Source organism: Rhinoderma darwinii, chromosome 2 (assembly GCF_050947455.1).
Source record: "Rhinoderma darwinii isolate aRhiDar2 chromosome 2, aRhiDar2.hap1, whole genome shotgun sequence".
NCBI classification, from domain to species: Eukaryota; Metazoa; Chordata; class Amphibia; order Anura; family Rhinodermatidae; genus Rhinoderma; species Rhinoderma darwinii.
The window spans coordinates 240,068,974-240,141,062 of record NC_134688.1 but is presented as its reverse complement, the minus strand read 5'-3'; the positions used below and the strand labels follow the sequence as shown (position 1 = coordinate 240,141,062).

Here is a 72,089-nt window from a genome sequence, read left to right as displayed (position 1 = left end):
AGCTTCACCCTTACAGCCAGAAACAGCCCCCAGCAGTCACATTATTCGTAAAACTCACCCTACAGCCCCTTAACCATGTGAGCAGATTCAAAAGCTCAACTCTCCATGTGTCCTCAAAAAACTAGGATCACACAATGCAGTTTGCAAAAACCAAGGAAACCTCCAAGGCGCTCTCTTCAATGGAAGAAGGGAAGAGCAGCTTGTATTAAAAAACCCTATATTGTCTCAAGTAGTAAAGCATTTTGGGGCACTCAGGTCCCTTTCATCAGTCTCAAGTGACAACCATATAAATCTATGAAGTCTTTGAAGTATAAGACGGTTTATGGCCCCATTCACGTAACTGTGATAGTGTCCCTTTAGAGATAAAACCGTCAAGAGTACTATTATTATTGGCAAGAATGAAAATGTACCTGATTTTTGTGACTGGTACTTTTCTTGAAATTAATGTTATGCTTGGCCTGTGTTAGATTTAACTTCAATTACCATTTTGTAATGTGATGTGAACAGAGCCTAAACTTCAAAAGCTCCTCCAGCTTCACAAAAATCTGTGACGCTTCTATTAATTTATTAAGGACACTGGACAAAGGTTCCCTATTATTATGGACTGTCTGTGGTTTGGTGATGATTATACTGGTTTTGCAACCCTTGCCATTGACTCTCACTTAGACTTATGGTGTACAAAAAAAGCTTGCAGCTATTTCTAATCGATAATCATTACAGTTCACAGCTCTTCTTCAAGGCTTGTATCCAAATACCTTATGCCATTCCAGCAAAGCAGGGTGTTTGTTTTATTTATTTTTTTACAAAGTCCATCTTCATCCAGTAATTGTCATTGGTTAGTATTACAAGCCACCATGTAGGTTTACTCAGTATAGACTGTGTACAATTTTTAACCAAATTGGAAAATGGTTCCTAGGGAGAACAACGGTTCCAGAGGGAAAGCAAACAATTCCCAACCCCTTAAACAATCCATCTACCATGTGCAAAGAGTCAAATCTAAGCATGGTGTTATCCATCTTTTGGCTACATAAGCAGGTAACAAAATATTTGAAATTTCAGTTGTGTGCCAATGCACATATCTCAGATTTTAGTGAACACATAAAATAAGAAATGCAGGCATTTTCGATAATATCTACGTACAATGTCTTAGATACTGCCCTGTGTCATAATGGCCAATGATCAAAAGATTTTCTTGAGACAGTATGTCTTTCCAAAGTCATTGTCACTTGTTAGATTTCGTACTTCTAAAGGCCAAGGTAGACTATGTTCCTGAAAAGAACTTGTTTATGAAAGAAATCTTGCTGCAAGGACATAAGTGTTAAGGAACAGAAAAGAGAATAAAGAATTGTATATTAGTGTGGGCTCTCCAGAAAGTTAAAATATGAGAAGTAACTCAAGACATCTATCAGTGAGCGATAAATATTTGCAGATGGCCACCCATTTGTGCCAGTTTTAATTTTCATGTATAACTAGTCTCCATGTATTGATTAAAGCAACACTTATTTAGAAAAAAATTGAAGTAAAATGTATTTCTAGCCAAAAAAAGCACCAAGACAATTCCTTTTTAAAACTGACTTTTTATTACTTTGTAAAGTTCATGAGAAAAATGGTGATTAGTAGAATTGGGTAAATGTCATATAAATATGAAATGTACATGTGTTATTTTGCTAATAAAGGACAGAATTATTAAGAACGTGTGTGAAAATAATGAGAGTAGTTTTTGGTGAGAGAATTGTTTTAATTTTTTCCTTCATGACATTTGGTTCACTGCAAGTTTTATTTGTGTCCTAATTAATACTTCTAAGGCTATGTTCACATGCTTAACAAAAAACGGCTGTAAAATACGGAGCTGTTTTCAAGGGAAAACAGCCTCTAATTTTCAGCCGTTTTTTAAGCATCAAGCGTTTTTTGATGCGTTTTTACGGTTGTTTTTCCCATTGAAATCAATTGTCAGATGTTTGAAGGCATTCAGCCCCCGTGAGGGTATGTTCACACAGCCTATTTTCACCTGTTTTTCGGGCAGTAAATACCCCGAAAAATGGCTGAAAGTACGGGGGCTGAACGCCTCCAAACATCTGCCCATTGATTTCAATGGGAAGAACTGCGTTCCTACGGGACGTTTTTTTTACACGCCGTTTGTAAGTAAGGCACGTAAAAAAAAACGCACTGTAAAAGAGAAGTGCATGTCACTTCTTCGGATGTTTGTGTAGCCGTTTTTCAATGACTCAATAGAAAAACAACTCCAAAAACGCCCGTAAAAAACGCAGCAAAAAGTTGCTTAAAAAACACCTGAAAATCAGGGGCTGTTTTCGCTTGGAAACAGCTCCGTATTTTACATCCGTTTTTGGTTTTCCACGTGAACCTAGCCTAAGGCCATGTTCAGACATGGCGGAATTGCTGTTAAATTCTGCTGCGGCCAGTCCGCAGAGGAATTCTGCAGCAGCCGTTTTTTTACATTTGTTTCTATCCATTTTTAGGCAACTTAGTTCAGACGTTGCGAAAAATAACTGTGCGTAAATTAGGCTGCAGTGCAAAATTTTCCTTCCGCCGCATACTCATCACTGCGGATTTCAGCCTTTGCAATGCAAAAACTGAAATCTGTGGCAAGTCCGCTGTGATATCTGCAACGTCTGAATTACCTGTCAAATATGCAAGTGTTGTGCAGATTCGTTGCGTAATTGCCCAGAATCTGCACCAACATTTGCAGCAGAAAAATTCTGCCACGTCTGAACATGGCCTAAGAATTAAATGTGCTGAAACACTAAGAAAAAACATGTACTTAAGATGCCACTCTAGTGCTGAACAACATTGAAAATACTGACATAGTAATTGAGTAGTGAAAAGCAGTGCACCCAGATTTACCCAAAGTACTTCATAAGAGCAGACCAAGATCGTATTGCTTACAGATGTGCAGAGCACTGCACTAATGCTGACAGCATTTTTTGAGACATTTCGCAGATGAAAGTATATATGAGAAAAAGAAAAAGAAATTGCAGTCAAATCTTTTAAGGGTGGTGGCTCTCATGAATGAGATCCTCTTTGTTCATTGGATATTACACTGATATACTAGTTAATGGTGTCCAGGGATGGTTTTGCCTAATCATAATCAAAACAAAAAGGACACAAACAAATGCACAGTAACAGGGAGAAAACGTATAAAATTATAACATTTTTACTCTTAAGCCCTCCCTCACACACAGAATTTTTCTGGCCTTTTTATACTGCACCAAAACGCTTTTATGAACGCTAGTACTGTTAGGGTATGTGCACACACAATAATTACGTCCGTAATCATGTTTTCAGTACGGGACAGTTGTCCTGCAGCGAGGCAGGGACTCCTAGCATCGTACATAAGTATGATGCTAGGAGCCCGGCTCCCTGCACTGTGTTCGGTCCGGGACTTGCGGCCGAAATACGTCCGTCAAATACGGACGTAATTAGTGTGTGTGCACATACCCTTAAAATGTAACATGCGTTTTTCATTTAGTGTCATTTTGTACATGTTTCTTTCTTGTGTTTTTATTAAGTCCTATAGAGTAGCCTATGAGAAAAACACCTAAAAAAAGACCCCACCATAATCAGTATATGCAAATTTTTTTTAAAAACGCCACTGACCACCAAATTGTCTCAAAAACGCCACAAACCAAAACACAGTTGTACATAAGTAGTGCTTTTATATTTTACTATAGAAGTGAATGTACTAAAAGACGCATAAAAAAACGGTGTTAAAACATCATTAAAAAACACCACGAAAATTGCAGAAAAAGGGTATGTGCACACACACTAATTACGTCCTTAATTGACGGACGTATTTCGGCCGCAAGTACCGGACCGAACACAGTGCAGGGAGCCGGGCTCCTAGCATCATACTTATGTAAGATGCTAGGAGTCCCTGCCTCTCTGCAGGACGATTGTCCCGTACTGAAAACATGATTACAGTACGGGACAGTTGTCCTGCAGCGAGGCAGGGACTCCTAGCATCGTACATAAGTATGATGCTAGGAGCCCGGCTCCCTGCACTGTGTTCGGTCCGGTACTTGCGGCCGAAATACGTCCGTCAATTACGGACGTAATTAGTGTGTGTGCACATACCCAAACACAGAAAAATGCTTTGTGTGGATCTAGATGAATAGTACTATAGTTTAGCTCAGCAGCTCTGTCACTACTTTATGATGCTCTCAGAGAGTGAAGCCCCCCTTGGCAACATCTAATGTACAGTTACATGGGATGTGTGCTACCCCAAGATAGTGCATGCTAAGGAACTGTGCCCGCGTCAAAAGAGGCGAACAGTTGTCACCCGACTGCAACGGTCGGGGTCGGAGATTCATTTCTCAGATGTCAAAAGCTCCCTCTGTCCCTTAATCGACCCACTCCGAAACGAAATCGCAAGGTGTCGATCTATTAGCATGGCTTATAGAAGGCATCCAGGTCTGCTATCAGTGCCCTATTATAACCCTTGCCTAAAGTGGTAAAAATAATAAGCCATCACACCGCTCCATCGACGGAAACATAAAAATGTCATAACTCTCAGAATATGGCGAAACAAAACTATTTTTTTTAAACAAATGTTTTTTTCTTTGTAAAGATAGTACATTATAATTATTTTTTTTTATAAATTTGGTATCGTCGTAATCATATTGACCTGCAAAATAAAGTTAATATGTCATTTTTATCACAAGGTAAGCTCTGTAAAATCCCAAAAAACAATGAAGGAATCACTGGTTTTTTTCCCATGCCAGGGCACAAAGAATATATATTTTTTAAATTTCTCAGTACATTAAATTATACCATTAAAAACTAATACTCGTCTTGCAAAAACAAGGCATTATACGGTTATGTCGACAGAAAAATAGAAAAGTTATGGCTCTTGAATGTGGAGATGGGGCAGGGTGAGACTCAAACTGTCAGGGGGTTCTGTGGAGGATCAGGGTGGAGACAGTAGTTGTCTCTGTCAGGGGGCAAGAGAGAGAGACTAGGTGGCAAGGCTCTTTGGGTGAGAAGAGATCTGGGGCCAGGGGGGGGGCAACCTAACAAAAGCTCTGTGTAGGGGCAGAGGAGACAGGTGGGTAGGGGTTCTTTGGAGTGTAGGGGGGCAACATAAAAAAAATCATTGCTGAGAAGCATGTAGAGAGCAGTCACTCACCAAATTACAGTCCTAGCTGCTGCTTCTGGCTCCTGCAGGATCTAAGATCTTCTACCATGGCGGCACGCCTGGATGGAGTCTCTGCTTTCTCCTCACACATGGCACACAAATCACCTGTGTAGACCCCAGACCTGATGCCAACATTATTTCAGACCCCTAAATTAATTCAGATCCCAAAATCCTAAATTATTTAGACCCCTAATAGGGAGTGGAGACTATCTGCCAAGGGGTCTGTTGGGGTGATTCCCAATTTACCAAACAGACAGCTTCGTGAGAGGGCCCAAACTACCAGGGATTAAGTCTCTATGGTAGCAAGGCGGCCAATCTATGTGGGGTAGGGTTGCAAGGAGGTGGAAAGGGAGAAGTGGGGGAGGGAGGAGACAAAAGGTACAGTAGTAGGGGCTCTATGCAGGGAAATAAGTTAGCAGGGGGGAAGACACAAGGAAACAGGGGTTCTGTAGAGGGGCAGGGGAGGCATAGGCAAAGAAGTATGAGACAAAACATTGCAGGGACTCTGTGTGGAGGATATACACTTTGGCAGAGGCGCAGGTGGAATACATTATTTGACAGGGGCTTTGTTAAAGGGGTTTTCCCAGAATCCTAAATTATCACCTATCCACAGGACAGATGATAACTTTCTGATCGCTGGGGGGCCCCACAACTGGAATCCCCACCGATTGCAAGAACAGGGGCTTCAAACCCCCAGATCCTCCTCACTGCACCCCCGCACAGTAAGAAGGAGCTTTTATGCAGTGGCAGTTGAACATTCGTCTGCCGCTCCATTCAGTGTCCATTCAGTGACGGAAATAGCCGAGCGCTGTACTCGGCTGTTTCTGTCATGCCCATAGACTTTGAAAGGAGCAGCAGCGCACATGCTCATCCGCCACTCCAATTAATGTCCTCCTCACTGCGGTCAAGCAGTGAGTTGGATCTGCGTATACGGGACCCCCATTCTCACAATCGGTGGATGTCCCAGCGGTGAGGCCCCCAGCGATCAGAAAAGGATCACCTATCCTGTGGATCGGTGATAATTTCTTATTCTGGGAAAATCCCTTTAAGGGGATGGTGCAGGGAGTAGAGAAGATGGCAGAGAGGAAAAAAAACAACTATCATGGCTTGGAGGAGGTGGGAGAGGGGGAATAGTGGCTGCCAAAAAGAGAAAAAATATTCTAATTCACTGAATTTGCTGCCTGTACAGAAACAGAGTACTCCCTAAATTCCCTCTCTCCCAGTCAACCCCCTGTACCACTTATTTAGGATTTAGGATCCTGACAAAGGCATGATGATCACTTACTCTGTCACTGTAAGAACTGTTGCTGTTACTTGCTCTCCTCCTAGTCCGGTACAGGCGGTCCAGATAGCAGCTGCTTCCTAAAAGGACCCCGCCTTCTCATGTCGTTAAACACATTTTACATCGATGTGGAGGAGAGGGGATTAGAATAGGGGGAAGGGCAGACGTGTGAGTCACTGATCTCCTCCGGGACTGAAGGTCATTGTTTGCTTGGAGACAGGCAGCCCACCATGGTTTTACTTTAGTAGAAAGAATGGGCCCCACCTCCCAGTAATGGGCACGTTCGTTTTACTAACCTGTTAAACCATGGGTTGCCTAGGGCCCCACCGCAGTGGATGAATATATCTGCGGCCGGTTGGTAATGGCAGATGACTGCAACGGCGGGGCCATTTTCTTCCTAATTTTGGCCCTGGCCCCTTATGGCAGCACGGACAGTACTGCCCTAATGGCAGCCCTGGCTTTACAGGACATTTCTGCTATGTGTGAACTTAAGCTCTATTTAATCTAGAATTTTTCTCTCTATTTCTGTCATTGCCCCTTTGATTTCACTGGGATTTTTCTGAATGCAAATACCAGCAGTGGGCATCAGTCACCTCTCTTCCATCAGTTTGGTATCGTTACAAAGCAGAAACAGATCTAAACTGAAAGCAGCTGTAATAATCTATTATTCTTCCCTTTTTCTATCCATTAAAAATGGAAGCATGACACTAGTATGAACAGAGCTCAAATGTAACACATTGCGCTGTGCAACATTAATGCATCACACAGCTACTTTATACAGAATGCATGCAATATGTGCTCACAAAGTATGTACAGAACCTCTAAACCTCTATAGTCAGATAAAAACACTATCCACTATACGAGGAAGAAATATCACCATACTATTACTGAACAAAGCCCAGTCTACCAAGGCAATATTACCAATAAGACCACACTATACAAAAGGGCAAACAATATTGCCACACCATGACCACATATAGTCACTACAAAGTGACTGAATAATACCAACATACAGTTACTATAAAATACCTCCACACAATGACCAAATATTACCTCCACATAGTGACTGAATAATATTACCATACTCTCTTACTGAATAATACTGCCACACAGTGACCACAGATTATAACTTTATAGTGACTGAATAATACCACCATACTGTTACTGAATAATACCACCACACCTTTACCAAATATTACCACCACATAGTGACTGAATAATACCACCATACTGTTACTGAAAAATACCTCCACATAATGACCACATATTACCACCACATAGTGACTGAATAATGCCACCATAATGTTACTGAATATTACCTTCACAACATGACCACATTTTACCACTACATAGTGACTGAATAATACCATCATAGTGCTACTGAATAAAACCACTAAGACCGATATTACCACCATACGTCTACCATATAATGGCAGATACCAGTTCTACACAGGCCCTCTGCCAACCATATAAATGAATACCGCACAGTCAATCCAGTGACTCACAGGTGACATCTTTTTTGGTTGTAGTTGTTCACTTTCCCTTTTCTTATACATTTGGCCCAGACCGCCTTGACAACTTCTTACGCAACTCATCACTGCAGAATTTGACACAGAGTCATCTTTAACTCCTCGATTTTCTAGCACACTTCATCACAACCTCTCCATCTTTAGGCTCTGCACAGTAATAGTACACCTCTTTTGTGCACCACAAAGTTTTTAGTGCCCCCAAACAGTAGTAATGTCCCTCTTTGTGCCCCCCACACAGTAGTAGTTCTCTTTTGTGGCCCCATATACTAGTAAATCGCTGAAATAGTAGTTAAGCACCCCAAATAGTAGTTAATCCTCCCATTAAGTGGTTAAGCATCCCCATATAATAATTAGCCCCCCCCCATAAAGTGGTTATGCCCCCATATAGTGGTCAGGCATCCCCATATAGTGGTTAGGCACCCTTTATTATAGCTAAGCCCCCATATAGTGGTTAGGTCCCCATATAGTGGTCAGGCACCCCATATAGTGGTCAGGCCTCTCCGTACCGTTTTTAGCCCCCCCATATAGTAGCTAGGCCCCCCTTTAATAGTTCCCCTTTTAACGGCAATGACAAAAAATAATAATAATAAACTCACCTAACTCCATTCCCACGATGAGCTTCTGGATCTTCTGCCTGCCACGCGGCAGAAGCGACGAGGTGCAGTGACGTAATCATGCTGCCTGCGCCAGGCCATCAGGCTGAAGTCCTCAGCATCCTCCTGATCTCTTACCAGAGAAAAAGGCGGGGCAGAGAGCCAATTGCTTTACGCTCCGCCATAATAAATGGGCCAGGCCTCCTTACCCTCTGGCAGAGGCGTAGCTAGGTTCTCCTGCACCAGGGGCAAAGATTCAGATTGGTGCCCCCTAACGTCTTTCCCGACATTTCCTTCCCCCTCGACAATGAGGTGTAATTTTTTTCACTTTTTTTAAATGAGCATAAAACCATTTCTACATTTTACAAGCAATATAGTTATATAAGGGAGTTACCATAACAATTAAAAGAAAATGTATTAAAGAGGTCACACACCACCCCATTGTAGATAGCCCCAACACAGCCCCCTGTAGATAGCGCCACACACAGCCCCCTCTTGTAAATAGTGCCACACACAGCCCCCTTGTAGATGGTGCCACACAGCCCCCCTGTAGATGATGCCACACAGCCCTCCCTCTTAGATTGTGCCACACAGCCCCCCTTGTAGACGATGCAACATGGCCTTCCCTTGTAGATGGTGTCACACAGCCCCCTTACAGATGGTGTCACACAGCCCTCCCTTGCAGATGGTGCCACACAGCCCCCCTTGCAGATGGTGCCACATAGGCCCCCCTTGTAGATGTTGACATACAGCCCTCCTTGTAGCTGGTGCCACGCAGCCCCCCTTGCAGGTGGTGCCCCACAGCACCCCTGTAGATGGGGCCACACAGCCCCCCTTGTAGATGATGACACACAGCCCCCCTTGTAGAAATAAATAAATAAAAAATACTCACCTAACCCGTTCCCTGCTCCGAGACCATTGCGTAGGCCGGCGTGATCCAGCGTGTTACAGGCTGCAGTACTAATATGGCCTGTAGCCTAGTGATAGCGAAGCAGCTAGCTGCTCCGCCATAGTATTTAATTGTCCTTGAGGGCGGAGATACAATTGAATGTGGCAGTCGCTAGCATCGGGACACAGCATAATTTGAGACCGGAGGCTGAGGTCCTGAGGCTTGGCACACACCTTAATACCTTGTGCTCTCTTCTTTTTTCGATAGATAGATAGATAGATAGTCCACCATCCAGCAGCACCAGTCAGGAATACAGGTGGGTGCACGTCCCAGGAGCCCGATTACTGCTTCCAAATCCTCAATATTCGTCCAATAAAAGACAGCACTCCAATTTGTGATAGAAAAAACGGCTTTTTATTAGCCCCTGTGCGACGTTTCGGCTCTTTACATGGAGCCTTTCTCAAGCATTGCTGTCTCTTATTGGACGAATATAGATAGATAGATAGATAGATAGATAGATAGATAGATATGGTCAAGGAGGACACAGCACCATGGATACTCTTTAGCAGTGTAAAAAAGTTTCTGTAGATTTATTCAAACAGGTAAAAAAAAAGTGCATACAGAGCTGCAACGTTTTGGTAGGCAAACCCACCTTTGTCTTTTTACCTTGTGCTCTCTTCTGTTTTCGATAGATAGATAGATAGATAGATAGATAGATAGATAGATAGATAGATAGATAGATAGATAGATAGATAGATGATAGATAGATAGATAGATAGATAGATAGATAGATAGATAGATAGATAGATAGATAGATAGATAGATAGATAGATAGATAGATGATAGATAGATAGATAGATCTATCGGGTGCCTTCCTTTGGAAATACGAGCTCTCTTCTGTGAAGAGCATGGTACTTTACAGACTACTAATGCTTTGTCAGTACCGAAGTCAGATTGCCCAATCCAATGGCATACATTATCCTTGAGGTTTTTTAATCCCACCTGGAAATACATTGTGAATGAGTTCTCACAAAATAAACCCAGGGCATTACATGTTGACAAAAGAAAATGTGTGGTCAGATAAAGACTACCTGACCAATGATGGAAACATCTTCATCTTTGGAGCAGAGGCCGACTGTCATAACTCCCTACAGAAAGAGAGAAACAGCTATGACAGCACCGTCAACAAAAGCGGGAAAAAACTATTGAATCTATGTCGAAGCTTAGGACTTCACATACTGAATGGCCGCACCAAGGGAGACTCTTTAGGAAGGTATACACTAAACTCCCATGTAGGCAGCAGTGTAGTAGACTATGCCATCACGGACATGGACCCCGCAAACATTGGCGCACTCATAGTCACTCCACAAACGCACCTGTCAGATCACAACCAATTACTTCTATACATCAAATCCACAACCAAACCATCTGCACAAAAACCACATCAAACCGGCCTCTTCAACCTGCCGCCATCTTATAAATGGTCCAAAACGTCAACTATAAAATATAAAGAGACAATGAACAGACCAGAAGTGCAGGAGATGCTTCACAACTTCTACAACAAGGTGTATGAGACAAGCCCAGGAGGGGTAAATCAGGCCGTAAATGACCTCAATAATATATTTTATACCATGGCAGAGAAGTCTGACCTGAAAAGATGTGACTACAAGAGGCCACAAGAAATACATCCTAACGGTTGGTTTGACCGTGAGTGCAAAGAAGTACGGAAGACCCTAAGAAATGCCTCAAATAAGAAGCACCGAGACCCAAACAACACCGGTCTGAAGGAGGCCTACAGCAACATACAGAGGCAATACAAGACCATCCTCCGAAAGAAAAAACAAAGGCACATCTCCACCAAACTTACCCAACTCCAAGATGCCCTCCATGATAACTCGTTCTGGGAATTATGGAAACACATGGGCAAAAATTGCAAGAAAAACAACCTTCATATTCAAAATGGCAACATCTGGCTCCAATATTTCAGGGACCTCTACAAAGATATCCCGAAAGACGGACAAAGCCAAGAACAAAAACAAATAATATCAAAATTGAAGGCGATGGAGGAAACACTTAAAGATTCTCAAAACCCCCTGGATACACCAATAACACTTCAAGAAGTAACAGAGAGAACCTCAGACATAAGGTGTAAAAAATCCAGCGGCCTAGACGGAATCTCACCAGAAATGATAAAACACAGCCCGCCAGAAATACAGGCCGCAATAGTAAAACTATTTAATATGGTGCTGAGTGCCGGCTACTTCCCGCAAATCTGGAACCAAGGCCTTATAACACCAATCCACAAGAGTGGGGACAGGTACGACCCGGCCAACTACCGAGGGATATGTGTCAGCAGCAACCTGGGGAAACTGTTCAGCAGCATCCTAAATAAGAGAATCCTCAGCTTCCTCACCCAGCACAATGTCCTCCACCAAAGCCAAGCTGGGTTCATGCCAAACCACCGCACCACTGACCACATCTACACCCTGCGCAGCCTCATCAAGAGCCACGTCCACAATACAAAGCATGGGAAGATTTACGCCTGTTTTGTGGACTTTAAGAAGGCCTTTGACTCAGTGTGGCACCCGGGCCTATTCCTGAAACTGCTGGAGAGCGGAATAGGAGGTAAAACCTATGACGTCATCAGAAGCTCCTACACAGAGAACAGATGCAGCGTGAAGGTGAACGGGAGAAGAACGGCTGATTTCCAGCAGAGCCGAGGAGTCAGACAAGGCTGCAGCCTCAGCCCAACGCTCTTCAACATCTACATCAATGAACTGGCCACAGCTCTGGAATCCTCCTCAGCACCAGGTCTCGCCCTCCATGACACCCAGGTGAAATTCCTGTTGTATGCAGATGACCTTCTGTTACTATCACCAACCTTGAAAGGTCTCCAAGACAAGCTGCAAATCCTAGAAAAATTCAGCTCCACGTGGGCACTACCCATCAATGCAAAGAAAACCAACATCATGGTGTTCCAGAAGAGAAACTCAAAATCCCCCAGGCACCCGACCTTCACACTAAATAACGCCACAATAACAGCGACCGACAGGTACACTTACCTGGGCCTAGAAATCAACCAATCAGGAAGCTTTAAACAAGCCATAGAGATACTGAAAGACAAGGCGTGCAAAACCTTCTATGCCATCAGAAGAAAACTCTATCACCTCAAACCACCAGTGACGGTCTGGCTGAAAATCTTCGACTCCATCATCTCCCCAATCCTCCTGTATGCCAGTGAAGTCTGGGGTCCGGACACATACCCAGACTGGTCAAGGTGGGATTCCAGCCCAACAGAAATCTTCCACCTAGAATTCTGCAAACACCTTCTCCAAGTCCATCGGAGCACCACAAATAGTGCCTGTCGGGCAGAACTGGGCAGATTCCCACTACACCTCACAATCCAGAAGAGGGCGCTATCATTCTGGGCCCATCTACACAGCAGCAGGCAAAGTTCCTATCACCATAAAGCCCTGCTACACCAAGGGGTCCCAGGTAAACCAGGCCCCCCAGAACATCTCACCCTGACCCGGCCTGAAGAAAATGTCACTCAGCGCGGCCTCACAAAAGCCGAAATCAAGGAGACAATAACCAAAGGCCAAGAGGAGTATATCAGTGACTGGAGGAACGACATAAAGACATCCCAGAAACTGACAATATACCGGAGTCTACAGCGACAATATAAACTGGCGCCATATCTGGAGAAACTGCCAAACCCCAGAGACAGACAGATCCTGAGCCGCTACAGACTGAGCGCCCACAACCTGCTCATCGAATCCGGGCGCCACAGACAGAACTACAAGCCCAGGGAGAGCCGACTGTGCCAACAGTGCGACCAGGAGGCCGTGGAGGATGAGGCCCACTTCCTGCTACACTGCTCCAAATACTCAGCAGTGAGGGACACTCACTTCAGGAAACTCTCTGATCTCTTACCGGACTTCAGCTCCATGGAAGAGGAAGAGAAACTCTACATCCTGCTGGGTGAAGAGGAAACCACAGTGGGCACAGCGGCACAATATGTCACTGCATGCCATAAACTGAGAGAGACATGATATGCATTGGACTTGTATAACCCCGACCCTAGATGTGTCCCTATCCCCAAGCCCTCAGTCCCTATCCCTCATTCCCTTACTTCTTACTTGCTTTGGCAATGCTAATATGTATTTGGTCCTGCCAATAAAGCTTCTTTGAATTGAATTGAATTGAATTGATAGATAGATAGATGATAGATAGATAGATAGATAGATAGATAGATAGATAGATGATAGATAGATAGATAGATAGATAGATAGATAGATAGATAGATAGATAGATAGATAGATAGATAGATAGATAGATAGATAGATAGATAGATAGATAGATATACAGCTAGATAGAAACATAGAAAAAATATATTTATTGGAGAAAAAAAAAAGTGTGTGTGTTTTATCTCTTACTATTCTCTCTCCCTGACGCGGGGGGGGGGGGGGGCAAAGGTGCCGTGAGGTGGGGCAGGGGAGGGGTGCCGTGAGAGGGGGGCAGTGGGTGCCGCGAGAATGGAAAAGCCTGAGATGATGGGACTGCCACAGGGCAGCCGTATCAAAACAGCAGATCGCAGCTCATGGGCGCCCTACAGCCACCCTGGATACAGGGCGCCTATCAAGAGTGATCGGCTGTTTTTATACGGCTGCTCTGCGGTGCCCCCCTTCTCTACATTGTAGCACATGCCCCACTTGGCCCCCCTAGCCCTCCGGTCATGGTCACACCTTGTGTTGTGTGCCGGGCTGGGTAGCCTGGGCCAGGGCCGGCCTTAGGCTACAGGGTGCCCTGTATGGAATTGCCCTTTGGTGCCCCCCACTAATGCCAGACGAAGGCATTAGCGCCGAAACGAGCGCTGGGGTGGTACTCAGTTGTGGTCACTCCATCTCTCGATTATGGGTATGTTAAACTCTTGTATCGTATTCTAATCCCTTGTGCAATATACCTTTCTATATTTTTTGTCTTCTTATATGCACAGTATATTTATGATACACAGGCTTTTTATGTTACGATTATAACACTAGCTATCACTTGAAATGACTCTTAGATGTCCATCTATGTTCTCGTGACACTTATCTTGTGCTACTGTGCATATGTATATACTTGACTTATACAATCAGTTTGATTACTTTATAATATCATTGTATACATATCCTATACCATTTCAATCTGGGAATTCACACACGTTTCATGCACTATACGTGCATATCTGATTTAATTCCCAGCTTAGTAGCCATGTTTTTATTGTTGGTCTATGGATTCTTTTACTATAGTGTGAACAAGGCCTATGTTTTGTTAGGGCTGTTTTCACATTACGTCCTGTCTGTCCATTTATTATATGTGGCGGAAAAGCTCCTGGCGCATACATTAAATGGACACAAAAATGTGCAGTATCATTTTTTTTTACTGGACGCCACTGCATAAAATAGCACAGTCCCACCCAAACTGAGGCCTTTTTAACCTCCATCAGGTGTATGGGACTGTTTACCATACTTTCTGGGAGCTTTCCCAGAGCATACATTAAATAGATGGGCGGGACGTAATGTGAAATTACCTTTAGGCCTTATTCACACGAAAGCGCGTGTTTTGCGCGTGCAAAAAATGCTGCGTTTTTTGCGCGTTGCAGTTCCGTGTGTCATTAGTGTTTGCTGCGTGGCTGCGTGATTTTCACGCATATGCCATCCTTATGACATGCGGTTTTGATGTTTAGAAAAAGAAATGAAGGAAGTGCTTTTATTTTTTCCTTCATTTCTTTATCTACTGTTGCGCGAATCACTGAAGTGCTTCCGTGTCCTGCGCGTGATTTTCACGCACCCATTCACTTCAATGGGTGAGTGATGCACGAAAAATGGCCAAGTATAGGACATGTCGTGAGTTTTACGCAGCGGACATAAGCTGTGTGAAAATCACGGACTGTCTGAACGGCCCCATTGACTAAAATAGGTTCGTGCAAATAAGGCCTTAGGCTGAGTTTGTACGATGCGGATACGCTGCATAAAAGCACCCAGCGTATCCGCTCTATGCGCCGCAGGGAATTCCGGGTGAAAAACCGCACCAAACTTTAGTGCAGTTTATCACCCGGAATGCCCGCTGTGAAAAACTGCAGCACTTGAGCTCTCATCCCAGGAGACCGCTGCAGCCTGTTAATGGCTGCAGCGGTGGTCACATGGGATGAAGCGTGATCCCGGGAGGCCGGCCCTCTGACATCATCCAGGCCGGCCTCCTGGGATGACGTTTCATCCATGTGATCGCCGCCACAGCCTGTGATTGGCTGCAGCAGTCACATGGGATGCAGCGTCATCCCGGGAGGATGAAGCACTGACTCCTAGATAAGTATAATATATTATTTGTTTTCTGGGTTGCGTTTTTTGCGGTGGGATCGCTGCGAACCCACCGCAAAAATGCAACAACTGCTGTTTGTTGCGGGAAATACCTCCCCATTGAATACAATGGGGAAATCCTGCAACAAATTTACGCAAATACAATTAACATGCTGCGGAATAAAACTCTGCACCCCAGATCAATTTTTTCCACTCATCATTTACGCAGCAGTATGGATGAGATTTACTCCCTTTCTCAAAGGCTATCTTTTGTATAACAGAAAAAATATTAAAACTGCTATCCACGAGGGCAATGTTGGTAATTTTTATTACTTCTTATTTAACTCACACTGTGGAGGCCGTAAAAAAAATAAAATATATATAATAAAGTAATATAATAATCGCCAAAATTGCTGTTTTAATGTTCATATTACCACTAAAAAAATGTCATAAAAAGTGATCAAAAAGTACCAAAATATTGTACCAATAAAAGCTACAGCTCGGGTCGCGAAAATAAGCCCCTACACACAGGGCCTCATCTACCATGAGGCGAGTTAAGCTTCTGGCTTCAGGCAGCACTCTGCAGTGTCTCAGATGGGGCGGCATTACAGAGCCGATGGCTGAGGCTCCCTCCACTTAGCAGCTGCAGGATGTGCTGCCTCCTTAAGAACAGCACGTTTCTCCTGTGCCACCTTACTAACCCCTCCCTGACCCCCCTCCACTGCTCTCCACTCTCCCGTCGCCAATGTAATGTGATCCAGCTCAGTGTCGGGACGGCGAAGGAGGCGTGCAGAGTGTCTGCTCTGCAACTGAAGGGAAATTCTGACATGATGGACTCACCAACACTCGCTAGTGGTTTTCTCTGGAGCCTCCCTGCACAGCATGAAAAGATCCATATAGGCAGCTGCCTGCACAAAAGGTAAGTGTGTGTTATGTATGTATTGTAGTGTATAGTGCATGTGGAGTGTGTAATGTATGTATGTATTGTGTATAGGGCATGTGGAGTATGTATGTATGTATAGTGCATGTGGAGTATGTATGTATTGTAGTGTGGGGTATGTATGTATATATTGTAGCGTATAGTGCATGAGGAGTATGTATGTATGTATGGTAGTGTATAGCGCATGTGTAGTGTGTAATGTAATGTATGTATTGTAGTGTATAGTGCATGTGGAGTGTGTAATGTATGTATTGTAGTGTATAGTGAATGTGGAGTGTGTAATGTATGTATTGTGGTGTATAGTGCATGTGGAGTGTGTAATGTATGTATTGTAGTGTATAGTGCAGGTGGAGTGTGTAATGTGGGTATGTATTGGAGTGTGTAATGTGTGTATGTATTGGAGTGTATAGTGCATGTGTAATGTGTGTATTGTAGTATATAGTGCATGTGTAGTGTGTAATGTGTGTATTGTAGTGTATAGTGCATGTGTAGTGTGTAATGTATGTATTGTAGTGCATGTGTAGTGTGTACTGCGTGTGTAGTGTGTAATGTATGTATTGTAGTGTATAGAGCGTGTGTAGTGTGTGTGTGTGTGTGTGTGTGTGTATAGTGCATGTGTAGTGTGGTATGTATTGTAGTGTATAGTGCATGTGTGGTATGTATTGTAGTGTATAGTGCATGTGTAGTGTGTAATGTATGTATTGCAGTGTATAGTGCATGTGTAATGTGTATATTGTAGTGGGTAATGTATGTATTGCAGTGTATATGTAGGGTGTAATGTATGTACTGTACATTCGTTTCTTGCCTTGCCATTCCGCTCTTTTCAATAACGCAGGCGGCGCGGTGACATCACGCTGCTTGCATCATTCAGCTCCAGCAGACCTGCTCATTAGAGAGCAGGCCTGCGTTACTAGAGGACGGTGCGGGAACAGGATCAGGTGACCATGTAACGTTTGTTTTTTTTAGTTAAAGGGGTTGTCCACTACTGGACAACTGATGACCTATCCACCGGATAGGTCATCGGTATATCATCAGTGCGGGTCCGACATCCGAACCCTGCACCGATCACCGGATGTTATTGCCCATTATGCGATGTACGGAGCCGGAAGCAGTTGACTCTGTACATTGCATAGCGGCCGTGCAGCAGAAAGTGGCTGGAGCCAACTGCTTCTGGCATGTATGGCCGATGCACAGAGGCAGCCAGAGTGGCTTAACGGTGCGGGGTCCAGATATCGGACCCCCACAAATTTTGTACTGATGACCTATCCGGTGGATAGGTCACCAGTTGTACGGTAGTGGACAATCCCTTTAACAGTGTGAGTGGCATTATCTACAGGGGCTTTATCTACAGGGGGCTCTATTGGGCAATATCTACAGTGTACAACCAATCTCTATAACTCTAGTTCCAAATATCGAATGATAACAAAATGAGAAGTTCAATATCTTTATTAATAATATATTAAAAAGGGGGCACTGTGTGTGTGCGTTTGTAGGACACAGTGTTTTTGTGCTATTATATTCTTGGTGTAGTGTTTGGCAACATGAGAATTTTATCTTCGTTTATAGGTGCGGAAATGTTTGAAATGTGAAAAGCTGAAGAAATCTGAGCGGCAAACTGCAGAAATGGGCCGTGGCCGGGAGAAGTCATCATAGAGGTCTGGACCGGATGGAGAAGATAAGAGAAAAAGAACGTCTAGAATCTGAGACGTCGTCACCTTTGAGTCACTCAATGTAAATGTTTATTCTTCCTCTAATCAGTACTGTAGTCACTGTTAAATCTGAAGCGAGATGATCTGTGGTATGATTTTTTTTGTGAAACAGTATCTCCCAGCATATCCATACCATTGTTCGAACCATGCTGGGAGCTGTAATTTTACACCGTACAAACCTATACGGCAGGGATTAAACTGAATTTGCAGATGATCTCTGTACTTAGCTGTATTTATGCTGATGCTATATATATATATATATATATATATATATATATATATATATATATATATACCGTTCAAAAGTTTAGGGTCACTTAGAAATTTCCTTGTTTTTGAAAGATAAGCACAGTTTTTTTCAATGAAGATAACATTAAATTATTCAGAAATATACTCTATACCTTGTTAATTTGCTAAATGACTATTCTAGCTGCAAACGTCTGGTTTTTAATGCAATATCTACTTAGGTGTATAGAGGCCCATTTCCAGCAACCATCACTCCAGTGTTCTAATAGTACATTGTGTTTGCTAACTGTGTTAGAAGGCTAATGAATGATTAGAAAACACTTGAAAACCCTTGTGCAATTATGTTAGCATCGCTGTAAACAGTTTTGCTGTTTAGAGGAGCTATAAAACTGACCTTCCTTTGAGCTAGTTGAGAATCTGGAGCATTACATTTGTGGGTTCGATTAAACTCTCCAAATGGCTAGAAAAAGAGAGCTTTCATGTGAAACTCGACAGTCTATTCTTGTTCTTAAAAATGAAGGCTATTCCATGCGAGAAATTGCCAAGAAACTGAAGATTTCCTACAACGGTGTGTACTACTCCCTTCAGAGGACAGGACAAACAGGCTCTAACCAGAGTAGAAAGAGAAGTGGGAGGCCCCGCTGTACAACTGAGCAACAAGACAAGTACATTAGAGTCTCTAGTTTGAGAAATAGACGCCTCACAGGTCCTCAACTGGGAGTTTCATTAAATAGTACCCGCAAAACGCCAGTGTCAACGTCTACAGTGAAGAGGCAACTCCGGGATGCTGGCCTTCAGGGCAGAGTGGCAAAGAAAAAGCCATATCTGAGACTGGCTAATAAAAGGAAAAGATTAATATGGGCAAAAGCACACAGACATTGGACAGAGGAAGATGGGAAAAAAGTGTTATGGACAGACGAATCGAAGTTTGAGGTGTTTGGATCACACAGAAGAACATTTGTGAGACGCAGAACAACTGAAAAGATGCTGGAAGAGTGCCTGACGCCATCTGTCAAGCATGGTGGAGGTAATGTGATGGTCTGGGGTTGCTTTGGTGCTGGTAAAGTGGGAGATTTGTACAAGGTAAAAGGGATTTTGAATAAGGAAGGCTATCACTCCATTTTGCAACACCATGCCATACCCTGTGGACAGCGCTTGATTGGAGCCAATTTGATCCTACAACAGGACAATGACCCAAAGCACACCTCCAAATTATGCAAGAACTATTTAGGGAAGAAGCAGGCAGCTGGTATTCTATCTGTAATGGAGTGGCCAGCGCAGTCACCAGATCTCAACCCCATAGAGCTGTTGTGGGAGCAGCTTGACCGTATGGTACGCAAGAAGTGCCCATCAAGCCAATCCAACTTGTGGGAGGGGCTTCTGGAAGCATGGGGTGAAATTTCTCCCGATTACCTCAGCAAATTAACAGCTAGAATGCCAAAGGTCTGCAATGCTGTAATTGCTGCAAATGGAGCATTCTTTGATGAAAGCAAAGTTTGAAGGAGAAAATTATTATTTCAAATAAAAATCATTATTTCTAACCTTGTTAATGTCTTGACTATATTTTCTAGTCATTTTGCAACTCATTTGATAAATATAAGTGTGAGTTTTCATGGAAAACACAAAATTGTCTGGGTGACCCCAAGCTTTTAAACGGTAGTGTATACACTGAGCTCCGTTCTAGTGCTGTACATATGTAATGAGCTTAGTTCTGGAGCTGTATATATGTATGAGCTTTGTTCTGGGGAGGTATATATGTACTGAGCTTGGTTCTGGTGCTGTATATATGTATTTGGCTTGGTTCTGGTGCTCCTTATATGTACCGAGCTTGGTTCTGGAGCCGTATATGTCAGAGCTTGGTTCTGGAGCTGTAATTATATAGGATATATTTATCAATAATAACAAAATTGCAGGGCAGATGTAATTGTTTTCAATATATTTAATGGGAACCTGTCAGATAGGTTTAACCTCTTGAACTGCCACCATGCGGTAATACATGACCTGACAATATTTCTAAACATTCCCCTGTATGTTTATTTTTTCAGATGCAGCAAAATATATCAAATCAACTGATTAAAATGGCGCATGCTATTTGCTAATTACTCTATAAAGGGTCATGGGTCGGTGTCGCTATCCTGAAGAGTCACACAGTCCTGACTCCAAACCCACCTTTCCAGGCTTGATTGACACCCCCCTGGCTGTTCTTCATCACTACCAGTCTCCTCCAACTTTCCCGGATGTGCCATTGCATGGGCACGCATTGTGCAGCGAGGCGTTTTTTGCCCGACTTCATTGCTGCACCACACATGCCAGGGAAGTATAAGTCAATGGCGCATCCGAAGGGGGATGCTAGTGATGTAGAACAGCCTAGGGGGGGGGGCATTTAAATTTTCGCCTTAGGCAGCAGAAAAGCTAGAATCGGCCCTGCTCACACCGCAAATATAAAAAAAGTTCTGGCTCTAAGAATGTGGTGAAACAAAACATTTTTTTTAACAAATTTTTTTTTTCTTTGTAAACGTAGTAAAATATATAAAAAAAACAATAGAAATTTGGTATCACCGTAATCGGATTGAGACGCAGAATAAAGTTAAGTTGTCGTTTTTACTGCACGATGAAATCCGTAAAATCGAAACCCAAAAAACTATGGAGGAATCATAGTTTTTTTTCCAATTTCAGCCCACAATTAATTTTTTTCCGTTTCCCAGTACATTATATGGTACTTTAGATGGTGCCAATAGAAACTACAACTCCTCCCGCAAAAAATAAGCCCTCACAACACTCTATTGATGGAAAAATAACAAAAAAGTTATGGCTCTAGGGAGGCGGGTAGTGAAAAAAGAAAATGAAAAAGCAAAAAATGTCTCAGTCCTGAGAGGATTAAAATAAAAAAAGCAGCCCATACTTACCTCTCTCTTCCCAGATGTTCCTCAGTTGGGGGCTCCCATCACCTCTGTTCTCGGTTTTTATACAGAGTGGCTGCAGTGGGGACATCACGTCGACAGTACATCACCATTGCAGCCTATTACTAGTCTCAGCTTGACACTGCTAAAGCCATAAATATGCTGCATCCATTGTCACCGCTGCAGCTGCTCTGTATACAACAGTGACAGGTGGCACTGAATCCTCTGCCCATTTGCCATTTTTAGACCCCCCAATTAGTGCCCCCATACAAACAAAGCACACAGTCTGACTGACCTGCTGGGCTTCTTACAGTGCACTGTGCCCACTGATGCTGCTGGAGCTGAGTCCTGGGGATATAGCAGTTCATACCGGATCAGGAACGCACGGGAACATAGTCTCCTCACTCTCTTGCGTCCTGAGTGATGTCATCACGCCTGATCATCACTCGGGATGTAAGATGAGGAGGGCGAGTGGGTGAGCAGTAGTCACTGTGTGGGGCAGGCAGTATTGAGGTCAGGGAGTGACGCCTAAACTGCTGGTGCCCTGAGCAGTAGCCGCAGCGCGGGGCATATTCACCCACTGTGTGACCGCACCGGTCGTACGTAGCTAAAATCAGCCAAGGCCTGGGCCCTCCAGAGAATGCGTGCCCTGTAGCAGTCACTATGGCGGTAGTTCCACCAGTGATGGCACCACAATACAATAGACTGTTCTCAGTAAACATTTCTAGGTGACCAGATCTGCAAAATTATCCACACTACATGACACTATTTTAGTAGGGGCAGTCCAGTATATACTGCCTGACCACAGCATACCACACTAGATTACTAAATATTTGTCAAGTTATGTACCACATTATCACCAAATATTGGTCATAATACATACTTCAACTAGGGACTAGTACAGGGGTAGGCAACCTTTTTTTGTATGGCGTACCGATAAAAAAAAATCAATGATGTAGTTCTCCGTGTGCCAGGCAAACATGAAAGTAGACTAAACCAAGAAAATATGATCGACTACGGCACACAATAATGAAAAAAATATATAGATTTTATTAAAACATGAAAGTAATAGAAGTCAAACTGTTACCACGTACATGACATAAACCAATTAAACAGGTAATTAAACTTACATTTCAGTGTGACCCTTGTCGCCGACTTTCTTTGCACAGATGATCCATCTGTGGTGAATACGAGGCCAGCTGGTGGGGGGTGGGGGGGGTTGCACATGGGAGAGACCGAGGCTACGGAACATCAGCTAGGGGAAACTACGCAAAGGACAGACCCTGGTTACTGCATACCAGCTGGGGAGGTGCACATAGGAGAGACCACAGCTACTGTACACCAGCTTGAAGGTGCACATAGGAGAGAGCGCTGCCAAATTTTGCCAGCTTTTTCTTTTACAGAGCGGTTACTGAAATCGGTCCTTACAATGCTGAACACCAGGAGAGAGAGCAGTTCTGTATTGTGTGCTTGACAAGTGTACAGCAACAACAAACACAATGAAGCACTGCTTTCTCTCTCCTGGTGATCAGCGCCGCCAAGTGCATAAAGAAACCTAGGGGGAAAAAAAGAGTACACGGCGCCACATGGTGCAAGATAAACCTGGTGGATAAGGTAGATAAAATGCAAGGAGAGGTGATTGCGCTCACCTATAAGGGTTGTACAAGTCAGGTACAACACTGATGTAAGCGTGTATAGTTTAAAAACAGCTGCAGCTCCCCAATCCAGAAATAGGTAGCGTAAGCACGGTACCGCAATAAGGATGAATGTAAAAGAAGTAAATGTATGGATATACAGGAAAGTGCTGCTGGTAAGAATTAAATAGCAATGATAAATTCCTTGAATTATTTAATATAAGGCAACGCGTTTCGACAAAGGACATGTGTTTTCGTCAGGCCAAGTGAAAATATAGTGAATAATGCAGGATGTAGGACATGCCATTTACTACTAATATCCCTATGACTAATAATATTTAGGCACAGAAATCAGTCAGTGATTTAGTGAAATTACAATATTAATGGGCCTAAAAAAATCAGATAACGTGTCTTTCTTGAATATAGTAAGGTATTCAAGTGGAGCAGAAAAGATAATACAGATTTGTCTGTCTGTGCTGACATCCCTGTACTTTGGGCTGTTCACTGCTCTTATTTATTATGTTACATTTAACCTCAGCATGTCCAGAAAATATAATTTATTTTGCATCTGTCACTCAGGTTTACTTTGGTTTAACCTCATAATCCTATTGATTCCTTCATTATAGCATTGCACTGAGATTTATTTCACATTATTGTGAGGACTTTGCACATTAATCTTTTACTCCTTAGGATATGTTCAGCCCAAGCTATTCATTACTCTGGATATTTTTATCCTGTTCTGGGGAACTTATTTCCTTCTCTAAGGGCTGGCTTTATTCCCAAACAACTAATTTGTATTTGTAGTTTTTCCCCCCTTTTAGTGTTAGGAAGCAAAAAGAAACAGAATCTAGTGGGTAAACATATAACTTTTATTACCTGTAATAGAAACATTGCTTAGTTGATTTGTATTACTGTCTTTTTCCTGCGCTCCTTCACTATCACTGTGGCAAAGTTATTAGAATTTAATTATAGACCTAACATGATACTTCTACAAATTAACATACTTGTCTGAAAGGTAGGTACATGCATTCAGTGATTTTGGATTTCTTTTATATGTACCGCATGTTAAATACACGCATTGGACATTTAAAGATTTATATAGCTTATTAGTTAAGCCCCTATATTTTAGAAAACCAATTTATGAAATAAATTAACAGTTTGGATTTTGCAGATCTGTTTCCACTAATATGTAGAAAATTCTAACGGAAACAATCTAAAGGAAACCTCTACTGTGAATTGGGTCGGTGCACGCACAGACTTTGTTGAGTAGAAGCAGTGATAGCCAATCTCATGTGACAATTACATGTGATATGACAAATACATCAATGGAAAAAAAGTCGCTCACAAGTTACATGAAACTGTGGGTAACCTCAGCTTTGAAAGGAAAAATAAAAAGTGGTATTGTTCTGCACATCCTAACAAAATGAAAAATGTACAGGTGCACGTATGCTGTGACCGTAAATACTACATGTAAAGAAGAAAAAAACATTCAGACAGCACTCTGCGAACGCCAAGACTACCTAATACACATATATATAAAGCAACCATAGAACGCAGTAACGGCACCAGGACTTCAGAGTAGATGAAACAGGGTGGATTTATTCACCTCAAGTGAGCAACGTTTCGGTTCAACAGAGAACCTATCTCAAGCTACACTTAGTGCACACAGTATCAAGTATAAATAGGAAGTACATACAGTAATTCACAAAAAAACTATTTGATGTACAGTTTACATAAAACACATATATAAATATGATTCCCAACCTATATCAAAAGCTGGTTTTAAAGTGCAAACATTTCATTATAAATTCATATACAAGATACATTATACATGGAAATACAGTATACAAAAATCGTGGACAGTGACTAAATTAGCAATTAGGCTAATTCAGAGAGATGCAGAGGCCAATTAAATGTATATACATACACAAAACTTACAGTTAATAGTATAACTTCGGTACCAGACCTATCCAGCATGTAGCATCCACGCGCATCTGCTGTGCATGCTCGAAGATGGCGTCCAAACCGGAAGTTCAATCCAGTGGAACGCATATGACAGGAAGATCACTATTGCACATGCGCAAAGATGGAGCTTGCGTTCCAGTCATTCTGCACATGCATAAACTGCGGCAATAGTGTAAATATAAGATTTACATAGAGAAAAGGGGAATATTGTAGGTAGAAAAGTCTGCAAACTTGAGTCCATGCACAAAACAGAATCTAAATGGATGCAACAAATAGCATGGATCAAAAAAGGCAGACAACCAGAAATTATATGACCCCAACTAAAGAACTACCATATATCAAAAAAGAAGTATATCCTAATATATTGTCACATGTGACTGTAGTCACCATCCGGACATAATGTGCTCTCTCAATTACCAGGGATAATATCATCCCAACCAGGGATATCAAATAAACCCAAACCCAAAATGTCAAGGGAAAAACGCATATTTCAAATGTGATCAATATGCATTTTTTATTTAGTAAAAGGGAGCTCACTTTACATATATGGAACATAGTTCAAATTAAAGGGGTACTCTACTGTATAGTTCACTACAACTTTATAATCCAAGATATAAAGAAACACAATACACTACATCGCTGTATTCTGGAAAAAAATTTGAAGAGCCAGTGAACATTTTTCTACTCGGGACATTACGATCCCAGAGAGTGGACCTCTGCTACTTTCCAACAGCCCTCAAATTGCTTTACATAGAGCTATGTGTCTAAAGAATATAGAAAAAACAGAAGAAAATTAATATACATTATTTATAAGCACAAACACAGTAGAATCAGATAAAAATATATGTAAAGGAAGTCCAAATTAGACCCTAAATTATACATATACAAGGAACAGACTATACCTTTGAGAAAGCCCACCGATAACAACCCTCAAGTATCAGGGCAAGTTACCCCCCACCGTTCTAAATTTGTGGGCCACAAGAGTACTCAATATTTAACCCCTTGGGAGACATGGTTTACAACCTGTATATCCATTCCAACTCCTTTCTTTTAAGGGCCAACCCTCTATCACCACCACGTCTCATTTGGGATACGGAATCTACGATTCTAAATTTTAATTGCGACACACCATGTTGTTTTCCAAAAAGTGTCTTGACACTGGTAAATCCTCATCCTGAGACGCACTTCTGTTGTGGTCTCACCCACATAGTGAAGACCACAGGGGCAGCTCAACAGGTAGATAACAAATGATGGTTGAGGTGAAGAAACCCTTGATGTTCATTAATCTACCAGTTTGTGGATGATTAAAGGTGCTACCCTTAATCATATTATTGCAGATGTTACATCCTAGGCATGGGTAACAACCCTGTTTGAGAGGGGCCAGAAAAGTTTGGCTCTTTCGGTTTGACCCAATATCAGCCTTGACTACACTATTTTTGATTGTTTTACCCCTTCTATAGGCCATCATAGGTCTCTCCTGGAACTCAACTATTTTTGGAAAGGCTCTACTCAATACATTCCAGTCCTTCCTCAGAATGTCACCAATTTGTGAACTCATTGTGGAAAGGTAGAAACAAAGGGTAAACTAACCTTCTTTTCCTTAGTTAGATTCCCACTCAAAAGGTCCTGTCTGTCCAAAATCTCAACCCTTTATCTATTCATCTCTAGAATGTTATTGGGATAACCCTATCAAAAAAATGTTTGCACATTTGATCAAGCCGTGAGGATAGTTTGTCTTCTTGACTTAACACCCTCTTGACTCTGATCAACTGGTTGAAGGGCAATGATTTTAACATTGTCCTTGGATGTCCACTGTTATAATGTAGGAGATTATTTCTGTCTGTTTTTTAAAACAAAATATCAGAAATTAGATTATTACCCGATATACAACGATTTTAACATTGTCCTTGGATGTCCACTGGTATAATGTATGAGATTATTTCTGTCTGTTTTTTAAAACAAAATATCAGAAATTAGATTATTACCCGATATTGAGATCCGTGTATCCAGAAATTCAATAGATACCAGAGAATAAGACATATTGACTTTAATTGTAGGATTCAAACCATTCAGAAATGTTACAAAGTCTTTTAATTGACTTATTGAGTCGGTCCAGATTAGAAAGACATCGTCTATGTACCGCCACCACCGCAGCACTTGACTGAAGTGATGGGATAAATAGACGAGGCCCTCCTCAATCCGCCGCATAAAGATATTTGCATATGTGGGGGCATATTAGACACCATTGCCATCCCTTTCTTCTGCAAATAGACTCTATCCCCTACCAAAAAATAGTTCTTCATAAGGATGAACTCCAAGAGTTATCTGATGAATCCAATTTTTTCATTAGAGAACCCTGACTTCTCTAGATAGAAAAGTGAGGCATCGATGCCCGTTCGATGGTCAATTGAAGTATAGAGACTTCCCACATCAAGGGTAACCAGGACCGACCGGTCAGGGATCATACGATCATGGATCCTGACCAGGAAGTCCGAGGTGTCCCTGATGTGAGAGTCCGCACCAATGGCAAACTGCCTTAAGATTTTGTCTATAAACATTGCTGTGGGGACAAACAAAGAATCACTCCCTGACACAATGGGACACCCAGGGGGCCTAATGCTATCCTTATAAATCTTCGGCAGAAGATATAGTACAGGAGTAACAGGAAATTTAACCTGTAAAAATTCACACAGATCTTTGTCAATAATTTTGTTCTTGAATGCATTGGTGATCAGGGTGTCCAGCTCACGGAGATATGTGAACTTAGGATCCCCTGATAGCAATGCATAAACATTGGTATCGTTAAGCTGACTTTCCATTTCCTGTAGATAGAGGGAGGTGTCCATGACAACTATGGCACCTCCCTTATCTGCCGGTTTGATTGTCAGATCACGGTTGTCTATCAATTCTCTAAGTGCTAAATATTCAGCACGTGTTAAGTTTCTATGGATATACTGCCTACTTTGCATTTTTTTCAAGGAATCAACCTGATTTTTAACAAATGAAATATAGGTTTCAACAGCATGGATAGTTTGCGGGAGCTGAAATCTACTCTTATTAAATAACCCATAGTCGCTAAGATGGAACATCTCATTGGTTAAATCAACAGGTATATTATTTGCATATTTAGGTTGTTCAGAGAAGTATGCCTTAACATTCTAGACCAGCGCTGGTTCCAACTTTCTTTTTCTGCTATTTCCCTTGCGTGTGCCGACACGAGGATCCGTGCGCTGACTACCATACCTGTGACAAGGTGAGCTGAAGGAAATTCCCCCCCCTTTTTTCTATTCTAGATCAAGGCTTAAGGTAAACCAATCAACAGGGTTAATAGGACAAAACGAAAGGCCACGGTTAAGCACTTTGACCTGCGGGTCAGTTAACACATATGATGAAATGTTCACCATTAGATCTGATATTGTCGGGCCCCACGTGCTGGGACCCAGGAGGAATGAAAGAGGACCAAGAAGACGACATAAGGGAGCTGAGCCATACATTACAGACTCAGAACTTTCTGATGATCAATATGCTATACCTTTTTTAGGAGGCACTATGGATACTCCAACTTTGGGAGAAAGCAATCCCGTAGGGGCGGTAGGAAATATAGGAGCAAGCGTGAACGACAGCAAAACCAGTGGCAGGATGATTCCAGCACGTGGGGCCCGACAATATCAGACCAGGAAGAGAAATCCTCAGATCTAGAGGTGAATATTTCATCATATGTGTTAATGGACCCGCAGGTCAAAGTGCTTAACCGTGGCCTTTCGTTTTGTCCTATTAACCCTGTTGATTGGTTTACCTTAAGCCTTGATCTAGAATGTTTTTTTCGGTCATTAAGACTTAAGGCATACTTCTCTGAACAACCTAAATATGCAAATAATATACCTGTTGATTTAACCAATGAGATGTTCCATCTTAGTGACTAGAGATGAGCGAACTTATCAAAAGTTCGGTTCGGCTAGTTCGCCGAATTTCACTAAAAAGTTCGATTCGCACCGAACTAGTTCGGACCGAACCTGTCATTTCCGTGCGCCGAGCATAGTACTGTCCAGAGTGCTGATAGAGTTAATGGGCTGCACTAACTCGCAACCTTGACAGTACATGCTCGGCGCGCGGAAAATACAATTTTATTGTAATAATAAAAAAATAATAATACGTTCATACTTACTTTCCTCCTGTCCGGCCTCCAGCGATGACGTTCCATCCATGTCGCCGCTGCAGCCAATCACAGGCTGTAGTGGCGGTCACGCACGTCAGGATGACGTCAGAAGGCCGGCCTCCAGGGATGACGCTTCATCCCACATGACCGCCTCTGCAGCCAATCACAGGCTGCAGCGCACTCTACACTACACTACACTACATTATAAATCTTCGTGGGAACGTCTTAGGTGAGTTTATTTATGTATGTATGTTTGCATGTATGTATGTATGTTATGTATGTATGTTGTCATGTATGTATGTGTATATGTGCATGTATGTTTGCATGTATGTATGTATGTTGTGATGTATGTATGTATATATGTGCATGTATGTGTGCATGTATGTTGGCATGTATGTATATATTTGCATTTATATATTTGCATGTATGTATGTTTACATGTTTGTATGTATGTTTGCATGTATGTATGTTGGCATGTATGTATGTATGTTGTCATGTATGTATGTATGTATGTATATATGTATGTGCATGTATGTTTGCATGTATGTTGGCATGTATGTATATATGTGCATGTTTGTATGTATATTTGCATGTATATATTTGCATGTATGTTTGCATGTATGTATGTTGTCATGTATGTATGTTGTCATGTATGTATGTATGTGTATATGTGCATGTATGTTTGCATGTATGTATGTTGTCATGTATGTATGTGTATATGTGCATGTATGTTTGCATGCATGTATGTATGTTGGCATGTATGCATGTATGTATGTATGTTGGCATATATGTATATATGTGCATGTTTGTATGTATATTTGCATGTATATATTTGCATGTATATATTTGCATGTATATATTTGCATGTATGTAAGTATGTTTGCATGTATGTATGTTGGCATGTATGTATGTTGGCATGTATGTATATATGTGCATGTATGTATGTTTGCATGTTTTTCTTTTTGCATGTATGTTTGCATGTATGTTTATATATATGTGCATGTATGTAATTATGTTTGCATGTATTTATGTTTGCATGTATATTTGTGCATGCTTGTATATATGTATGCATGTATCTTTGCATGTTTGTTTGTATGTTTTCATGTGTGTATGTTTGCATGTATGTATATTTGCATGTATATATGTGCATGCTTGTATATATGTATGTTTGTATATATGTATGTTTGCATGTATGTTTGTTTGTTTGTATATATGTCTGTATGGCCATGTATGATACTGTCTGCTGGCGCCCTGTATCTAAGTCAACTTCGCGGCAGGCTTCTATACATGGTATAACAGTCAGTATCACACATTAAACTGAATCTAAGCCTACGACATGTTTTATTTCATTATTTTTTTTTTTTACAGGTTTGGTGTTTGGACTACGTCGGTTTCGAGGACTACTTAGATGACGTTTTTTTTTCTACAATAAAATGGTTAATGAGGGTTGTGTTGGGGGTGCTTTATTTCAATAAAATATTTTATCTATATCTTTGTCTTTTTCTTTTCAAATTTTATTACTACCACTTTAGTAATGGCCGCTGTCTGAGTGACAACATCCATTACTAAGGCAAGGCTTAGTGTTAGCCGGTGCAGAGGCTAACACTAAACACTATTATTACCCCGGTACCCACCACCACCAGGGGTGCCGGGAAGAGCCAGGTACGATCCAGTACCCGACAATCTGTTGTGATGGTCGGGCTCCGGGGTGGCCGCAGGCTGGTATTATGAGGCTGGGAAGGGCCAAAAACAGTGGACCTTCCCACCCTTGTACGTGGGGGTCCCCCCCATTTTTATAACCAGCCCGATACAACACAGCAGCAGCAGCAGCCTAGCAAGGGCGGGAAGGTCCACTGTTTTTGGCCCTTCCCAGCCTCATAATACCAGCCTACGGCCGCCCCAGTACCCGACCATCACAACAGATGGTCGGGTACTGAATCGTACCAAGCTCTTCCCGGCACCCCTGGTGGTGGTGGGTACCGGGGTAATAATGGGTGGTTAGTGCTAGCCTCTGCAGCGGCTAACACTAAGTACCGCCTTAATAATGGACGCTGTCAATCAGCCAACTGCCATTATCTAGGCACTAATAAAGTTTAAAAAAAACACAAAGACAATTATTTTTTATTGAAATAAGAAATCCCCAACAAAACCCTCGTTAACCATTTTATTAAAATTTGAAAAAACGTAGATCTACGCAGTAGTCCAACGAATCGAAGATGTAGTCCAATCGGTACATCAAAATCTGCAACAACATAAAAAAACAGTTATCAATGTGAACAATACCAATACTTCTACTCACCTACACACATATATACACGCACACACAAACAAACAACCATAAACAAACACACACATATATACACAAACACAACAAGATACACACACACACACACACACACACACACACATAAACAGACAAACACACACACATATACACGAACTCACACATATACAAACAAAAACACACATATCAAAACACACACATATACACGAACACACACATATACACAAACACACACACACACACACACACACAAACACATATACACAGTTATACACAAACACAACAAGATATACACAAAAACACACACATATACACATATACACACACATACAAGGTGTTATTGAGGACAGGAGTGGAGGAGAGGTAACAGACTGAGCTACGTAATTGTAAGAGCAGAGTTCACAGCAGCACAGAATCTGCACGATCCTCTCCTGAAATATTCTGTGCTGCTGTGAACTCTGCTCTTACCATAACGCAGCTCAGTCTGTTACCTCTCCTCCACTCCTGTCCTCAAGAACACCTACACATGATTGGCAAGTCACCACCGCACACAAGATCTGCACGCTCATCTCCTGAAATACTCTGTGCTGCTGTGAACTCTGCTCTTACCATTACGTGGTGACTTGCCAATCATGTGAAGGTGTTATTGAGGACAGGAGTGGAGGAGAGGTAACAGACTGAGAGCTACGTAATGGTAAGAGCAGAGTTCACAGCAGCACTGAATCTGCACGCACCTCTCCTGAAATACTCTGTGCTGCTGTGAACTCTGTTCTTACCATTACGTAGCTCAGTCTGTTACCTCTCCTCCACTCCTGTCCTCAATAACACCTTCACATGATTGGCAAATCACCACCGCGCACAAGATCCGCACGCTCATCTCCTGAAATACTCTGTGCTGCTGTGAACTTTGCTCTTACCGTTACGTGGTGACTTGCCAATCATGAAGGTGTTATTGAGGACAGTAGTGGAGGAGAGGTAACAGACTGAGAGCTACGTAATGGTAAGAGCAGAGCTCACAGCAGCACTGAATCTGCACGCTCATCTCCTGAAATACTCTGTGCTGCCTTAAACTCTGTGGACAGGTCAGGATCCTGTTTCTTTTAAATGCTGCACTGTAGCGTAGCCTTATATAGTGGATCAAGCGGGTTCCCTAGCAGCATTTAAAAGAAACAGGATCCTGACCTGTCCACATAGTTTAAGGCAGCACAGCGTATTTCAGGAGATGAGCACGGCCGGCCACGGGCAGCCGGTCGTTTTTCCGAGCCGTGCTCCCATTATGCACACGACTGTAAAAACACCCGTTATTGCGGGTCGTAATTACGACCCGCAATAATGGGCCCATAGACTTCTGTTACCCACGGGTACCTTCCCGTTTTCTCACGGGAAGGTGCCCGTGACGTTAAAAAAATAGAACATGTTCTATTTTTCTATTTTACGGGCCGTGCTGCTATACTTTATAATGACAGCACAGCTCGCAAAAGCGGCCGGCTGCCCGTGGCCGGCCGTGCTCGGAATTACGAGTCGTAATTACGAGCACGGCCCGTAAAATAAAAAAATAGAACATGTTCTATCTTTTTAACGGCACGGGCACCTTCCCGTGAGAAAACGGGAAGGTACCCGTGGCTAACAGAAGTCTATGGACCGTAATTAGGACCCGTAATAACAGGTGTTTTTACGGTCGTGTGCATGAGGCCCCGTAATGACGGGTGGCTACATGTGTGCACCCGTCATTACGGCAGCGTTGCTAGGCGACGTCAGTAAATAGTCACTGTCCAGGGTGCTGAAAGAGTTAACTGATAGGCAGTAACTGTTTCAGCACCCTGGACAGTGACTACCGATCACAATATAGAGTAACCTGTAAAAAAAAAACACGTTCATACTTACCGAGAACTTTCTGCTTCCTCCAGTCCGGTCTCCTGGCCGTTGCCTTGGTGACGCGTCCCTCTCGACATCCGGCCCGACATTCCTTGATGACGATGCAGCCCATGTGAGCGCTGCAGCCAATCACAGGCTGCAGAGGCCTCTGCAGCCAATCACAGGCTGCAGAGGCCTCTGCAGCCAATCAAAGGCTGCCGCTTCAGAAAAGAAGGTCGGACTGGAGGAAGAAGAGGGACTCGTCACCAAGACAACGACCGGGTACGTATGAAATGCTTTTTATTTTATTTTTAATCAGCAGCCTCTTTTCTCTATCAGTGATTGATAGAGACAAGTGGCTGCCGATTTTTATAATATTTTTGACCGGGTTCGGTCAAAACGGGTTCGGCCGAACCCGGTGAAGTTCGGATTCGCTGCGAACCAATCTTTTCCGGAAGTTCGGACCGAAACTGGGTTCGGTTGTCCCGGTTCGCTCATCTCTATTAGTGACTATGGGTTATTTAATTAGAATAGATTTCAGCCCCCCCCCCCCCCAGACTATCCATGCTGTTGAAACCTATATTTCATTTGTTAAAAATCAGGTTGATTCCTTGAAAAAAATGCAAAGTAGGCAGTATATCCATAGAAACTTAACACGTGCTGAACATTTAGCACTTAGAGAATTGATAGACAACCGTGATCTGACAATCAAACCGGCAGATAAGGGAGGTGCCATAGTTGTCATGGACACCCCCCTCTATCTACAGGAAATGGAAAGTCAGCTTAATGATACCAATGTTTATGCATTGCTATCAGGGGATCCTAAGTTCACATATCTCCGTGAGCTGGACACCCTGATCACCAATGCATTCAAGAACAAAATTATTGACAAAGATCTGTGCGAATTTTTACAGGTTAAATTTCCTGTTACTCCTGTACTATATCTTCTGCCGAAGATTTATAAGGATACCATTAGGCCCCCTGGGTGTCCCATTGTGTCAGGGAGTGATTCTTTGTTTGTCCCCACAGCAATGTTTATAGACAAAATCTTAAGGCAGTTTGCCATTGGTACGGACTCTCACATCAGGGACACCTCGGACTTCCTGGTCAGGATCCATGATCTTATGATCCCTGACCGGTCGGTCCTGGTTACCCTTGATGTGGGAAGTCTCTATACTTCAACTGACCATCGGGAGGGCATCAATGCCTCACTTTTCTATCTAGAGAAGTCAGGGTTCTCTGATGAAAAAATTGGATTCATCAGATCACTCTTGGAGTCAATCCTTATGAAGAACTATTTTTTGGTAGGGGATAGATTCTATTTGCAGAAGAGAGTGACGGCAATGGGGTCTAATATGGCCCCCACATATTTTACTTTTACTAAATAAAAAATGCATATTAATCGCATTTTAAATATGCGTTTTTCCCTTGACATTTTGGGTTTGGGTTTAATTGGTATCCCTGGTTGGGATGATATTATCCCCGGTAATTGTGAGAGCTCATTATGTCCAGATGGTGACTACAGTCACATGTGACAATATATTAGGATATACTGCTTTTTTTATATATGGTAGTTCTTTAGTTGGGGTCATATAATTTCTGGTTGTCTGCCTTTTTTGATCCATGCTATTTGTTGCATCCATTTAGATTCTGTTCTGTGCATGGACTCAAGTTTGCAGACTTTTCTACCTACAAAATTCCCCTTTTCTCTGTGTAAATCTTATATTTACACTATCGCCGCCGTTTATGCATGCGCAGAATGACTGGAACGCAAGCTCCGTCTTTGCGCACGCGCAATAGTGATCTTCCTGTCATATGTGTTCCACTGGATTGAACTTCCGGTTTGGATGCCATCTTCGAGCATGCGCAGTAGATGCGTGCAGATGCTACATGTTGGATAGGACTGGTGCCGATGTTATACTATTAACTGTAAGTTTTGTGTATGTATATACATTTAATTGGCCTCTGCACCTCTCTGAATCAGCCTAATTTCTAATTTAATCACTGTTCATGATTTTTATATACTGTATTTCCATGTGTAATGTATCTTGTATATCAATCTATCATGAATTTATAATAAAATGTTTGCACTTTAAAACCAGCTTTTGATATAGGTTGGGAATCATATTTATATATGTGTTTTATGTAAACTGTACATCAAATAGTTTTTTTGTGAATTACTGTATGTACTTCCTATTTATACTTGACACTGTGTACAGTATGTGGTAGCTTGAGAAAGGTTATCTGTTGAACCGAAACGTCACCCACTTGAGGTGAATAAATCCACCTTGTTTCATCTACTCTGATGTCCTGGTGCCGTTACTACGTTCTATGGTTGCTTTACACTCAATTTGGGGAATTGATTCATACCCTGGTAACGAGCACATGGCCTGATATATAGGTATGCTGGAGTACTGTGTTCATTTGTATCTGGACTGTATATATATATATATATATATATATATATATATATATATATATATATATATATATATATATATATAGAAGATCCAAACATAGGAGCAGCACTGTGTCAATAGCCAGAAACGGTTGGTGCTAGCTTCAAAATATCAAGGAGTGACGAGCTCCTCATGCATATATCCAAGAAAAAGAGACTGGAAGCAGCACTCAGCAAAAAAAATGTGAATTTATTCACCCAACACAGCAACGTTTCACTTCCTCCATGGAAGCATTTTCAAGCATTTGGGTGAATAAATTCACATTTTTTTTGCTGAGTGCTGCTTCCAGTCTCTTTTTCTAGGATATATATATATATATATATATATAAATATGCATTACTGCTGAATCTACTTACAATAGTGAGGTTTTTATAGTTTGATCAAATTGTGTGAGCCCACCTGCCACAAAAGGCAACCTCTTATGAGGCGTGTCCCTGACCTAAAAATATACCTCTGTTCTGAGTCTAAGCCTGCAGAATATACTGGGGTTAGGTAGGAAACAGCTTTACTCTAATTAAAGCCAGCCTTGGGCAAATGGGAGGAGTGCTAGACCAAAAAGGAGGCAGTCACCACCTTCATGCACTACATGCAAAAACACAAAAGAGAAAAAAAGGTATTGATCTGTACATCCTAACAAAATGAAAAATGTACAGGTGCACGTATGCTATGACCGTAAATACTACATGTAAAGAAGAAAAAAACATTGAGACAGCACTTTGCGAACGCCAAGACTACCTAATACACTAAATATAAATAAATATGCATTACTGCTGAGTCTACTTACATTAGTGAGGTTCTTAGCGCACATTTTGATTACTCTATGACTTTCATATGCCCTAATCTTTATGAGACAACGCCTTTAATGGGATTATCTAATAAATAATTTTTAGAACAAAAGTCCAGAAATGCTGTTTATAGCTGTTTTAAAATAATTTGCAATGTTTTCAGCATATAAATATGCTTTTCTCATCAGTTTTGCTTCCCTGTGTCCCCCTTGGTGCTGCTGCTTGTTACTACCTCTCCATGTTCCTGTGTAATTCTGGATTATCTGCCTAGTACCACTCTGCTCTCCTGGTGACCACACTCGCTTTACTTCCTGTCTTTGCCATGGTGCCTGTAGCGATACTGCCAACAATCCAAGAATATTGTGGGCACCACGATCCATGTATGTAGGTTAAAGGGTGAATACCAGGGGACCCCATAGACCACGTACCCTAACCTATTCTATCATAATCCATTAACTGGTATGTGACATGTAAGAACATCACCAGGCCATGGACAGCAAACTGGCAGATCAAGTTGTCCAGCAAGGAACCTGCCGATGGGAAGTTGTATAGGATCTCCGTGATATCATTAGTCATTTGGATACTCTGCAGTCGCTAATTTCTGCCTCTACTGCCCATACTGGTGTGCCATTCATTTGTGACATCACCATAGTATGCTGCGATTGGTCACCATGGTCATATGATGTGATATCAGTATGGAAGACATGTCATCATGCACAGGTGCACACAGAGTTTCAGCAAGTGACTTGATAGCCAAGACATGGGAATTGGAGGATGCTGCAATGGTAAGCATACTTAAAAGTGTTTTATTTTCTACGGCAATAGAGACCTTGCTTAATAACCTGAAATACCTTTTCTAATCTTTAAATTAAATACTAAAATGATTAAGAATTAATTTAAGGCTTTGTTCGCATTTGATTTATAAGGGGTTTTTGTCACCGTTGACAGCAAGGATATCAAAATAATGGAAAAAGTATCAGAAGCTCTGGCGTAGCCTATTATAAGTCAATGTGGTCCATTGAACACCAATCGGAACTGTTGAATGTCGTAAATGGCACAACATTATGACTTCTGTTAAAAAACGGAAGCCTTAGCGCCGATATAAAGAGAGACTAAGTGATAGGAGTGTGAATTATTTTTCTTAATTCGTATGCAATAATATTTTGACAATTCATTTGTGTTTCCATATTTTATTCGCTTTGAAACACCAATAAAGATATAAATACATTGATTTACTTGATCTTAAAAATTTTGGAGTTAATTGTCATATGAAAGAACAAAACAAATTTTTATTCTAGATGCAAGATGTAGATATATGTTCTAAGTGATGGAAATGGAAAATAGATTGAATAAATTTTGATATTTTAACTTTGCATCTGAGAAACCTAAAGAGTATTGTAAAGCAAAACAAAAATGTCAATTTACAACTCTTAAGATCCAGGAGAACTCAATGGACGATTGAATGGACAGCTGTTCTATGTGAAATGACAATATTTATTCTTCCCCGGAGAACTTATTAGTCACTTAGATTACATTCTTCATCCACATCATCAACTCTCACCAATCTAGGCAGCCACAACTGGCTTTACTTATCTCCAAGGCAATGGATTTTCTAATGCTTTTTTGTATTATACCAGAACAATACTTTGAACTACAAAATCAGCAAAAATCCACGCAAAACTGCAGCTTTACATGTCACATACGTACCATTTTGTTCCTTCTCAATAGATATGGTTTCCATAGGGACATGATGAGTTTAACAGGAATGCATAATGAGTCATGGCTGTATAGGGATAAGACACATCTGATGTTTTCTTTTCACTTTGCAGGTTAAAAGTTTGCCATTTTCCAACTATTGTATGGAGCTGTTTTATACGAACAGAATTATGTGTTTCATGTGAATGGCAAATTTAATACATTCTGCATTATACTTTATATCAAACATATCCGCTTAATATTATGAACCCATACATATATAAAGAAGGCATTCTTTTAAATGAATGAAATATACACAGAATATGGAACATGTCAAATGTGTGAGTGTGTAATTTACATTGTACCTTTCATACCAAGTTTAATAGTGGACTTACTTGAAGGCTGGCAAAAGCTGTGTGTCCAAATTTAAAATGATATGGGTATTGTCAAGTCTGTGTAAGGGTCAGTCATGACAGACAGGTCTAACAAAGATGCTATACAGCTATAATGGGCAGCAGAAATATAGGGTAAAGAAGTGGCATTGATAAGAATTCAATGTGCATGGATAAATGGAGTGGTAAACCATTACTATACTTCTATACCGTATGAAAATATGTAACAAAATGGATGCAGCTCAGGCTAGAAGGCATTCTACAGACGACTGAGGAGTTCAGAAGGCTGCAATTATTTCCGCAAAGGCCCATTTACCTTCCCCTTACCAACCACCAGCCCACCTTTTAAAACCATAAATAAAACGTAAGAAACTTGAAATAAAAGAAGACAACGGCGTATTGTGTCTATAAGACACAAGACTTCGGTCGAAGTGTCTATAAGATTTGCAAAAGCCAAAAACATATAAACTTAGCATGACTTTAACTTCATGTCCAGAATGCCATTCCACCTGTAAAAGATAAGAATGTAATAACTTTTCTCTCCCTCATTACAGGGATAATCCGCCAGCTGTGACTGTAAAGGCCCTTTTACTCTGGCCAATTATCGGGCAAACGAGCGTTCATAGAATGCTCGTTCCCGATTATTGCCCTGTATAAACAGGGCAACGATCAGCCGATGAACGAGCAAACTCTCCTTCATCAGCTGACTGTATCGTTTTAAATACTGATCATATTATCATTGTTGGCAGCATATCTGTCGCTGCCGACATGATAGAAATGTATGGGGACGAGCAATCGGAGTAACGAGCACTCATCCCCATACTTGCTCCTTGTGAAAGGAGCAAACGAGCGCCGATCAACGAGCTATCTCGTTAATCGGTGCTCGTTTACACGGCCCAGGTCGGGCCATGTAAAAGTACCTTAACTGCAACCGAAGAAGAAGAGTACTAGGAGTGAGCCAAAAAGTAAAATGGGAAGGCAAGAGGGAGCTGCTCAGCAGAAAATAAAGGTCAAGAAGACTGAAAGTCTTATAATTCAAATAATAAATAATATAATTAGTTATAGAACACACAACAAATTTTTTAGCATGATTTAGTACTTTATTTTGTCACTGTATATATTTTTCCTTGTTTAGCTACAATTTTTTTATTATATAACTCCAATATTTACTCCCACTGTAGGTAATCAGGTTCACAAACTGCAAAACACAAAATCTATATATGAATAAAGTGTAATAGACCCATGTATAAGACACATAAAACACTGTCATAATTTAAATTAATCATGTTAAAAATTTATTGGATTAAAAAGTAAACCAAGACAAGAAATGGATGGGGCACCCAAAAGCATAATAGTATGTGTGTGTGTGTGTGTGTGTGTATATATATATATATATATACACACACACACATACACGTACGTACGTACGTACGTACGTACGTACGTACGTACGTACATACATGTATACATATCATATAGCTCTCAGAAAAATGAAAGAAAAAGTGAACAAAAATTTAGATATACCAAAACAACGGTACCAGTAAAAACTACAGCTCGCCCTGCTAGAAATAAGCCCTCACACTGCTTCATCGATTAAAAAAATAAAAAAATGTAGAAGTTATTTCTCTCAGAATATAGCCCCAAAACAATTTTTTTAAACAAATTATTTTTCCTTTGTAAAAGTAATAAATGATAAAAAAGACTATATAAATGTGGTATCGTCGTAATAGTATTGATTACGCAGAATAAAGTTAAGTTGTCATTTTTATCACATGGTGAAAGCCATATAAAGGAATCTTAAAAAGCAATGAAGGAATCACAGTTTTTTTTCCAATTGCACCCCCACAAATAATTTTTTTCCAGTTTCCAAGTACATTACATGAAACGTTAAATAATGCCAATAAAAACTACAGCTCGCCCTAAAAAAATGAAGCCTTTACATCAAACCATTGAGTGGGAGAGGAATACAAAGGTGGAGGGAAAAACTGAAACAAAAATACTAAAATTGGCATGGTCCCAGAATCGACAATTATCACTTATCCACTGGATAAGTGATAATTGTCTGATCACTGGGGCCCCGCACCGATCGCGAGAATGCCCAGATCCTCCTCACTGCACCCCACACAGTGAGGAGGAAATTTTTATTTTTTTTCATAATCAGATTTTTATTTACAGATTTTCATGTACAAAAGAAAAGAACAGATTGTCACGTAGGGTTCTTGGACCCATTGGGCCGTACTGCCTTGGCGGTATGGCAGCTGGCCAAAAGTGCGCAGGTCAGAGTCTATAGTTCATATAGGGTATGTGGCAGCTCGGACAGTAGCATGGCAGGAACTAGGCAGCAGGTAGACATCAGGCGTGGAGAAGCAGGACAGGCGTGGTATTACAGCACAGCACGGCTACAGCTCAGCATGGCACTAGATCAGGTTACAGCTTACAGGATACAGGAGCAGGGAACACTAGGAGCAGGAAACGCTAGGGGACAATTTGCAAGACAAACTTGGAATACGACAACAACGCTCAGGAGTGGGAGGATGGGGCTGGGACCTTCTTATAGCCCAGGGTGCTCTGGGAGCAATTAGCTCAATCTCCAACATGCATGCGCTCTGGCTTCTTAAGTCTGGACTGAGTTCGTGAGAGCACCCTGGTGGTCACTGTGGAGCAGGACGGCCGTATGTGCAGACATCTCTTGAGAGAAGGGCGTCGACTTGATGGAAGGAGTTCGTGATCAGCAACCATGGATGTTACAGTATCCCCCCTCTTACGCCCCCACCTCTTGGGACCAGATTGAGAGAGAAACCTCTTAATGAGGGTAGGAGCGTTGAGATTCTCCTCTAACTCCCAGGACCTATCTTCTGGACCAAACCCCCTCCAATGCACCAAATAAAAAGTATTTCCTCTCACTCTCTTGGTGTCCAAGATCCCCATAACCTCGAAGGTGTCTAAATGGCCGCTTGAGGCAACTGCAGGGATTGGAGTCTGGGTAAAGCAGTACAGAACCACTGGTTTCAGGAGAGAAACATGGAAGGAGTTGGGGATCTTGAGGGTAGGAGGTAGCCGAAGCTTGTAGGCGACAGGGCTGATCTGCTGCAGGATCTCGAAGGGACCGAGGAACATGAGAGCAAATTTGTACGACGGCACCCTCAGTCAAATATTCCTGGAGGACAGCCAGACCTTTGTGCCAGGAAGAAACTGAGGAGGTTCTCTTCTCCTTGTGTCCGCCTTCCGCTTCATGCGGTTGACCGCCAGCAGGATGGAGGATCGAGTCTGCTGCCAGATCTGCAGAAAGTCCCCAAAAGCAATGTCAGCAGCTAGGACGTAACAGGGACCGGGAGAGGAATTTGTGCGTGCTGGCCATAGACAATAAGGAACGGTGTCTTCTGTGTGGACTCGCTGGTATGATTGTTGTAAGAGAACTCAGCCCACGGAAGCAACTGCACCCAGTCATCATGCTGCTTTGAGATGAAGTGGCCTAGGTAGTTCTCCAAGATCTGATTGATCCTCTCGACCTGACCATTGGACTGAGGATGGTAGGCAGAGGAAGAGTTCAACTTTATACCTAGGAGTCCGCAGAGGGCTCTCCAGAACTCTGAGGTGAACTGATCCCCCGATCAGACACAATATGCTGCGGCAAGCCGTGCAGGCTGAAGATGTGTTGGATGAACAGCTTGGCCAGCAGAAAAGCAGAAGGAAGACCGGTCAGAGGAACGAAGTGGGCCGTCTTAGAAAATTGATCCACCACGACCCAGACAGTACTGCATCCGGCAGAGAGAGGCAGGTCAGTAATAAAGTCCATAGCTATATGCTGCCAGGGGGCATTGGGCACAAGCATTGGCTGGAGCAGACCAGCAGGTCTGGCGTGAGCGACCTTGTTGGCTGCACATACTTGAACAGGAAGAAACAAAGTCCATAACGTCCTTCGGCAGCGTGGGCCACCAGAAATAACGAGCAATCAGATCCCGAGTTTTATGGGTCCCCGCGTGACCTGCCAGTCTAGAGGAGTGTACCCAGCGGAGGAATCTTCCACGGTCAGCCAGGCGCACAAAAGTCCTCCCTGGAGGAATGTCCTCAACTTGCAGTCATAGGATCTGGAGAAAAAATCATCAAGGTAGACTACTACACAAACATAGAGGAGGTCACGGAAAATGTCATTAACAAACTCCTGGAAGACCGCGGGAGCATTACACAGGCCGAAGGGCATTACTAGATATTCATAGTGTCTATCACGGGTGTTAAATGCAGTCTTCCATTCATCAGTCTGCCGAATCCGGACTAGGTTGTAAGCCCCACGCAGGTCTAGTTTGGAAAAAATCTTGGCACCACATATACGATCAAATAGTTCTGAGATCAGTGGCAACAGATATTTATTTTTCACCGTGATCTGATTGAGGCCTCGGTAGTCAATACAAGGACGAAGAGAACCATCCTTCTCTTTGACGAGGGAGGAAACTTCCGTATGAAGCATTTCTCCAAGTTCTCTTTCACATAGGCAGACATGGACAGAGTCTCTGGCAAGGAGAGAGCATATACCCTACCATGGGGAAGGGATGCTCCAGGAATCAGCTCGATAGGGCAGTCATACGCCCGGTGTGGAGGCAATGTCTCTGCCTCCCTCTTGCTGAAGACGTCCGAAAATGCAGCATAATGACCCGGCAATCTTGCCAATGACCGAGGCAGTGAAGGCTGAGCCAAACTAATCTGCACCAGGCATCGGCTTTGACACTCAGGACCCCACTGGAGAACCTCTCCAGAATTCCAGTCCAGGACTGGGGCATGTAGTCGGAGCCAAGGCAGGCCCAGCAACACAGGGTTAATGGCTTTGGATAGGACATAGAATGACAGGAGTTCGGAGTGCAAGATTTTATTACGTTTCATATTTATGGGAAATACCTGTGCGCCCAAGTGACCTCCCCGATGATCACTTAGGCGCGGAAGTTTTCCGGCTGCTTATTCTTACACCTAGGACAGGTGTTCACTTGATGTTTGTCATCCCCACAATAGAAGCAGAGACCATTCTTCCTGCGGAACTCTCTACGTTGTCGGGGGGACACGGAGGCCCCGAGTTGCATAGGTACCTCCGAGTCTTCCGTGGAGGAGCGAAGCAACGGGACCTCGGGAGGCATCATGGGGGAGTCAGAGGGGAAAACACAAAACCGTTCAAGTTGTCGTTCCCTGAGACATCGGTCAAGTCGTACCGCTAAAGCCATAACCTGGTCTAAGGAGTCAGAACAGGGATAGCTAACTAGCAGGTCTTTCAGGGCGTTCGACAGACCCAACCTAAACTGGCACCTTAAGGCAGGGTCATTCCACCGAGAAGCTACGCACCACCTCCTGGCCATGCTGGGAGCTGTAGTTTTGCGCCGTACACACCTATACGGCAGGGGTTGCACTAAATTGAGCTGTATTTGTTCAGGTGTTGTATTTATGTACTGACCTTGGTTCTGGGGCTGTATATATGTACTGTGCTTGCTTCTGGTGTTGTGTATAGAACCCCATTGCTTGTAAAATGTACAAATGTTTTTATGCTCGTGTTACATAAAAAGAAATATGGAAAAGAAATGACACGTCGATTGGTAGAGAAAACAAACACGGCGAGGGGGAAGGAGATGTCGGGAAAGAGGTTGGGGGGGGGGGCGCCAAACTGAATCTTTGCCCCGGGTGCTGGAGAACCTAGCTACGCCTCTGACCATGGGAGATCTCTCAACCAAGGCATAAATATCAAATACAGCTATCCAGAAAGTATGAAGGACCGTGCATGACCACCAGATATGTAGAATCGTTCCGGTCTCAATGCCACAACGCCAACAAATATCAGACACATCAGGATACATTTTGTGTAGGATCAGAGTGCATCGATACCTCCTAGTCAGAATCTTGAAATTATTTTCCTGAGCATGAAATGCCATAGGCATTTTATGTGTCAACAGAAAAATATGATCCCAGTCCGCAGTCGTCAAACTAACCCCTAGTTCACATTCCCAGGCACTAACGTATGCAGGAGTTTGATCCGCCAAGGCCTCCAATAGGAGGGAGTATATTGTAGATATGACGTGAACTGGAGCTGTCGATTGTAGCAATATGGATTCAAAGGTGGTATTTGTGGACAGTTGAAGCCCCCCTGGTAGGGCAGATCGGAGGAATGCTGGTTATCTGAGCATATTCAAACCATGAAAGAGTCCTCCTAGGGCAGATCCCCCGCATCTCAGAAAAGGAGGGTAGCCGTCCATCATTCAATAAGACCTGGCTTAATCGACTGTTGTCAGAGGGCGACCATACCAAGAAATTAGTTTTGTGTACAGCTGGTGGAAATTCCGGGTTGTCGAAGAGTGGGCAAAACAGCCCAGGTCTATGTGATAGGCCCTTTCGAGCTAGAAGTCTATCCCAAAGAATGAGGACATGTTGGGTAAGTATTGGGAAAGTAGAAAGGGCCGGTCTATAATCCGGAAAAATCCAAGGTAAGGACCTAAGGGAAATTGCGGTAATGTTCCGTTCAATCGAGACCCATTGTTTGTTGGAGCTGTTGTGAAACCATTCTACAATTCGCATAAGAATAGTGGCCTAATGGTATAAAAGGAGATTGGGAAGTCCGGCTCCCCTCTTCAACTTTGGACGAGACAAAACGTTCCTGTTGAGGCGTGGCCTCAAAATGCCCCAAACAAATCTACTTAAGGCCCCTTGAACACTCTTAAAGAATGTCACTGGAATAAGAACAGGAACTGCCTGGAACACGACTAAGAAGCGTGGTACTATATCCATTTTGATGACATTCATGCGACTGAACCAGGAAAGATGGCTGCGGTCATAGGAGTATAGGTGCTTAAGGGTACGTTGAAGTAGTGGGGGAAATTTAGGGAAAATAGATCCGCTAAGTCTCCCGGGATCTAGGCCCCTAAGTATTTGATAGATCGTGATTGTCATTTGAATGAGGAGGAAGATTTTAGGCTGTCTAGTAGCGCCATAGCTAAAGAGATGTTTAGGGCTTCTGTTTTTCTATCATTTACTTTAAAATTGCTCACTTGACCAAACCTCTCGAACTCCCGTATGAGAACCAGAAAGGAAATAGAAGGGTTCGTAACAAAGAGTAAGAGGTCATCAGCGTATGGAGCCAGTTTATGATGTGTCTGTCCCATTCTAATCCCAGAAACATCTAGAGAATTACGTATAGCTGTTGCTAGATGTTCCATCGTAATAACATAAAGCAGCGGAGATAGGGGACAACCCTGACTGATACCATCTGCTATTGATAAGGAGGGAGAGAGCACACCATTAACCCTTACCCTAGCCGTAGGCTTCTGATATAGAGAAAGAATGTGTTCTAACATTTTGGGGCCAATCCCTAACTGACAAAGGGCAGAACGCAAGAACTCCCAGTGAACACGATCAAAACACGTGGAGATCGACATTTTCCTGAATAAGATAATAATAAGATGGTCTTATTAGTGTTGTCTCTGGCCTCTCTAAGTAGAACAAATCCTGCCTGTTCAAAGTGTATAACCCGCGGAAGGAAAAGGAGCTAACTGTAAAGGATCTGCCAGGCACAACTTCTGTGTATACGCCCATAGGTAATCAGTCTGCACCTGAGTCTATGTCTCTGAGACTGACTCCATCTTCCACCACTCAGGATGGCAGGCTTAGGAGTGGGAGAGCCTATCGCAGCCTGGCCAGACGGAGCTAGCTCCCGCCCTCTGTCTATTTATACCTGCCTTTCCTGTTCCTCCTTTGCTTGTGATTCTTCTCATGTGGTTTCCTGGCCCAGCTACAGCTACTAACTATTTGATCCTGCTCCATACTGACCCTGGCTTACTGACTACTCTCCTGTTCTGCGTTTGGTACCTCGTTCTCTCCTGGTTTGACTCGGCTCGATCACCACTCTGCTGCTCACGGTGTTGCCGTGGGCAACTGCCCCTTTTCCCTTAGCTTTGTGTACCATTGTCTGTTTGTCTCGTGCACTTACTGAGCGTAGGGACCGCCGCCGAGTTGTACCCCGTCGCCTAGGGCGGGTCGTTGCAAGTAGGCAGGGACAGAGTGGCGGGTAGATTAGGGCTCACTTGTCCGTTTCCCTACCCCCATCATTACATAATCACAAGCCCATATACCTAGTCTACCCTGGTCCCTGACACTACTATGGAACCCCTTGAGACCCTGGCCCAGCAAATGCAGGGTCTCTCCCTACAGGTCCAGGCCCTGGCTCAGAGGGTCAACCAGCCTGACGCTGCCATGGTAGTACCCCTCACCTCACCTCTTGAACTCCACCTCAAGTTGCCTGACCGGTTCTCAGGGGACCGGAGGACTTTTCTCTCCTTTCGGGAGAGTTGTAAGCTCTACTTTCGCTTAAAGCCCCACTCCTCAGGTTCTGAGTGCCAGCGGGTGGGTATAATTATGTCCCAGCTCCAGGAAGGGCCCCAAGAATGGGCCTTTTTCTGGCTCCTGACGCCCCTGAACTTTCCTCCGTTGACCGTTTCTTTTCTGCTCTCGGACTCATTTATGACGAGACTGACAGGACTGCCTTTGCCGAGAGTCAGCTGGTGACCTTACGTCAGGGTAAGAGACCTGTGGAGGAGTATTGCTCTGACTTTAGAAGGTGGTGCGTAGCTTCTCGGTGGAATGACCCTGCCTTAAGGTGCCAGTTTAGGTTGGGTCTGTCGAACGCCCTGAAAGACCTGCTAGTTAGCTATCCCTGTTCTGACTCCTTAGACCAGGTTATGGCTTTAGCGGTACGACTTGACCGATGTCTCAGGGAACGACAACTTGAACGGTTTTGTGTTTTCCCCTCTGACTCCCCCATGATGCCTCCCGAGGTCCCGTTGCTTCGCTCCTCCACGGAAGACTCGGAGGTACCTATGCAACTCGGGGCCTCCGTGTCCCCCCGACAACGTAGAGAGTTCCGCAGGAAGAATGGTCTCTGCTTCTATTGTGGGGATGACAAACATCAAGTGAACACCTGTCCTAGGTGTAAGAATAAGCAGCCGGAAAACTTCCGCGCCTAAGTGATCATCGGGGAGGTCACTTGGGCGCACAGGTATTTCCCATAAATATGAAACGTAATAAAATCTTGCTTCCCTTTCAGGTCTCTTTTGGTGGTAGGTCTGCTACCGGCAGTGCCTTCGTGGATTCAGGGTCTTCTGCTAATATCATGTCTGTGGAATTTGCTATGTCTCTAGCTATGCCTTTGATTGATTTGCCTAAACCTGTCCCGGTAGTGGGTATCGACTCCACTCCTCTTGCTAATGGTTATTTTACACAGCATACCCCTGTTTTTGAACTCCTTGTTGGCTCCATGCATTTGGAGCAGTGCTCTGTACTGTTGATGCAGGGATTATCGTCCGATTTGATTTTAGGCCTTCCCTGGTTGCAGTTGCATAATCCCACGTTTGACTGGAATACTGGGGAGCTTACCAAATGGGGTAATGAATGCTTGACGTCATGTTTTTCTGTTAATTCTATTTCTCCCCCTGAGGAGGTGAACACGCTACCTGAGTTTGTTCAGGACTTCGCTGATGTTTTCTCTAAGGAGGCCTCCGAAGTGTTACCTCCTCATAGAGAATACGATTGAGCTATCGAATTGGTACCAGGAGCTAAGCTCCCTAAGGGTAGGATATTTAATCTTTCTTGTCCCGAACGTGAAGCCATGAGAGAGTATATCCAGGAATGCCTGGCCAAGGGTTACATTCGCCCATCTACTTCTCCGGTAGGTGCTGGCTTCTTCTTCGTAGGGAAGAAGGATGGTGGTCTTAGGCCATGCATTGACTACCGTAACTTGAATAAGGTCACTGTAAGGAACCAGTATCCCCTTCCTTTGATTCCTGATCTCTTTAATCAGGTTCAGGGGGCCCAATGGTTCTCTAAGTTTGATCTACGGGGGGCGTATAACCTTATCCGCATCAAAGAGGGGGATGAGTGGAAGACTGCGTTTAACACGCCCGAAGGTCACTTCGAATACCTCGTCATGCCCTTTGGGTTGTGTAATGCTCCTGCGGTCTTCCAGAATTTCATTAATGAGATTTTAAGAGATTACCTGGGGGTATTTCTTGTAGTGTACCTTGATGACATACTGGTGTTTTCCAAGGACTGGTCCTCCCACATTGAGCATGTCAGGAAGGTGCTCCAGGTCGTTCGAGAAAACAAACTGTTTGCTAAAACCGAAAAATGTGTGTTTGGGGTACAGGAGATACCATTTTTGGGTCAAAACCTAACTCCTCATGAATTCCGCATGGACCCCGCCAAGGTCCAGGCTGTGGCGGAATGGGTCCAACCTGCCTCCCTGAAGGCGTTACAGTGTTTCTTGGGGTTCGCTAATTATTACAGGAGATTTATTGCTAACTTCTCGGTCATCGCTAAGCCTCTTACGGACCTCACTCGCAAAGGTGCTGATCTCCTCCACTGGCCTCCTGAGGCTGTCCAGGCTTTTGAGGTCCTTAAGAAGTGTTTTATCTCGGCCCCGGTGCTGGTTCAGCCCAACCAAATGGAGCCATTTATCGTGGAAGTTGACGCATCCGAGGTGGGAGTGGGGGCTGTCTTGTCCCAGGGTACCAGGTCCCTCACCCATCTCCGCCCCTGTGCCTACTTCTCCAGGAATTTTTCGCCCTCTGAGAGTAACTATGATATTGGCAACCGCGAACTCTTAGCCATTAAATGGGCATTTGAAGAGTGGCGCCACTTCCTGGAGGGGGCTAGGCACCAGGTAACGGTCCTTACCGACCACAAGAATCTGGTTTTCCTAGAATCTGCCCGGAGGCAAAACCCGAGACAAGCTCGATGGGCGCTATTTTTTACCAGATTCAACTTTTTGGTTACCTATAGGGCTGGGTCTAAAAATATTAAGGCCTATGCACTGTCGCATAGCTTCATGGCCAACCCTCCTTCGGAGGAAGATCCTGCTTGTATTTTGCCTCCTGGTATAATCATTTCTTCTATTGATTCTGATTTAGTCTCTGAAATTGCGGCTGATCAAGGTTCAGCTCCCGGGAACCTTCCTGAGGACAAGCTGTTTGTTCCCCTGCAATTCCGGCTAAGGGTACTTAGGGAAAGTCATGACTCCGCACTATCTGGTCATCCAGGCATCCTGGGTACCAAACACCTCATTGCCAGAAACTATTGGTGGCCTGGGTTGCCTAAAGACGTTAAGGCCTACGTCGCCGCTTGTGAGGTTTGTGCTAGGTCCAAGACTCCCAGGTCCCGACCAGCGGGCTTACTACGTTCTTTGCCCATTCCCCAGAGACCTTGGACCCATATCTCCTTGGATTTTATCACCGATTTGCCTCCATCTCTAGGCAAGTCGGTGGTGTGGGTTGTGGTAGACCGCTTCAGTAAGATGTGCCACTTTGTGCCCCTCAAGAAACTACCCAATGCCAAGACGTTAGCTACCTTTTTCGTCAAACACATCCTGCGTCTCCATGGGGTCCCTGTCAATATTGTTTCGGACAGAGGAGTACAATTTGTTTCATTGTTTTGGAGAGCCTTCTGTAAAAAGTTGGAGATTGATCTGTCCTTCTCCTCTAATTTCCATCCTGAAACTAATGGTTAAACTGAGAGGACTAATCAATCTCTAGAACAATATTTTAGGTGTTTTATCTCTGACTGTCAATATGATTGGGTCTCATTCATTCCCCTCGCCGAATTTTCCCTTAATAACCGGGTCAGTAATTCGTCAGGGGTCTCCCCCTTTTTCTGTAATTTTGGGTTTAATCCACGGTTCTCCTCCGCTTCACCTGGTAGTTCCAACAATCCTGAGGTAGAGGTCGTTCATCGGGAACTGTGCACAGTCTGGGCCCAGGTTCAGAAGAACCTAGAGGCGTCCCAGAGCGTACAAAAAACTCAGGCTGATAGAAGACGTTCTGCTAACCCCTTGTTTATGGTCGGGGATCTGGTGTGGTTATCGTCTAGGAACTTGCGCCTTAAGGTCCCGTCCAAGAAGTTTGCTCCCCGGTTTATAGGGCCGTATAAGGTCATTGAAGTCCTCAATCCTGTCTCCTTCCGACTGGAGTTGCACCCATCTTTTTGAATACACGACGTGTTTCATGCCTTCCTCCTTAAACGCTGCTCCCCGTCCTTGGCTCCCTCGAGGAAACCTCCTGTTCCCGTTTTCACCTCTGAGGGGGTGGAATTCGAGGTGGCCAAGATTGTGGACAGCAAGATGGTCCAAGGCTCCCTCCAGTACCTGGTCCATTGGAGAGGATACGGGCCTGAGGAGAGGACTTGGGTACCCGCCCGGGATGTTCACGCTGGGGTATTGGTCAGGAGGTTCCACCTTTGTTTCCCCAATAAACCAGGTCCACTTAGAAAGGGTCCGGTGGCCCCTCATAAAAGGGGGGTACTGTAAAGGATCTGCCAGGCACAACTTCTGTGTATACGCCCATAGGTAATCAGTCTGCACCTGAGTCTATGTCTCTGAGACTGACTCCATCTTCCACCACTCAGGATGGCAGGCTTAGGAGTGGGAGAGCCTATCGCAGCCTGGCCAGACGGAGGTAGCTCCCGCCCTCTGTCTATTTATACCTGCCTTTCCTGTTCCTCCTTTGCTTGTGATTCTTCTCGTGTGGTTTCCTGGCCCAGCTACAGCTACTAACTATTTGATCCTGCTCCATACTGACCCTGGCTTACTGACTACTCTCCTGCTCTGCGTTTGGTACCTCGTTCTCTCCTGGTTTGACTCGGCTCATTCACCACTCTGCTGCTCACGGTGTTGCCATGGGCAACTGCCCCTTTTCCCTTAGCTTTGTGTACCCTTGTCTGTTTGTCTCGTGCACTTACTGAGCGTAGGGACCGCCGCCCAGTTGTACCCCATCGCCTAGGGTGGGTCGTTGCAAGTAGGCAGGGACAGAGTGGCGGGTAGATTAGGGCTCACTTGTCCGTTTCCCTACCCCCATCATTACACTAACCTATTAGTTATAGCTTTTAAATAACATTTAAAGTCCACATTTATCAATGAAATTGGTTGGAAGTTCGGACAAATAGAAGGATCTTTCCTTGGGATGACAATGATAGTTGCCGTCAGAGTTTGTGGAGTGAACGGGGTCAAGGAAGATACTGAGTTAAAGACCCTGATCATAAATGGAAGGAGAGCAGTGAGAAAGGCTTTGTAGAAAGATGACGGGAATCCATCTGGACCTGGGCTTTTACCAGCTGGAGAAGACTTAATGACTACATCTACTTCTGATTCCGAGAATTCCTCACTCAAGGAAGAGATCTCGGTTGCATCTAAGGTCAGACTGTGTCAGAAACATAGGAGTCTATTTTATGCTGGAGGTCAGAAGGTGACTTATCTGCCAAGGGGCCCCTAAGATTGTATAGGGAATTATAGTATTCTCTAAAGATATTAACAATCTCCGATTTATGTCTTGTTTCACCAGATATGGTTTTGGTCAAGGGGATAAATGATTGAGGAGCTCTTGGATGAAGCGTCCGAGCTAGAGCTTTACCACATTTATTGGAATATTCATATGAGTGGCGGCGACAGTGATCTCGACAAGAAGCGTGTGCCTGATCAAGTAGATCCCTCTGTGAGTTTCGAGCTTCCATTAACTCAACTAATGTCTGGAAGAGTTGGGTCTGCTTATGTTTTAATTCTAGGTCACGTGTTTGAGACAGTAGTCGTTTAATTATAAAGGCTTTTTCTTTTTTCAATCTTGCTCCCTGTTGTATAAAAGTGCCCAGTATAACACTCTTTAATGCTTCCCATTGAACTGGGAGAGGAGTAGTGTCTGAGACATGATGATCAAGAAAGTCAGCAATGGAGCGCTCGATAGCCACCTGACAAACTGAATCCCTTAAGAGATTCGGATTCAACCTCCACTGCCATTCTCTTGACATTGTGTCTAGGAGTGTAAGGGAAAGAAAGACAGGCGCATGATCTGTCCAGACATTGTGCCTATCTGAGTCTCCAGGTTCCATGAAAGTAAATAATGACTAATGAATAACAAGTCAATTCTACTGTACATGTTGTAAACTGGGGAATAAAAGGTATGATCTCTCCCCTGAGGATTAAGAATTCTCCAAACATCCACCAGCTGCAAAGAAAAAAGCTTTGTTTTAAGTGCAAGCAATTGAGAAATGGCAACTGAGGACCTGCCCGATGAGGAGTCCAACGCCTGATCCATAGAAAAAATTAAAATCCCCTGCGCTAATCAGAAAGCCTTCAGCAAATTCAGTGAGGAGGAACTTAAATGGTGCAGCGATTGAGCATGTGTCTACCACTCCATTTAATATCTATTGGACTGACGGAAACAGTTAAGCGCTGTACTCATGTTTCCGTCATTCCTAGACTTTAAATGGAGTCGCAGCTTGCATTCTCTACTGCCGCCCTATTCAATGTTCTCTTCACTGCTGGCAATCAGTGGGGCCGACAGTGATCAGACAGTTTTCACCGATCCTTTGGATAGGTGATAATTGTTTGTTTTGGGAATACCCCTTTAAATCTATGTCTATGCATGGCTTTTGGAGCTCTGTATAACAAAAATTGAGCTCCAACTGCTATAAAGATATATCAAGAAATTAATCAGCCCAGAATTTTAATTCTAATAAGATTTTTAAGAAATTGTATTTAAGAGTGGACATTAACGTAAAAAAAAATTCACTTTGAATACTATTTGAAATAAAAAATATATTTGCATAATAGCATGAATAATAACCATCGTATAGTATGAGTTTACTTCTATGAATCAAATATATCTAAAAATGCGAAAAATAACTTCCACTGATTACAGGAATATGTAATTCAAATGATCTTCTTAGGTAATTAAGTTATAACTAATTGTAATGTTTACTTAATCAAATACACTGAAAGCTCTAAAATTAATTAAACAATTAAAGAGGCACTATGGGTTCCTATACAAGTTAAATGAATTGAACACTGAAATAGACTCAAATGCAGATTGATGCTAACTTAGTAGGCATAGTCACAACAACATTTTAATCCAAATGATATTGAATATACTAAGAAGTTTAAATAACCACTGAACCTAAAATACACTATATGGCTAAATGTATGTGGGCCCTCCTTCTAATTTTTAGGCTTAGGTTTCAGCCACATCCAGCTGAGTGACTTTAACCCCTTAAGGACCAGGCCTTGTTCGGGCTCAAAGACCGGACACATTTTTTAGTTAATTCATCTCAGTATTTTGGATAGTATTACTTTTGTGTCAATGCGGCTGAATGAGTTTTTTTGCAGTACATGTTGTACTTTCTATTTATATCATTTTAGGGTGTATATACATTATTGTTTAATTTTTACAAGTCCAATTTTGTGGCTACAAGAAAAAAGCTTACAATTCCTTTGTGTGTTTTTCTTCTTTTTTTTTAACCCTCTTCATCACTGAGTTAAGCCAGGACCTGTTTATATTTAAAGCAAAAGTTGTTAAGTATATGGAAATACCAATAAGTGTGTTTTTTTAATTAAAGTCCATAGGAACTTTAGTTTTACATTTTTTTTTTTTTATTTACAATATACTTCTACATGCCAATATATTGTGTCTGTGCTTAGAAATATGCTACTAAAGATTTGCCCTAATAGGCATACATATGAGACAGATCTGGGGACCTTTCTTAGTGTCAGGATCTGTGGGTATGTGGACCCACTGGGCCGTACCGCCGTTGTGGTATAGCAGCTGGCAAAACGGTACAAAGTCAATGTCTATAGTTCGGATAAAGTTACCTGTGACAATACAGACAAAAGCGATGGTTAAGCCTCAGATGGAACTCTGGCAGCAGGCAGACAACAGGTGCGGAGAAACACAGCGGGTGTAACACGACTCTAACTCAGTATAGCACAGGAACACGGTAACACGGGAAACAGGATACAGGTAGCAGGAACGGGAACACTGGAACTGGAAAACACTCAAGGAACCATTTGCAAGACAGACACGGGTAGATACAAACACGCTCAGGCATTGTAGGGAGGGGCAGAGCCCTTCTTAAAGTCCAGGGTGATCTGGGAGCAAGCAGCTCAATCTCACACATGTGTGCACTATGGCTCCTTAAGGCCGGACTGAGCTCGGGAGCGCACCCTAGTCGTCACTGCGGAACAGGACGGCTACATGTGCAGACATCTCTGGAGAGAAGGGCGTCGACAGGATGGAAGGCGTTTGTGGTCAGCGACGAAGGACTTTACAGTGTCCCCCCTCTTGCGCCCCCTCCTCTTGGGACCAAAACGAGAGAGAAACTTCTTAATGAGGGTAGGAGCATTGAGATTCTCTTCTGGTTCCCAGGACCTCTCCTCTGGACCAAACCCCCTCCAATCTACTAAATAAAAGGTTCCTCCTCCTTTTTTTGGTGTCCAGGATCTCCTTAACCTCAAATATCTCGGCCGAACCACTGGGGGTAACTGCAGGGCTAAGAGTCTTAGAGTTTCGGTCCAGGACCACAGGTTTCAGGAGAGAAACGTGAAAGGAGTTGGGGATCCGGAGGGTCACGGGCAGCCGAAGCTTATAACAGACCGGTTAATCTGCTGCAGGATTTCAAAGGGTCAGAGGAACCTGGGAGCGAATTTTCATGACGGCACCCTCAGTCGGATATTTCTTTAGAACAGCCAGACCTTGGTACCCGGAAGAAACAGAGGCGGCTCTCTTCTCCTCGTATCTGCCTTTCGCTTGATGCGGTCGACTGCTTGCAGAACAGAGATCCGGGTTTGCTGCCAGATCCGTAAAAAGTCCCGAAATGCAAAGTCAGCTGCAGGCACCTGGGATGAAGAACGGTGTGGAGGCGGTAGACTCACTTGTGTGGTTGTTATAGGAGAACTCGGCTCAAGGAAGAATCTGCACCCAGTCATCATGCTGCCTGGAGATAAGAGTGTCGTAAGTAGTTCTCCATTATCTGATTGATCCTCTCAACTTGGCCATTGCACTGGGAGTGGTAGGCTGAGGTAAAGTCCAACTTTATATCGAGGAGTTTACAGAGGGCCCTCCATAACTTTGAGGTGAACTGAACACCTCAATCAGACACGATATGCAGAGGTAGGCCGTGCAGGCGAAAGATGTGTTGGCCAGTCGAGAAGCAGAAGGTAGGCCGGTTAGTGGAGCAAAATGAGTCATCTTAGGAGAATTTGTCCACCACCCAGACCGTACTGCATCCAGCAGAGGGGGCAGATCTGTGACGAAGTCCATTGCAATATGCTGCCAGGATGCATTGGGCATAGGCAGCAGCTGGAGCAGGCCAGCCGGTTTGGAGTGAGCAACTTTGTCTGCTGCACATACCGGGCAGGAAGACACAGAGTCCATAATGTCTTTGGGCAGCGTGGGCCACCAGAAATGACGGGCAATCAGGTCTCGGCAGGTATAAATAGACAGAGGGTGGGAGCTAGCTCCGTCTGGCCAGGCTGTGATAGGCTCTCCCACTCCTAGGCCTGCCATCCTGAGTGGTGGAAGATGGAGTCAGTCTCACAGACATAGAAGCAGGTGCAGACTGGATACAGAAGCTGTGCCTGGCAGATCCTTAACATGCAGCTTGCTCATTCAGTCGCTCTGTAATGGAGTTCACCGCCTGGAGGAGTTGGTCCTGTCGTAATTGGCAGACTTGCATATCCGATTGCATGGCTTGTGATGTCGTCACGGTCTTGAGTTGACCAGCAGGGGGCCATGGCCTGAGCGTACTGTCACGATCTGCGGGTATGTGAACCCACTGGGCCGTATCGCCGTAGTGGTATAGCAGATGGCCAAACAGGGTACAAAGTCAATGTTTATAATTCGGATAAAGGTACCTGTGACAATACAGACAGTAGTGATGGTTAAGGCTTGGATGTAACTCTGGCAGCAGGCAGACAACAGGTGCGAAGAAACACAGCGGTGTAGTAGGTGACACAACACGACTCCAACTCAGTATAGCACAGGAACACGGTAGCACAGGTTACAGGTAGCAGGAACAGGAACACTGGAACTGGAAAACACTCGATGAACCATTTGCAAGACAGACACGGGTAGATACAAACATGCTCATGCATTGTAGGGAGGGGCAGAGCCCTTCTTATAGTCCAGGTTGATATGGGAGCAATCAACTCAATCTCACACATGTGTGCGCTCTGGCTGCTTAAGGCTGGACTGAGCTCGCGACCGCACCCTAGTGGTCACTGCAGAACAGGACGGCTGGATGTGCAGACATCTCTGGAGAGAAGGGCGTCGACAGGATGGGAGGAGTTTGTGGTCAGCGACCACGGACGTTACACTTACTTCTTGGGCTGTCTCCCCGGTGATGCCAGTCCCGGCAACTATGACGTTGGGACCGGCGATCACCATTACAAGGGGACCCCCTCCCTTGTACATTGCTGCGATCATGTTTATTCACAGAACTATGTATTGCAGCTCCACCCCTGAAACTCAACTTGCACATGAGATCATCATGACAAAATGATACGTTATAGCGTGCTAACTGGGGGCCACCCATAATGTTTATCCTAAAACTAAAGGGTAAATGCTGAGCCGCTTCGTTTCTGATCGGCTTTTCTCGTAAAGCCGAGCAATTGGTGTAAGGGCTCAGTTAAAAGTCTATGAGCCCGTACACCAATTGCTCAGCTTTCCGAGAAAAGCTGCTCAGAAACTAAGCAGCTCAGTACTCACTGAAAGCTTCTGCCACTATGTTTTAGCGATCGGTGTGGGTCTCAATGCTCAGCCCCCCACCGATCAAAACTTCTGACATGTCACTATGACATGTCAAAAGTTTTTTGAAAGTTTAGTTACCTTTTAAACTACCACTAAAATGTATATCAACACAAGAACTGTGCACCAGGAGAATTCATAAAATGAGTTTCCGTGGTTGAGTAGTTGCCCATAAGCCTAAGATCACCATGTTGAATGCCAAGTGTTTGCTAGAGTGGTGTAAAGCACACCCCCACTGGACTCTGGAACAGTGGAAATGTGTTCTCTGTATTGATGAATGAATGTGGGTTTGGTAAATGCTAGGAGAACGCTATCTATCAAAAAGCATAGTGCCTTCTATAAAATTTGGGGGCGGAACGATAGTGGTCGTGCTGTTTTTCAGGGTTGGAGCTTTTTCCCATGAAGGGTGATGTTAATGCTACAGCATACAAATACTTTTTAGGTAATTGTATGCTTCCAACTTTGTGTCAATAATTTGGGTAAGACCCTTTCCTCTTCCAGCATCATTGTGGCTCCATGCATAAAGTGAGGTCTATAAAGACATGGTTTGAAGAGTTTGGCATGGAGGAACTTGAGTGACCCACACAGAGCCCTGACCTCAGTCCCATCAAACACCTTTGGAATTAATTGGAATGCTGACTTAGAGCCAGATCTTCTCGTCCAACATCAGTGCCGGACCTCAAATTCTCATAGTCACACTGAAACATCTTGTAGGAAGCCTTCCAAGAATAGTGGGCCAAACCCCATATTAACGCCCATTGTGTTGGAGTGGGATGTCCAGCTAGATGACATAGGTGTGATGGTCATTTGTCCACATACTTTTGGCCATATAGTGTATATGTAACCTGATGTATAAAAATGATTGGCTGCTATGGGAAACTATTCCAATGTTCCTCTGTATTATTTTTATACATGAGAACCAAGTGGTCTTAAAGACATAGCTACTGGCATTCAATGATAGCTCTCATATACTGAAATGACGTGTCATAACATAGTTCAGCCATTAAGACTGAGTGAATTGCACCACACAGGACTGGGGAATTGCACCACACATGCCCTACACACATGCCCTACATAATATAGATGAATCATTGTGCTATGGTTGAGACATGTTTCTTTAAGGTATCATTGAAAATATTTCAGTTAATTTTAATTAAATAATTAGTACTAGGGCAATGATACTTTTACATTGATAATATTATATATAATTTGCATTACACTGTATTTCCTGGACACGGACCTTAAAGTGTCCCAAGTTAAAGTTTTACTTTTTTTTATAATTCCTAAATTGTTAAAGAAAAATATCTACTTTTAACATCTTTTAGCTACTTTTAATAAATAATCTTCCTGGGCGTCAGAGCTTTGTTTCTCTTATACACAGCTTCAAATTGCATGCTCCATCACTTGGCTTTGAGCTGTCTACACTCATCCACTTACTGTTGTCAATGTAAAAGCTGCTCATCTTGTTCAGGCAGTACAAAATGCCTTCTTTTATGTCATTAACTATCCACCTATTAGTAATATTGATAAATGTAAAAAAAACTTTCTTTTGCAACAAGCATTGCAACTGTGTCAGTTGAACATGATAAGGAATTTAAAAAAAGTATATTCAAATTCACAACTCAAAGCCGTCGTTACTAGGACATATTTTTATGTAAAAAAAAAAAAATCCAATGATTAAATGTCCCTTATTGGCCTCATGCCATTATGGGGGATACTATGTGTAATAAAAAATGAAATAAGCTCAAAAAGAAAAAAAAGAAGAGCACCCTTAAGCCAACTCACAGCAGTAGCCCTGCCTCCAAGCAAACCAGAATTATACATAACCTATATGAAACATTAATTAAAATTGAAAATCGTAAAAAAAGTAATAAAAAACAATGTTATATTTGCTGTATTCTGTTGAAATTCATATGTACCCTAAATAGCTGTCCCACAAAAATTAAGCCCTCATACAGCTACATCGGTGGGAAAATAAAAAAGTTATGGCCCTTAGAATATGGCGACACAAAAACAAATAAAAAAAAAAGGTTTTTATTGTGATAAAGTAGAAAACATTAAAAAACGTTATAAGTTTGGGTTCGCCAATCACAAAACTAAAAGTAATCTCTACATCATTAACCCATTGTATGTCCTGTTATGGGGGTTGAAGTATGGAGCAGGCTCACGTGCTGAGGCCCCGCTATACGCTGTGGGTGTCAACTGTGTATTACAGCTGACACCTCGCACTAACGGAACAGGGAGTTATGACCACTTAGATGCCACGGCCAATAGCGACTGCGGCATCTAAACCATTAGAAAAAGGGGGAGCCCGCTCCGACAGCCCTACGGTCCACCTGCGACGCGATGGCGGGGTGCCGATGGTTGTCATGGTAGCCCGAGGCCCATTATGAAGGCCCCCAAGTCTGCCTTCTTTCTTCTCTGGCAGAGCTTAACAGGAGCCTGTAAAAATTACAATAAACTAAAATACATTAATATCGTGGTGTATTGAACCAGCGATCTGACAATCGCTGGTTCAAATCCCCTAAGGGGACTAAATAGTTAAATAAAGTTTTCAGTAGTGCACAAAAAATAAAAAAGTATTAAAAGTTAAAATAAAAACTTTTCTCATTTATCCTCTAAAGTAATGGTATAGCCATGTTCATAAAAGTCTGAACTATTACAAAATAACATTATTTAACTCACACGGTGAACGTCGTAAAAAAAAAAAAAAATCTCTTTTTTTTGGTTACCTTAGCGCTAAAAGAAAATGTAATAAAAAGTGATCAAGAAAGTTGTATGTACCAAAAAATGATCCCAAGAAAAACTACATTCTGTCCCGAAAAAGTAAGCACTCACACCGCTCAAAAATAAAAAAGTTCTGGCATTCAGAAGGGGGCGATACTAAAAAAACAATTTTTTAACAAATTCTTTTTTTTTACAAAAGTGGTAAAACAATAAAAAAACTATATACATTTGGTATTGCCGTAATTGTATTTACCAGAAGTTAAGTAGTCGTTTTTTACCACATGGTGAAAGACATACAAAAGAAACCCAAAAAGAAATGGAGGAATCACAGTTTTTTCAATTACACCCCAGAAAGAATTTTTTTTTCAGTTTCACAGTACATTATATGGTGCTTTAACCCCTTCGGGACAAAACCACTTTTTGATTTTTCATTTTCGTTTTTCACTCCCCTTATTCAAAGAGCCATAACATTTTTATTTTTCCGTCAATAGAGTGGTGTGAGGGCTTATTTTTTGCGGGAGGAGTTGTAGTTTCTTTTGGTACCATTTAAAGTACCATATAATGTACTGGGAAACAGAAAAAAAATTATTTGCTGGCTAAAGTTGGAAAAAACTGTGATCAATTGTTTTTTGGGTTTCGTTTTTACGGCTTTCACCGTGCAGTAAAAATGACAATTTATCTTTATTCTGTGGCTCAATATGATTACGTCATACCAAATTTGTATTGTTTTTTTTTTTATATTTTACTACTTTTATTGATAATAAACTTTTTGTTAAAAAAAAAAATGTTTTGTGTCGCCACATTCTGAGAGCCATAACTTTTTTATTTTTTCAGTTTCCCAGTACATTATATAGTGCTTTAACCCCTTCAGGACAAAGCCATTTTTTGATTTTTCATTTTAGTTTTTCGCTCCCCGCATTCCAAGAGCCATAAAGTTTTTATTTTTCCGTCAAAAAAGTGGTCTGAGGGCTTATGTGTTGCGGGACGAGCTATATTTTTTATTGGTGCCATTTTTTGGTATGTAGAACATTTTGATCACTTTTTATGATTTTTTTTTTTTATATTTTACTGTTCACATGCGCATTAAATAACGCTATATTGTAATAGTTCAGACATTTATGAATGCAGCGATACCAATTTGTTAACTTTTTTTATTTTTTACATTGCTTTAGGGGATAAATGGCAAAAGGTTTTTTTTTGGAACTTTTAGCATTCTTTTTATTTTTTTCCCTACTAAAAACTTTTTTTCACTTTTTTGTGTACACTTTATTAGCCCCCCCCAGTGGACTTGAACCAGCGATCATCAGATCGATGGTACACTATACAGCAATACTGACGTATTGCAGTAAATCGTCATTTTTACAGGCTTCTGTTAAGCCCTGCCACGGGCTTAACAGAGGCAGAGTGAAGGCAGTCCTGGGGACCATCATTAGGCCCCTGGGTTGCCATAACTACTGTATTCACCCCTGATCTCACAGTGGGTGGGGCGATGAGCTTTCGGAGGGGGCCACCCCCTTTTCAACGCCTCAGATGATGCAGTCACGATTGACCGCAGCATTTGAGGGGTTAAACAGCCAGGAACAGCGCAATCGCTGCTCCCGGCTCTTAGTCCCGGGTGTCCACTGTAAAATACAGCCAACACCCGTAGCATATGGAGTGCGCTCAGCGCGTGAGTGCACTCCAAACATCACCACCCCGCACCCGGACGTAGTAGCACATCTGGGTGCGCGAAGGGGTTAAATAGTGTCAATAGACACAACAACGTCTACTGCAAAAAAATAAGCTCCCACACCACTCCACTGACTGAAAAATAAAAAAAGTTGTGGCTCTTGAAAGTCGGGAGTGAAAAACGAAAAAACACCAAAAAAACGAAAAATGGCTGTGACTGCAAGGGGTTAAAGGCTCTGTACACCTTTGTGAGCAATTCTTTTTATTTAATGAATGTATTTAGTGTTTTTAAACAACTTTCAAAATCACTTTTATTTAAAAATAAAAATGGACTTTTTAAGATACAGCATCAATGTATCATGTAACATGAAAGCTGTATCGTTCTGTCTCAGTCGATTCCGTCAGTTCAGCTGAACTGATGGCTCGTCTGAGAGTGGATCTTGCGTGTCACATAGAATCCACCTAATATTGATCATTTATTACTATAAATTTACTGAACAGTTAAGTGGAAGTAGAACATACAGTATAAATAAACCAACCATGGTTATCTATGGTTCCATATTATTATTTCCTGTTTGTCATGTGAATCATTGTGCTCATTTTAATGTAAGTACATTCCTGGTCATTATTACAACTACATTTTCCTGTCTGCTTTCACTCTGCCTAATTAGATTTTAACAAGTGCATGTAAAAGCTATTGTGTAATTAGAGTATTTTAGCTCGATTACTCTGCAGTCAGATGTGTACCATTAGAACTAGGTGTAGTTTGTGCATTCTGCAAATCAATGGTTTATGATGCAATTCTCTGCAGAAGTAGCTATAAAGCAAGAAAACACCTGCGGAGCTGAATGTCCTTAATCTCGACTAGTGGTATGTTTAAAGAGGAACACCAAGCTGAGACAGACTCATTAACTAACTTTTTTACTCTGCTAACAAGTGCTTTGCTTGTCGATGTAACTTTATTTGTGAAATTATTAACTACATGGGACAAACATGCTCTTAATAGGTACTAATGTACCATTGAGTAGGTATGTTTTTTAGATGTTTAGAGTCATGTGTCAATCGTGTATCATTTGTTTGATACTAGAAACTAGAACATATTCATCAACATGTCCCAGGACATTTAAAAAAACAAAACTCTGTTAACACTTTTGTTTGTTCTTTTCCACTGGCTTTCCATTGTTTTTAAAAGGTCAGAATAGTACAACATGCTGCACTAGCCTATCCAGCAAAAAAAGAAAACTTGACTGCTCCATATAAGTCAATTGGGTAAAGAAAAAAAAAATAGGAATCCCGATTGATCATGATGTAACATCAAATAGATGATAACGGATCACGATGGATCATAACGGACCCGTCATCATATCTGTCGTGGCACCTATAAAAATGCAAGTTTGTTACAATCTAAACTGGACTAGGGTTCTAGCATGTCATGTATATGTGGCATATTTGTGTCCAATGACATTAGATACATGAGTCATACTGAATAACTGATAAAAAAAGTCTGAAAACAGATACAGGAAGTCACTTGTCATGACATATTATTGACATTATACATTATCCAAAAAGTCTAAGACATATGTTTGGATTTCACTTGCCAAATGACATGTTTTCTTTTGATTTTCTTACTGCAAATATATAAAAATAACCTCTACATGAAATGTTAATTTTTTTCTGCAAATGTTAATGCATCATTACTATTCATATGCTGTAGTTATCATAGGAAAAATTCAATCTAACATTTGTCATGTGTAAACGTTGGGGCATACTGTTAGGGCCTGTTCATATCAGTGTTGGCTTTCCGTTCAGGGGTTCCGTCTGAGGTTTCCATCGTGGAACCCCTCAACGGAAAGTCAAACGGAGACCTTAGCTTCCGTTCGTATCACCATTGACATCAATGGTGACGGAAACATTGCTAATGGTTTCTTTGTGTTGTTTTTTTTTAGGAATTTTCCCACTCTTCCTTTCAGAATGCTTCTAGTTTAGAAATATTTTTACCTTCTTTCTACTTAGAAAAAGTCAGAATGATTATTTAAAGTACTGCATGTTTATTTCCCATGTAACCCACATATGATATGAGATAGACTGAATAAGGCAGAGTGTCTTTTTTTCTTTTAAATCTCGTTTTATTGACACATGAGCACAGAGCAAACAATTGTAGCGTTTAGTACAATCTGTCTCATTTTAGGGAAAAGAGCTAATAAACATAAATTATAAAATGCATTAACATATAAGACTTATTAGGTCAAAAGCAATGTGTAGTTATTTTTTGTATTGTCTGTATTAATCCTATAAATATGATATAGGGCAGAAGAGACCCCTGCCTTGTGTAGAAAACGAGTTAAGACAATGGGGGGAATAAATCAAGCGGTTTACGTCAGTTTTCTGACGTAAAAAGTCTCAGATTTTGGTTGCACGCCATAGTTGAGATAAAATTTGCGACTTTTTCCTTCTCTTGCCACTATCTGAAAGTGGCGAGAATAGAGATGGGGCTTAGTCAAAGGGTGAGTGGCCTCCATCGGAACAACAACTTTATTATAATCTATGCCAGAAAACTGGCATAAATTATAGCAGAAATCATCGCCTGCTAATTGCTGTGAGGTGTAGCAAGGAAGAGGCACATGCCTAACCCCCCTCCCTTCCACTACCCTATTGGACACATAAAAAAACCCAAATATTTATACTTACCTCACCACTCGCCTTCTCTCCTCTTGTCCGCTCCAGGCCCCTCTAGCTACCTCTTCATGCAGCAGTTCATCTGTGTGACTCAGTAACTTGAATGAGCCGCGGCATGAAAAGGGAACGGAGAAGAGGTGCGGTGAGGTATGCACTTTTTATTTTATGTGATGGGGGATAGATAAGGTGCGGTCATTACGCCACAATTGTAGCACATGGCACGTCTTAATAAATGTTGCATCTTACTCCAGCAAATTCGTTTTTAAGAATGGCATATGAAATGCCAGTCTTAAGAAATCTGCCCCAATGTGTGAGCCAATGTAAGAGTGCAAAACCAGAGAGAATTATTGGTAGGTTAGGGCTATTGAAGAAGGTTAATCATGGGTACCAGATGGCTGAATGGTCGTTGGGGTTCATAGTGTCAGCTGAGAAAGTTCCACAGGTCTCGGAAACTGAGCTACTGGATCCAATGTAATAAGGTTAATGAGTTAGGATTAGCCCAGTGAAAAAGTAAGAGAATCTTGGCTGCAGTGTAGTTAGCCCACAGCTGGCACTAAATGAAGGGGTACAGAAGGGGGAGGCTGGGGAACATCACTTAGGTATAATGGATATCTGTGCAGTTCAGATTTTGTTAATAATTTATTCTAACCTTGCTGAGAATGGCAATATTTGTGCCATGCCCTTATAGTCACCAGTATGTCAAGTGACTGGCCAGATTACTACAAATTCATTACATACCTTCTGCAAAAAGGGGTCTACTTACTGGAAGACTGTTCACAGCAACTCATTGCATTAAACTGCTGCACTAATTCCAGCACAACACTATTGGGTCATTGCATGTCTCCACATGGTAATGGTTTGGGTGTGTATACCCTATATGGCCTTGTATGTTCTACCTGACCACTAAGTAAACTGTGTAGACTCTGTAGAACATTTTGAAAGATACACTATTTCTCTTGATAAATTCTGGGCACATCATCATCTGATCACTATATGGGCACTTTATGGGCACTTTATGCATTAAATATCTGGCCATTGTAGGAACTATTTATCTAGGCACTATTTCTATTTATTTTGGCACTATATGTACAATATTTATGATCTCTGTGTGGTAAAATTACTTGGGCTCTTTGTGGTGGTATTAGTGGCATTGCCTGGCAATAATATTAGCAGTGTCAGGGTAGGGAAAAGCTCTGTTGATGGTGCTGCATCCCTTGATACCTTAAGTTAAGCATGATAGTTGACAGATGGTCAATTATTAGTTTATTTGTCCCCTGTTGCCCGTTTACCCACGAATTCCTAGTGTTCCAATTAATACCTGGAAACACTGAATGGTCCCAACCTGCCCCTGAGCAGTGTGTTGTGGTATTTTTTGCATACCTGACAACTTTCAAGTATCGCAAAGAAGGACAACCACTGCGGCGTGCGTAGCCATTTTTTCCCTTTTAAGCCACGCCTTATAATCCAGCCAAATCCCCGCTCATACACTATAATGCTCCCATAGTGCCTCCCACACAATATAATGCCTCCATAGCTTCCCCATACAGTATAATACCCTCATAGATGCACTCATACAGTATAATGCCCACACAAATGCCCCCATACAGTATAATGACCACACAGATGCCCCCATACAGTATAATGCCCCATAGCTGCCCCCATACAGTATAATGACCCATAGCTGCCCCCATACAGTATAATGCCCCATAGCTGCCCCCATACAGCATAATGCCCTCATGGCTGCCCCATACAGCATTTTGCCATCATAGATGACCCATACAGTATAATGCCCCCATAGCTACCACCATAAACTATAATGCCCCATAGCTGTAAATAGCTGTAAATAGTGCCACAGTGCCCATGTAGATAGTGCCAAACACCCCTTAAAGATAGTGCCATCCCATGTAGATTGCGATACCCCCCCTGTAGCCATTGGGACCCCCCAGAGTGTAGGCAACCCCATGGCCGGGGATTCTGCTCCAGGATTCTGCTCCAGGAGGAGCCACTAACTTCACTGTCCATATATGGAACCCCTCTAGGAGCGGAAATCCCCAGCCATAGCGTCAGCAACGCTCTGGCCGGGGATTCTGCTCCAGGAGGAGCCACTGACGTTACTGTCCATATATGGACAGTGACATCAAGGGCTTCCATGGACTCAGCGTTTAAAGTAGCGCTGTGCCCGGAGAGTCCTTTGTACTAATGCTGAAGCAGGGAGCTAATTCACTGCTTCAGCATTGGGTTGAACTGTATCTGCGTCCTGAGAACGCAGATACAGTTGACACGCGAGTCTGGGATATACCACCGGCTGCTGGGACAGCGGGACACCGCCCGAAATCCCGCACTGTCCCGCTGAATCCGGGACAATTGGGAGGTATGTTTTTTGGGCAGTACATGCCTGTATTTTTTTGAACAGTGTTTGCAGTAGTATTTGCACAGATCATTGTGGTATTATTTTGACTCTATTGTAGTATTATTGTAGTGGTGTCATTTCAACTCTGTATGTGGCTATGATTTATTGGATATATGTATATATTAACTACTTAATGAATCTGACAGCAGACCAAAATTCGTCTAAGAGTTAATACTGCGGATTTTTCGCAACAGATTTTGCTGCGTAAAATCCGCAGCATAATGCAGAAGCATCAAAGTGGATGAGAAATCTCATCCACATGCTGCGTAAATGATAAGCAGAAAAACTTCTCAGAAATGTATTTAGTCCAAACAAAAAATATAGAAAGCGGCAACTACAAGTGAAAATCTTAACACAATCTTATTAACATTCCACATACAACATTGTTTTACTCATAAAAAAACATTTGACACCAGAAACTGGGGAAAAAATTGCCCATTCAGCTAGTAGTTCACACAACATTTCAATTGAGCTCTATGATTTAACCACCAGTCTGAACATTCCCTGTACCAATTCCACATCCAGTCAATACATATGCCCTGTGAAGTATAGTTTAAAAGCCAATGTTGTTTTTAGAACACACAGCTGAAAAAGATGTAGTGTTCTTCAACATGTAATTAAAGGCTGATATCCAACAGAAACACCATTTCATGTTTTTAAAAGACCTTAAACGTGTGAAAACATTTTGGGCACATATGCAGTATGTTTCCAGACATAAATGATATCACAGTTATTATTCTTATTTCTAATTGGGAAGCCCACAGAAGTCTCAGAGCTCCCTAATGTCCCAGTTTTAGCAAGACAGTTATGGATTGCCAGAGAATCACCGCAATTCTGTCCTATAAGGCTTCCTCGTATATATAACCGTGGCACTGGATGAGGTAGTACATGTGAGCTGCCATCTTCTGACTGTTATTGGGGCACTTTGATTCTTATAAAGCGCTTTGGCTGTCTCTTGGGGGTTCACTGTGGCCCACTATGTTATGAGGGCACTGTACCGGCCACTGGTATTGGGGCACTGTAATTGCCAAAGTTTTGTAGGCGCTGTGACTTTTTTGGAGTCATTTTGACAGTGACATTTTATCTATCTCCTATGAGCCACTGTGATTGTTTTTAAAGGGTTACTATGACTGTATTTTATGGGAGCAATATGATTGTCAATATTAGGGGAGCAATTCATCTGACATATGCAATATTGCATCTAAAAAATTATCTTTCCTATTCCCTAAGATTGAGAGAAATGGATCACTTAATCTTTTGAACTACTATACATCTGATATAAATTAAAATGAAATAATTATCTGCTACAGCAGGTAGACATTTCCTGTATCCAAATGAAAACCCCAAACATTCTGGATATCAGTGAACAGCAATGGCTTGTACCCTCAGTGTTGCATTATGTGGGAAAGGAAAAACTAATAAGAAGTGAGTTACTATAATTAACCAGAAATCATGTTATATTAGAACATTAACTAGTGGTGGAAAAATGTGATTTATTTTTTTTAAATTTTTTTTGTATTTGGGGCATTTCACACCAAGAAAAATCATTGAATTAATAAAAAAAAACAATCAAACTAAAGTTATTAACATAGATATACTTATGGTATTGATATAAATGGCACTCATAGGTTTTCATTAAACTGAAAAAATTACCTGACATACTCTAAGCCCAATGAAAGGGACTCACACCAGGGTCTAGGTGTTCCTTATAGCTATGCCCCTGTGAGTACTTGAAGCACTCACACTTTTTGACATATTTCTTAGAATGTATAGGACCCAAGTGCTTATCAGCAAAGTGGCCTGGAATTAATTTTAACTGGATGTCGACGCATGATGTGTATGCTCGTCATGAGTGGCAGGACGTTGCCGCATCATGACGATCATACATGTCATGCTGATCCCACAGGCACAGCAAGTCGGGGCAACCGGGTTAATACACATGAGCAGGCATGCGGCGCTGCTTTAACAGCAGAGATCAGAGAAACCTTGTATGCCGCGATCTAAGCTGATCGCGCCGTTCAAAGGGCAATGACAATGGGGGACTTCCCCTGTGATGCGATCGAGGGACATACCTTATAAGGACCCCAGGGCTGTCTGACCATATTTCCTGTTGTTAGGACATACTTAGGTATGCCCTAAAAACTGCCTGTGAACTATCAGTGTCCAGGCTAATGTACTGGCATAAAGATATAGGGAAGTACAATAAAGTAAAAAAATGTAAATAGAAATAAAAAATTCCCCTATGCGATTAAAAAATGTATAAAAAAAGTAAAGTTAAATAAAAAATCTGTAAAAAAAATACACACAAATGCAAATTTTTTACAATAAACTTTATTTAATACATGTCCCAAAACGTATTAAACATATTTAATGTCATTAAAACCGAAACATCATCATTTATACTGGAAAAAAAAGAATCTATAAAAACTGCAGCGGAACTGCTATTTTTCTGCATTTTCAATATAAATATTAATATAAATTAAACGATTATGTAAATGTGCCATAAAGTACAACTCGTCCAGCGAAAAAAAAAGTCTCATACAGTTGTATCAAACAAAAATAAAAAAGTTATGACGACCGAGATGCAAAGGGAAAAAAAATCTAAAAATTGTTCTGTCCCCATGGTCAAAATTGGTCCATAGAGGCTATGTAGAGCTTTGAACTGAAGTTTTTTTTATTGCTCATTTGCTTCCTAAATGTAAAATCAATCGTATATCACGGACCGAACACAGCATAAGAGATAGTAGCAAGGAGGGGGAGGAGGTTGTACCTAGCAGATCAAAGGGTAAGCTTTTAAGTGTTTAGGGGTGGCAGATCACACAAGGTATTGCAGCGCTGTCCCATTCAAGTGAATACCTTGCACAACCGCCACGAAAGTGCTGCAGCCCCTTCCAACAGCTGATCAGCAGGGGTCAAGAGATTTGGACCCCTACCTATCTAATATTAATGACCTACCCTAAGGATAAGCCATCAATTTTGAAATCCTGGATAACCCCTTTAATAATAGAAAGAAAAAGGAATATTTGCTACTTTGAACTAAGATGTGCACTGCTTCCACATATTTGCCTTTACACTTATAAATGCATGACCAAAATACCACCCCTTATAAGAATGAACTACCCTCCTAAGATTTTTATAGTTTTTTTTTTGAGATTTTATCAATTCTGATATACTCCTGTACTATATTCATGCTATTTTTTCTGTCCTTATCTTATTTCAAAAGTAAATGTATGACTTCTAGATATTCTGTGTGTATATATATATATATATATATATATATATAAGTGTGCATATGGAAATTCAATCCACAACATATCCTTGTTATGTGCGTTTAAGAAACCAGCACACAATCAGACCACCCTCTATGAAGCTTACTATTCTACTTACCTAGAACCATAGTCGTTTTTTATGCAGCTCTGTAATTTAAGTAGACTATATCAATATACATGTTTATGTATGTAAAATGCTGTGGCCTGTTAAAAGTCATAGTAAAATTTATGGATTAACCAGAATGCTGACTGTGAACTATGTCTTTCCTTTATGCGGAAGCCAACAATGTTAGTGTTCATGTAATTTTAATAGAATGAAGTGAAAATTTGCTTAGAATTTCATCCAAATAAATGTGAAATCCTATGATGTTACCAATATTACAGTAACTATAAGTAAAGATGTTTAATTTCATGTACCAAACATTTAAGCAGTCTTAAAGGTTTATAGAACAATTTTTAAATTTAGCCATTATGGGTCATTATATAATATATATTGAGAAAGGCTCAGGTTGTGTGAGCCAAAACGTCGCACTTTTGGGGTCAATAAATCACCCACTTTTTTCACCATAAGCCTTTGTGGGTGATGCCTATTTACTGCTTTTTGTCTACAGGGACAGTGGTCAGTTCCCTAAGGCTTGCACCCCCTTTCATGCAAGCCTGTGCTGGATTCTAATTATATATATATATATGTATATATATATATATATAGAGAGAGAGAGAGAGAGAGAGAGAGAGAGAGAGAAGCATAGAACACAGTAACGGCACCAGGACTTCAGAGTAGATGAAAGCAAAAGTGGATTTATTCACCTCAAACCAGCAACGTTTCGGTTCAACAGGAACCTTTTTCAAGCCACAGCAAACTAAACAAAGTGTCAAATATTTATAGGAGGAGCATACAATAATCGACAATAAAACAATTATATGTATAATTCCATTAAAACATGTAGATAAGTGTATACCAATATTGTAAAAAAGCATCCATAGAGTGCACATAATTCTTCCACTGTAGAGCATATGAAAGCAATATAATATGCGTAAAAAGTGCGGTAATAATCACAAGAAACACTGTAAATAAGGGCAATTAAGATAATTGGAAACGGGCAGAGGCTAATTCTACTTAAACAGCGATGTACTTACTGTAAATCATTAAGTCTGTGAGGAGATAGGAAAATGCGCCTGACATACTCGTGTGTGCCCACTGCGCATACTCCAAGAGGGCGCCCACACCGGATATTAAGTCCGATGGAACGCATCAGGCAGCAAATCACCACTGCGCATGCGCAACGACGGAACTTGCGTTCCACCCCTACTGCGGACGCGCCAGCCGTGAATTAAACTTATATAAAACGAAGAATTCTAACAACAGCATCATATCCAAAATTGGACATAATCCATATGCTGTAATAGACTATGCAGTCCATCCCCCAAAAGTTAGATGGGTTTTGGACCGTAATGTCCACACATAGGAAAGCTAAATCAAAAGGATACAGAGACAATGCTGTCAGTATAATGTAAAGCCCCCTAGTGGTAAGAATATAAATGTGTATGTCATTATAATTCAATGTAATGTGACTATAGTCACCAATGGGGCAAGTAAAAATGTTATACTGGAGGGAATATTAGCATTCCAACAAGGATATCAAATATTCCCAATAAACACCATAGCAAAGAAAAACGCATATTCCAAAATAAGGTAACATGCGTTAAATATCAATGCTCAGCCCACAATAATGAACATTTATTGAAAACACAAAGGAGGAAATACAAACATCAACAGCATTAGAACTATACAGTCTACATAGAAGATTATTTTAGACCATTCCATCGCTGTATTTTCAATTGACTATCTCATTTAAGCTCTGTTGGTATATATTCCAATCGTGACGTTATAGTTTTAAAGAGAAGGCTTTTGCCGCTTTCCAATATCTCTCAAAATTGCTTAACATGCAGTTGTGT

General features: G+C 42.2%; 1 long non-coding RNA gene across 1 annotated transcript; it reads left to right on the top strand.

Annotated features, from left to right (window-relative positions):
* Positions 1 to 37,418: 37,418 nt before the first annotated feature.
* On the top strand, positions 37,419 to 63,193 carry LOC142741023 (uncharacterized). The gene is made up of 3 exons (XR_012880969.1): positions 37,419 to 37,500; positions 52,152 to 52,301; positions 62,971 to 63,193. It is a non-coding gene; the product is annotated as an uncharacterized LOC142741023 (long non-coding RNA).
* The last annotated feature ends 8,896 nt before the right edge of the window (positions 63,194 to 72,089 follow it).